Here is a 72,089-nt window from a genome sequence, read left to right as displayed (position 1 = left end):
GCTTTCTTATTTTCATAACCCTTGGGAAATTCATTCAGTTCCTTGGTATACTGTAATAGACTAATGACCATCAAATCTAGGCTAGATATATCTTCTGAGCTCCAATCCCATGTGTTTTCCTCCCACTGCTTGTATACGCACTGAAAAACTTCACAAGCATGTCAACCTCAGCATATCCACAACGAGCTCATGACTGGTCTCATAAAAGTCTTTATTTTCTCTCACATTCCCCATTCTTTTGAGTGGCACTTTCACCTATCTGCTCAGTCACTGAAGCCAGAAACCTGGGTAATATTGCAAATTTGCCCTTTTTCTCAGTTCTTACATCCAATCAACAATAACCTCTACATATTCTACCCCTTTGACAAATCTCATGTCCATCCTCTCTTCTCCATTTCTACTATGATGACCTGAGTTCGCTCCCTGATCCCTCCCCTCTGGATACTACAATAGTGGCCCAGATGATCTTCCAACTCCACTTTGGTCTGGTCAGATTTTTGAAAATAATCACAGACAAGAAATATATCAAGATTTTCTTATTATTTCTCTTATTGTTGAACCATGAAATCACCAAAAGGAACTTCAAAATATCATGCGCTCATTTCCGGTCTGACATGACTTCTGGATAGCAGCCTAAGACTTAGCCTTTCTCAACTTTACACTAATATATATAGGACACTGGGGGGAAAAAAAGAAATGAAAACAAAGACTGTCCCACATCCTATTGCCAGACTATGGGAGGAAATGCCAATAACAAAATCTACAAAGCTGAAATGAACTTCAAAATCAATGGGCGACGCTGAGTCATGCTTTGAGTCTTGAAAAAGAAGCCATGCAGGCCAGCAAGACAGTGGAAAGAGGCATTGTTCCTCCTCCATCGCCCTCCTTGAGGCTGGAGGATCCAGTGTCATTACCAACCAGGACACAGGGCAGCCAGCCTCTTTTGCAGATAATACATTTTGATGCAACCTGAGTATCACTTACCCATGCCCCCTTCCCACCAACAAAGCCCATGTACCCATCTCAGCTAAATTAGAGCCAAAAACCCCTAGAGACTAACAAAAGACATAAGAAATCGGGCTGACCTGTCTGCTTATTTCTCACTACCTCATCAGAATAGAATTCCAGCTATCTTAAACCATTCTAAACTAAAACTTACTAAAACTCTGATAAAGGTAACCTTTCCGGAACAGACACTATCTATAGAGTAAAGTTGCAACTGTCTTGCATAACATTCAAAGCCTACTCTATAGATTCAATCTGCATTTATAATCTTACTACTCATTATATCGCCAAACATTGGGAACTCTAGCTCCACAGTATTATCATATATTTCTAAAGCATTCCCTATGCTCTCCTACCTTCTTGTCTAGGTTCCCCTTGTGTCCTTCTGCCTAAAAGACCCTCTTTTTTCTCTTTAAGCTCACTGAAATCTCCCCCATCATTAAAGATCCATCTTCAAGGTCCAAATTCTTCACAAAGTCTTCCAAAAATCCCTAAATTGAAATTAATCTGTCCTCCCTTATATTCCCATAGAACTTTCTTTGTACTCTTATTCTAATACTTATCACTATCTGTCTTATATTGCTACCTACAACTCTGCTTCTCCCATTGGACTGTGAATCTTTTTTTTTAATCAGCTAACACAAATCATAGTGCCTTCTGTATCATAGCTTTGCAGCAAACATGTATTGAATTAACTGAAGATGAGATGAAAAGGAAACACAAAGAGCTTCTCACTCAGATCTCAATTTTTACTCTCAACTTTATATTGATCTTTAAAACAATAGCTGAAAAAAAATAATAAAAAATTAAATAAAACAATAGCTGAGTTTTGTCACTAAGCCAAGCAGCAAGCTGAAAACGAACTAAATCTTGAATTTCCTTCACAGTTTTGAAGAGGAAACCCAAAGGTAATACCTTCCCTGACAAAGGAAAGAGGAACTAAAGGCCACAAGGGGGGTTTGGGGTCATGGAACAAAAGGAAGTCCTATTTTCTAATCTCCCTAAGAAGGTAGACTTGCTGATTTCTCCTGTTGCACTAGAGCAATAAAATATGTCACGGAAGGTCAGCAGATGTTACAGTGGTGGAAAAAAGCAGGAATGATGTGACTATAATTAGCCAAGATGCCCAGTAGGTCCATCTCAATTTTCTCTTCTTTCCTTCTTCCCACCAAATGATAAAAAAAATCATTGTTAATTTTAAAGCCAATTATTTATTTGTCACACAATAATGAATCAACCATCCAAACATCTTTCATAGTTATTTCCAAATTAGCCACTTTTATTGTGAAGTTCACAGTCATCCCTGAGCCAGCGTTCTATGGAGAACTTGCCCCTTCATACTGGTCACAAGAACTTCAAAACCCATAATGGTTTTGAAAGGCACAGAAGTTGTGTTTTGAGTTCCTTTTCTTACCTAATCCAAAAGCAAAATTGCTCTTGCTTTTCGGTCATTTATTCAAAGCATTAATCAAGTTCTTGCTATGCTCTAAGCACTGTGCTAAAAACTAGAGGCAAAATGATGAGAAATAGCAAGCATGACCCCTGACCTCATAGAGCTTACTTTCCCTTAGAGGAGACAGATATCAATAAAATAATTTCATGATAAATATAAATTTTACTGCTGTGAAAGAAGGTCTTGTGAAAAGTGTATGAGACAAAGGAATCTGAGATAGTCTGGAGAATTACAGAGTTTCCCTAGAAAAGGATTGTACACTGAAATTTGAAGGTTGAGTATGAGTTAAATAGGAAGAGAGCAGGGAGGATGAGGAAAGAGAATGTTCTAGGCAGAGTGAAGCAGTGCACACAAAGGCCTTGTTGCCTGACAAAAGACATTTATGAACACTGAGACAAAAACAGCCTTAAAGCTAACGTGGTCCATCCTCTCTCTGTTTGCAATACTACCTAGTGGTCAAGTTCATGGGATTCTACATAATGTTCTGTTTAATAAAAGTTAATTATTTAGCAGTTTGGAAAGCTTAAAATTGCAGACTGTTTTAAAAAGTTGAGTGAAAAGCATGTCCTCAAATGAGGCAGCGGCAGGGGTGAGGGGCTGCCCGGAGATGTGAATACCTGAGTGTGTCCTGAAGTTTTTGAATTGTTTTTTTGTGTGTGTGACCCATTCTCCTTCCTCTTCCTCCCTGAGCTCCGATGCATAGTCACGGGGTCTAAACCTTCCCTTCCTTTATTCTGCATTTTTCCCTTCAAATGAAAGGCAGTCATACAAAAACCAACTCAGAAAGGACTTCACTATCTGTTTTTCGTGGCAGTCTGTCACTGGACTTAGTAACTAAGCTAGTATAACATTCCAATACACTTTGTTTAAGGATCCTGGGATAGAAACCAACATTTTTTTTTTTTTAATTATCAGATAAGAGGACGCGGATCGGTTTTGTACCTCTGAGAGTTCGTTTCTTAAAATTGCCAAAGTTTGTTTCACTGATTCAGAATGACGATTGAAGCCGTATTTTAATTCAGTGCTTTCCCTACTAGCCAGTGTGTTCTGGTCTCTGCCTTAGCAGAGGTAGTAGATTAATCTCTTCCCACAATCCTGCCATGCAGAATCAGCACAGCATTTATCAATTCACATTTCACTTCAACTGGTTTTCTTTTTACCTTCACCACATCCAACATCTTGGACTAACCATATCTATGTTTTCAGCACAGTGTAAAATGGGGTCAAACTTCTACTTCCTGAGCCGGGTTTAACAAACAAAACTAATAGCTGAGATTGATTACCCATTTAGACAGCAAACTACAGAACCTGAGATGGATTATGTAATTTGCAGCACTATGACATGTATTAAATTTCCAGACATAAGATAAATAATTCATGTAAATAACCAAGAGAAGATACCCAAGAATGAAGTTGTATGGTTCTCCTTTTATAGCAGGCAAAATAAATGACAAATTTCATTAACTCTTGACTTAGGTTGTCCTGTAAATGCATTTTAACTAACCACTGCCTAATTGAAACTGGTGTATAGATTAAGGAAATTCTGTTATCTGTCCTTATCTAGAGACTTTCTTAATTAAATATCTAGACCCCCCTCAAAAAGTGATCTCTTAGCTTACAGGTTTCTTACACTACTCTAAATTCTACCTACCACCTTGTGATTTAGGGAATTAAAGTCCCTCAGATAACCACGGGAAGAAAAAAACAAGCATAAAGGATATGAGTGCTAGATTCTTCTTCTTCAGCATCAGGAGAGTAGAACCCAGTGGATAAAATGTGGCATAAGTGTTGAATTCTGTTTATACTTCCCCATGCTTAAATTAGTAAGCTTAACATAATCACTTAACCCCTAAGGTTTCATAATTTGCAAGATAAGGATAAACAGTCCATTCTATAAGGTGGTTTCATGGTTTAATTAGATTTGAGGAAGGCAAGATAATCCTCATATCCTCCCAGGGAGATATAAAAATAAGGAATGATGTGATTGTTTTTCAGAGCCTTTAATGAAGAACTGTGCCCACTGGCCCTGCCACTGGGATATTCCAGTCTGGGATGAGAGAATGGCTAGACTGCTGTCAAAAATAGGATCTGTGACTAGGCAGTGTGGATCTCCAGCCCCCAGGGATGAGAAGATGAGTACTTTCAGGTACTCAATAGCTCAGAGAGTACTTAGTGCTGGTGCTAAGTGTTCATACTGAACACTGCTTTGGTCAGTGAAGTCTTCCTTGAGTGTCTACAAGGCAGCAGAACAGGTTTTTCTGGAATATTCTAAAGATGAAGACAGTTCCTGCTTTCTAAGAGTTTACCAGGTTTTTTTTTTTTATAATGGGAGCTATAAGCAACTAACTTGACTTTTACTCTTTAGAAGAATCTTTATTATTATTATCATTCCCATTTTACAGATGAGAAAACAAAAGCACAGAGTTCAGTGATCTGTCCAGTGCAACAAAGATAATGAGGGAGACAAATGAGGTTCAACTTGAGCTCACTCTGTACCCTACTGTTCACAGAGAAGCAAAGAGGTGGGATCTGGAGTCTCCTTTTGTGTTGAACTTTGTTCTCACAGGATCCAAAGTTGGCAAAACTTTATCAAGGATGATAGTTTGAATTTTAGGAATTCCTGAGGCTTTGTTTAAAAGTACTGGCCTACTGATAGCTCTGGGTATAAATTCTCCGCAGTAATCATTTTTACTTTGGATATAATTACATAGGTTGCTAGGTCTCTACAGGTATTGTATTGAGCTACGATAACCAAGGAGTCCCTCACTGCATATGGTAACAAACCAGTCTTTGAAAATTTTCTGGGAAAATTAGAAGTGAGTGAAGAGGTAACATTTTGAATACATTCAGATTAAAGCAGAGGCTTTGTACTGTCTCAGTGAGGGAGGAGTTTAGGAGAGTTGATGTTGTCTTTGACAAACTTCCAGCAGGTTTTGTAGCCATAACAATCCCAGGCACTATTCTTTTTTATTATTATTATTATTTTTTAACATCTTTATTGGAGTATAATTGCTTTACAATGGTATGTTAGTTTCTGCTTTAGAGCAAAGTGAATCAGCTATACATATACATACATCCCCATATCTCCTCCCTCTTGCATCTCTCTCCCACCCTCCTTATCCCACCCCTCTAGGTGGTCACAAAGCACGGAGCTGATCTCCCTGTGCTATGCGGCTGCTTCCCACTAGCTATTTTACATTTGGTAGTGTATATATGTCCATGCCCCTCTCTCACTTTGTCCCAGCTTACCCTTCCCTCTCCCCATGTCCCCAAGTCCATTCTCTAGTAGGTCTGCGTCTTTATTCCCATCTTGCCCCTAGGTTCTTCATGACCTTTTTCTAAGATTCCATCTATATGTGTTAGCGTACAGTATTCTTTAGGCCCAGGCGCAGAGTCACCCTTTTGTCAGCTCCAACCCCATCCTACCCCTACGTTAAATTTGGCACTAGCATCTTCAATGACAAGTTGACTTTTCTTCGGGATTTTTTTTTTTTTTTTTTTTTTTGCCAGCAACTGTTGGTGTTCCCAAGCTGCTGAGTTCTCCCACACCCAGTCTGGGATACATGAGGCAAAAGGAAAACCCACAGAACTCACAACTGTGTCATTCCTTGGATCTCAAGACCCCTAGCAGGTTGCCTTTTTCTCTCTACCATTCAGAGGCTTATGGTTTATATAGCTTGTCCTTATAGCTTATATAACTACATACAGCTGTATTTAGAGAAATAGAGAAAAATATGCCTTCTACATCTTTCCCAAAGTGATGGTCCCCTTTACTTACCTCTGTCTGTATATGTGTTAAAATATATATAACATTTGTTGTGTTAACCATTTTTATGTGTACAGATCAGGGACACTAATTACTTGCACGATATTGTGCAACCATCATCACTAGCCATCTCCAAAAAATTTTCATACTCCAAACAGAGTCCCTGTACCCACTGAACAACAACTCCTTATTCTCTCCTTCCCCTAAACCCTGGTAACCTCTAGTCTACTTTCCATGTCTATGTATTTGCCTACTCCAGGTATTTCGTTAGTGGAACTGTACAATATTTGCCCTTTTGTGTCTGGCTTATTTCATGTAACATAATGTTTTAAGGTTCATCCGTTTTTTAGCATGTGTCACAATTTATTCTTTATCATGGCTGAGTAATATTCCATTGCATGGATTTACCGTATTCTGTTTATCCATTCATCTGTCAATGAACACTTGGGTTGTCTCCTAACTTGCCTTTTTGACAAGGTAGTGCTGAGAACTAGGGGGTAGGGGACAGTGGAAGTGTATGAAAATCTCACCTTGGTCTACCCTAGTCCCTACTCTCAGTGCTGTTAGAGGCAGCAGGACAGAGAAAGGCCTGACTATTAAGCCGGAAGTCCCAGCATCCGGAAACAATCTTCAGCCAGCTTTCCTCTAGGGAGCCTGTGAACTTACGTGGCTGGGGCAAAGCGGTGCTCACCTCCTTTAATAACCTTCCAATATGTGTTTATTCACAATGCGATCTGACGCTTTTTGAACGCCAAAAAGAAAAGAAAAGAATATTGCTACTCTGTGCGCATCTCGCTGCCCCAGGGCCCCATCAGTCCCTGTCAGAGCACAGCCCCACTCAGACTGCCCCAGCACTGTCACCCAGACTCAGAGAACCAGCCAACCGGAACCTGCAGGAAAATGGGAATGGAAAACCCTGTACGAATGTGAGTGTTTGTGTTTAAGGAAACAAAATGCTTTTACACCAATTTAGGTTTTGTTGGAAGACACAATTAAGGTACCAAGCACTATAATTAAGGTAATCAAATAAAAAGCTTGCTTAAAGTCTGTAGAACCTAAGAAGTTAAGAAGAGTGTGACTTACTGAAAGGAAACCTGACATGGCAAGGGGGAACATACATCTCCATCCTGACTGTGCTCCAGGGTCCAGGAAGGTTGCGCTGATGTCGGTATGACTTCTTGGGGTGACCACAGTCCTACTCAAAAGTCAACACTCTACAAGTTTCACCTTGAACTTTCCTCAAATACTACCTGACCTATTGTGCTTATTCCTGGTCAAACAAATAATCCCAGTTACTCCTCAAAGTTTAAAATTTGCAGTCTCACTGCCATCAGAGTTTAAGGTTTGTGCCTTTTATTCCAGATATTAGATATTTTAGGATAGGAGACTGTTTTGTTTTCTTTTGTTTTCTCAAATAACCTGCCATACTGTGATGGACTCTGAGATTTTAGATCCTGGCTCTAGTTTCCTCATGCCAATTGTGTTCATGACAAACATTAGACATGGCATTCTGGGAGATCTGAAAATCAGGAGAAGTCAAATCCTCTTTATACCAAAATCTGGAAACTAAGCAGATGGGTCCTTGGTCTTATTCCAAACACTTATAAATGTTGGATAAAATATATCAAATATAATTACACCAAAGCTAAAATTGGACGATGGAATTGGAAATCACTAGATACAGAAACAGAGAAGAAATTGAAACCCAGAGTGGAAAGTAGGAATTGAGGTTTGGGCTGTCCACAGGGCAATCAGATCCTGACAGAGGTCCAGGTCCTGGGGAATGAAGGCAGGTTGGGGTTTTAACATCCACGTGGTTCCCATAGTTTCCACCTCAGGCAGGAGGAGAGCTGGGATAAACCCAAGGACCTTAAGGAACTGCCAAATCCATAAATCGAGAACCAGAAGTTGGCCAAAAATCTACTAAATCTAGATCTTTCTCCTCAAAAAGAATTGTACAGCAAGCTTTAGACTCAGTTGAAAATGACCTGAGAAAAATGTTTCTTGGCACCAGAAAATTCAGAATCTTTACTAAGCAATGATAACTTTTGACCCTTGTCTAAGTCATGCATTTATTTAATTAGAATTAATTGAGACAATGAGGGTAAAATCAAGTTGTCAAGTCTGTTTCTGATGCACGTTAGGTAAATCATCATCATCATCCATGTTGCCCGTCCTCATTAATATCACAGATATAATTCTCTAAATGCGATCATCAACACTCCATACTTGATTTCTTATCAACAAATTATAGGAGTGGGTTCCTCCAAAATAGTGTTTACAAGAGGAGCAGGTAGGGCTCAGGCAAAATTGGTTTATTACTCATCAGACTGTTCTGCCTCATCAATAAAATGATTAAGAGCAACTTAACACTGTTTGCAGAGTTCATCAATCCAAGCCTTTGATTTCACTGGCAGAAGCCCTGTATAGGAAAACATATCTGCAACCCTACTGTAAATCTGAATTCTTAGGAGTCATAGCATTGTGGCCAGTCCATGACAGATGGCTCAACGATGACCATGAATGAGATCTGCCTAGTGGGAACAACAGTGCTGACGAAGTGTCTATGGGTTTGTTGTCTCAACTGCCATTCTTCACTTTTAAACACTTCCGTAGTCTACACGCACTATATAAAGTTCCTCTTATGGAAACATCTCTGTTCCCCACCTTAAATGGAGATCTTGACTTCTATTCTCCGATATTATCTTAACTATAATAATAGTAATGATAGTTCACATTATTTACTATAAACTAGGCCTTGTGCCATGTGATTTATATACATTACTCATTCATCATTTGCAGATAGAATATAGAGACTCTGTGAGCCTAAGTAACCTTTCCAAGGTCATATATTGAGAAGGTGAGAGAAGGTATTTTGGCCCAGGAATGTTTGACTCTAATAATGTATATAATTATGGATGTGCTTTTATCTAATGTAAATATGCTTCTAACAGTAAAAGCCAATATTGAGAATAGAAAGGTCCATTAGCAGTCCACATTAATGATACAGATATTCAATAATAACACTAACATTCTAATAGGAACAAGGACTGCCTTTACGGATTGTATACATCTATTTATCTGGTATATGGAGGATACTTTAACGTACTACACATCATTTGATCCTCATAGTATCACTAAAAAGTAGCTCTTCTTCTTCCCATTTTACAGTTGAAGGTATTCAGGATCCAGATGGCTAAGTACCTTCCACAAATTCACAGAGGAAATAAGTGGTTAGATTCTAGTCCAGGGGCTTGATGCTACACATGCTGTCAGTGCAACTTCATAAATGCATCATTAAGATTACTTTCAGGGGCTTCCCCGGTGGTCCAGTGGTAAAGAATCCGCCTTCCAATGCAGGGGACGCGGGTTTGATCCCTGGTCGGGGAACCAAGATCCCACATGCCTCAGGGCAACTAAGCCCGCGGTCCCCAACTACAGAGCCCATGCACCCTGGAGCCCACACGCTGCAACGAAAGATCCCACATGCCTCAACAAAGATCCCACAACCAGGACCCGATGCAGCCAAAAAAAAAAAAAATTACTTTCATACTAACTATATGTGCATAAAACATATTTACAATATTATCCATGGACATACATAGTTTCTATTTTGTATTAAGGTTTGACCTGAATCAAAATAATCAAAATGTCTCCAAAAAAAGTAGAATTCTTAGATGTATATATCACTGATTATAGACTGTTAAGTGTGAATTCCCTGGCAGTCCAGTGGTTAGGGCTCCGCGATTTCACTGCCAAGGGCCCAGGTTCGATCCCTGGTCGGGGAACTAAGATTCCACAAGCCGCATGGTGTGGCCCAAAATTAAAAAAAAAAAAAGTGTATTATAGACTGTTAAGAGCTGAAAGGAACTTTAGGTTTATGGACTATAATCCACTTAATCTTAAAGGTGAAGCGACTGATGCCCCAGAGATGCCTCCATTTATACAGATAGTGACCAGTGGTGGGAGTATGGGCAAGTCTCCAAAATGGCAGCTAAAATTTGATGTGTTCAAAAACCATGCCAAAAAAACAAAATAAAACAAAAACAAACATACCAGTTGTGAAAATAAAAATAAATAAAACAAACAGCACTATGTCTAATGTAATAATGTTAGCTAGATGATTTTTATCATTGCTACCGACATGACTAGGTTAAAATTAAGTCACTCAGAAACTTGAATACAAAGGCCAAGTGTAGGGTGACTATATCATACAGCTTGCCTGTGGCAGCCCAATTTATGCTTGGTGTCCTAGCTTTATTATTAACAGTACCCCATTTTACTCTCAAAAGTATTCAAATTTAGATGATGAATGGTATAGTCTGAGAGTTTCACCTCCAAACTGATTTAAAAAGTTAAATATGAAGCTGTTTTAGAGATGATGGTAAGTTTACAAATATGACTTAGGCTATAACCCTACATGCCCTACGTGCCCTTCACCTCAGGTTGGACAATAAGGAATTCCCTGTATTCACAAGAGAAACTACAACTGTTTTCTGGGTAAGCCAGATGCTGTCTTACAGCGGAACTAGATAATTTCACATTACTTTCTAGTTTCTCCAGAAGACAAGTACATTACCTACATGAACAAATGGTAAGTTGAAGCAAAACACCTCCTCTATATGAATAGCTGCAGGAACTACTCAAATCTGCCTGGCCTATCCACGTTTGGAGAGCTGGTACCCCGCCTCTATGCCTGGGCCTGTGAGATAAGCCGCATCCCAGGCCTCAAGTTGCATGACCTGGCTATTGCCTGGAGCTTTTGTGTTGCACTTTGTTATTAATGCAAAAAATAGCACGCATGAGAGACAATATTTCCATTACAGAAAGGACATGCGATATTCTCCAGGGAATATAGCTGCAACTTCTAACTAACCAACAGGCAGCAGCTCCAAGAGTTGCTGTCACAAGCTATATGCAGTTAGGCTCTGAACAGCGCTTGGGCCATAACATATAATTAATGCTGACAAATTGACAGCAGAATGCTGTTCATTTCCAATGTAAACCTAATTGAGGCTTAAGGGAACACATCCAAATGGAATAATCTTGTCTTTGTCAGGAGTCTTCGGGTTATAAGCAATAGAAACCCACTGATATTAACTTAAGGGAAAGGAAAATTTAGTATAACGTTGGAGTGGGAGAGGCATTTCACATGGCAATGGCAGGAAATGCGACTGGATTTCCTCATAAGCAGGAAACCTCTCAAAAACTGAGTGAGCTGTCACCTCTGGAACTAAGCAGGTCATCACTGCTTTTTCTCTACCTCTTCTTATGAATCTGCTTCATTCTTTGGCTTTTCTCTGTAGATTGGCATTCTCCGCTGATTTATTTGTATATAGAGCCCAAAAAAAGGCCTCCTCAGTGTAGCTTTCCATCACTTCTTAGTTCAAGTGCCCAGCTGCAGATTCCAATTCTAAAGTCCCAGGAGGAAACTAATCTGACCGCCTCTGAGCTAGACATGGTGTACCAACGAGCTACGAGCAGGGAACTCACATGCTGTAAACATGGGCCCTCAGGAGCCTGACTTGAGTGAATATTCCCAAAGAAATATATAAGTGGATACAAAATGGTCATTTGCATTTTTACTATATCTCTCTAGTACCAAGGAAGCCTGTTTTTGATTTTTCCCAAATACATTTGGAAATAAGCTGGGCTTGTGGGCGCACAGAAACATCCTGGGATGCCACTTTAGCACACTCAACTGTGCCTCTGAAAACTTCTGTGCAGAAGATCAGATTGTGTAATTCATGAGAGTTATGGGGCCAAGGGCCCCAACCAAGGCACCCACTGTGCACTCACAACGAGGAAACTGGCATTCATTTTTCTCTACCCTGTCTGCTGTCATCTGGCTACTCTATTTTTGGGGGATCTTAGTTCCCCGACCAGGGACTGAACCCTCGCCCTCGGCGGTGAAAGCACAGAGTCCTAACCACTGGACTGCCAGGGAACTCCCCACCTGGCTATTCTAGTCTGAGCCCCTGTGGCGTTTCTGTGCCCACCACCACCTCTAAGCTTTCGTATCCTGTCTACGCCAGACCTCAGGCTGGAAAGAAAGAGGGGGTCTTTAATAAAGGGATTAAAATCATAATAAATATTTCCTTAGGCAGCTTGTCCGAGTCCTACTATTCAGATGTCCTTGATCTCTAAGCAACAATAAAAGATCCCGAAATTTTAAGGGACACAGACAAAACTATATCAAAGGCTGTTCAAGTTTTTATAAATTGTCCTAATATTATTTTAACTTTGATGACTCACATCTTTAAAACTCATTTGCCTTGCTGATTTGTTTTATAATTGCTTGTTTATTTGTTTACCTAATTAGAATTTTCTTATTGGTTATTTTTTATTAAAAAAGAATTTGATGTGATTCCTTTTAAGAATGACTTTACATGCAATGAGATAGAAAATGGGAGCTTTTCTGTATTTTCCACTACTCTGTCAGATCCAGAGTTTGTTTGTGTTTCAGTACTAGGATTTGGTTAGAAAATTAGCAAGTGATTACCTAAAGGATGTGACTCAGTTATGAGTCTTGTGAATTAAGCCTATGTTACTGCTTTTTGAAGAATTATATTGTTTAAGAATCCTTCCTGTTATGATTTTAGCTGGTTCAGAGTTTAAGTTCAAAATTTTAAAACACCATTGATTTTAAGTGCTATGACATCTTTTAATAGAGAGGATAATATAATAATTCAATAATTTTGAACTTGATCATAATTTTAATACCACTTAATATTTCATATTTAATCCAATCCAATCAACATTTATTGAATATATACTATTGACCAGCCAAAGTAATATAAAGATTAGAAAGATAAGGAAAATAGTTATAGCTTCTCCACCTTTATCTCCCCTGCCGCAAACATGCATGAGTCCACATACTAGCTGAGAGGACAGATGGAGATAAAATAAATATAATACAAGAAAAATTACAGTACGTATCAAAAGAAAAGTATGGAGTGTTTGGGGAATATAGAAAGAGAGATTAATTCTAGTTTGAGGGACACATGGGGACGTGGAATTTAAACTAGGCTCTGGATTTGGGGTAGGTAACCTACTTATTCAATATCCTCAGTAGCGATTTGCAGGATCACCTCTTAAAGTGTGATTTTTACTTTAGAAAATGCAGAACTAATATTGTTACACTGATTTTCACCGTGAGGGCATGACAGAATCATCTAGAGAATTTTGTTCAACGTATATAGTATTCCCAGTAAGCACATGCCCGCCCCTCTGTCCCCCAGATTCTTAGTTGGGGAGACCTGGGTGGGACCTGGGCACACCTCCCCAACAGACACTCACACAGGAAGCAAGACAAAGTATGACTGCCATGATGAAAGTTATTACATAGGTGTATTCCAATGTGAAATACAGTTTCTATAAATACTTTTTTGGACAAATAAGGTTAAGGTTTCTCGGAAAGATCTCATTTGACTCTTGGAATTAGAAGATGTATCACTATAGTTAATTTTTGTTTAAGGTTATCTTATATGAATTTATGAAATGTACTTCAGTGCTTTCCGAAACCAAGTGAAGTGGAAAAACGAAATAGGTAGATGACCTGAATGACTTAGTGTTCTCTATTTCTACTTTTGGAGAGCCAGGGTTTGAGGAATATTACTATATAAAGACCAGCTCCCATACACACATGACTCACCAAGCCACAGTTAAATGTCTTACTGAGCTTCAGCCCCACCCCTAGCCCATCAGTCACAGATCCAGATAGAAAATCCCCAGGCTTAAAACAGTCTACAGTCCTGATATCCAGACAGCATTGAGCCCTTTGAAACTTTGCGCCTTTAGCATAAAAATCTTAGTAACACACGCTATTGATTGGTCTCCTTTCACAATTATTTTACGTGGATTTCTTTCTTTTGAGCACCATAATCATAACCTGACAACACCATAAATTGCCCACTGTAGCTCCTTTCAGTTTGTCAGTGTGTAGTGCAAAACTGACAATTTCATTCCTAGAGCTAATTGTTGTTCATATAATCTAAGTATGTCAACAGATTAATATTTCTTAGATAATTTACATATATAAATATTTTCACTGGAAACATTAGTTTGTATGAGAAATAGTCAAAATCTTTATTTAAAAAAAGAAAACAAAAAACCCTATAAATGCCAGAGACTGGTCCCCAACAGAATGGAATCAAAGCAACCTGCATTATAGGATGGCTTAACTTTGTTCAACTACCCAGTATGCCAAGGAAAATGAAAAGGTTTAATACCCCTGAAATGTCTTCCTGAGATTCTCTCACTCAAATGTAGACTGGAATCAATTTTGCCATCAGTGCCATTGCACAGAGGTAGCAAGATTTCTTTTTCAACTAGTGCAGCCAATTGATGTGGTTAATTTTCACTGAGTGCTAATATTTTGTGAAGCTGTGTGAGAAGCATTAATTAGGGTAATAATAAAAAGAGGATATACTGTTCTGCAAAAAGCAGGAAGCTGAGTTTTGAGGCGATAACCCTGGAAAGCAGGATGAATAACTCTCCTTGACAAGATAACTGGCTGGCTGCTGAGAGGAACAATTGGATGGACCTTCCACTGTGACTCTGATCTGTCTTCCCCAAGGTGCCCCAAACCATTGTTGAACACAATAGAGTGAGAAGCAGAAGAGAAATCGATGGAATCAGATGAAAGATGCAGCTCCAAAGTTTGGAAAATTCTCACATCCACTTGAAGAGAGCATTTGAATGAAATTTAAGAATCTAGTAATTGTTAAGGCTGGCATTGTTCATGTCATACCATGTGAAGAGATTAATCTTCTCATTAAAAAAAAAATAGCATATGATGCAAAATATCAATACAATGGATTCCCATGGCCTGCTTATGCTCACTCTGGGCACACATTCATGCCATGACTTATGCAATGACTTAACTTATTTTCTTCTATTTTATTTTCCCTGTTTTCTCTTCCTGCCAGGCAAGCATAGCTGAATGTCCTAAAGTTTATAGGATAATGGTGCGATTTAACTGCGTATCTGCCACTTACATTATAATTGGAAAAAAAAAAAAAAAAGCTTTTACATCAAAAGACCAAAACTCTAAGTGCAGAATTTCAGGCAGCAGTCAGCTGATACAAGAGGTGATTTTTCAAATTCTTCCTGGCACTTGTACTTTCAAACCCACAGATCGATGTCTACCTTGCCTGTTGTGGACTTTCTCTTTTTGAGCTGGAAGTTTCTTTGGGGGATAAGGTGAGCTTTAGAGAAATATTTATATCTCCCTCTCCTTGATATTGAGAAAATCTCCATTTTTTTCCCCTGTTTTCATCTTCTCTGTATGTTAAATACAGGATTTTCAGAAGCAAAGTTAGAGTTCAATTGTGCAGTTACAGGTATTTGCAAATGTTGTATGAGTTCCCAAGATGTTTTATGCAATGTGCTGAACGCTACTAACATTCAAATGAACAAAACACTGTCCCTGTCTCAGTCAGCAGAGGAGACACTGCAATAATGTGCTATTGATGTTAAGACAGAAGTCTGCTCAGGGTTACACTCGGGGTCACAAGCGGTGAGTGGGAAATTCTATCTCCAGTATCCATGTCTATATGAACTGACTAATCTCTGACAAAAGAATATTTCACCTACTGTGTAAAAAGATAGAATATTGTAACCCCCAGCAAGAAACTAGCAGTTGCCCTTACTTCAAATGGAAAAAGTCATTTTGGAAAATTATGTCCTAACTCAGAGCCATCAGGTTAACTACACATCTGTCACAAGTGTGACAAGAATTGTGAAACTCACAAACTAAACATAAATCAGAAAAAAAAAAAAGATGTCAGAGAATAGACCATACATGGAAATGTATCCTAAATAATCCTGTACCTACACTTTTATAAGTCCCTTTTCAAAGCAAAGCCTAATCTTTAACATTATGGCTAGTTTATATATACATAAGACGAGGAAGAAGTCACCTTTAATTCCCAGCACAGCACCTTGCACACAGTAGGTGGTCTTGAATGCTAATCTTAGAAACCAAACAGCATAATGCAAGTCAAGTCGTAAGAATTTGCTTTTTCTATAACACAGATATCTTCTTAACTCTCCTTTGACTTTTGGAATTTTTTAAATTCTATTTTGATCTTTATAAGTTTGTGGTAAAAAAGTAAAATTTGTTTATCTAAATTCCTTTCAGTTACTCAAGAGATATATATTAAGCTTTGTACTAGGCACTGATCTAGGTACCAAGGATTACAATGAACAAGAGAGAAGAGCTTAGAGTCTGGTGGAGTAAACAGACAATAAACAAATAATCAAAATGGCAGTTTCAGGTAGTAATGATGAGCGTACAAAAATGAAATCAGGAATCTAAAAGCATGTTCTAGGGTTGGAGGTAACTCTAGGTTGTGTGGTTAGGAAAGGTCTTTCTAAAGAAGTGACATATGAGAAGAAACCTGGGAAATGAGAAGGAATTAGCCAAGTAAAAATCTGAAGGATCCCAAGCAAAGTCATTCTGAAAATGTGACCCAACCACACAGACCAGTATGTTCAGGCCAAGAATCTGAAAGTTCTCCTGGATTTCTTCTTCTCTCTGTCACCCCATCATCCAAACCATCATCTAGGCTTGTCAGCATCACCCACGAAACAATGTCTCAAATCTCTCCATTGCTCCCCTGAACAGTCCACCATCGTCTATCACCTGGAACTGTTCTGTCCAATATGGTAGCCGCTAGCCACATATGGCTATTGATCATTTGAAATGTGTCTAGTCTGAATGCTCTAAGTGTAAAATACACACTGGATTTCAAAGGCTTTGTATGAAAAAAAAGTAAAACACCTTATTAATAATTTTTATCTTAATTATATATTTAAGTTATAATATTTTAAATAGATTGGGTTAAGTAAAATACATTGTAAACATTAATTTTACCTGGTTATTTTGACTTATCTACTTCTTCATTGTCTTCCCCCATTGGACTGTTGCACTCCATGGGAGAAAGACATTGAATCAACTTGATTCACTGCTGTATCTCCAGCATTTAGAACAGTGCCTATTTTATAGTTTGCACTTGATAGAGATCTGTTGAATGAATACTGCCTTATGGAACTTCTTCATCCTGGCACTTGAGTGTGGTGCTGAAGATGTCAGTTCTAAAGCTCATTTTTAGGACCCTGTTTAATGTTCCTCTTTACATGTGATATTACGGAAAGTCTCCTGACACTATTGCCTAGAAATCACTAATTATGACACTTTGGAATGGAAATCATATGGTTCCTCATTTAGGCATGTATAGATTTGACAAAAACTTCACTTTTTTTATGCCTAGGGATTACTGCATCACATGCCACACAAACTAATAAATACAATTCTTATAGTTTACAGATAAGTTGAGTCTCACAGAGGTTGAGTAACTCACCCTGTAAAGTGGAGGAGCTCAGCATGTGAAAGCGGGTCTGTATTAAGTCAAAGGCCAGGGTTTTTTTTGCATTCCTCTAAGTTGCATTCCAAAGTATAAGGGTATGAAATGAAATGAATGTGTATGTGCTAGAAGGTAAGATGGCATGAGATAGGTCAAGAGTCAGGGTCAGAAGCTCCGAGAAGATAAGAAAGGAATTCACTGGGGAGAGCAGTACATATAATACTTTGTTTTTAGAAAACTTACTAGAGGGCTTCCCTCGTGGCGCAGTGGTTGAGAGTCTGCCTGCCAGCGCAGGGTACACGGGTTCGAGCCCTGGTCTGGGAAGATCCCACATGCCGCGGAGCAACTAGGCCCGTGAGCCACAACTACTGAGCCTGCGCGTCTGGAGCCTGTGCTCCGCAACAAGAGAGGCCTGCGCACCGCAATGAAGAGTGGCCCCCGCTTGCCACAACTAGAGAAAGCCCTCGCACAGAAAAGAAGACCCAACATAGCCAAAAATAAAAATAAATTAATTAATAAAAAGGCAGTAACAATAATACTGGTTAAGAATTCATATTTAAAAAAAAAAACTTACTAGAGATATTTGGATAAATTATATATCATCTCCTCCTCCGGGCCCCTCTTTCTTTGCCCACTCCCTCCAGTTTCATTCACACTGGAACAGACGCGTTGAGAATGCCAAGTTTGGGGAGCGGCAGGTTTAATAATCACAGTGAGAGAGAAAAAAGTGTACCTCACAAACCTCTCTTGCTCCTTAACCACTGTGCAGGGCGTGACCCTCCTTTATATTATATGCTATAAGTCTTCTTTGGGACTACATGTTTGATTTCCACAACTTGCATCTAAGTTCTTTAAAGGCAAGGATATTGTTCTACGTCTTTTATTGTTCTGCTCCCAATGCTCCAACATTAAAGTATTAGAATCTCTAGAATTTGAGTCATTATATACAGTTTGTTTTTAACTCTGGCATATAATATGGATTAATAATCTTTGATCCATGACACATTCTTATTATTGACTCATGCATGATCTACTTTTATTATTTCTTTAGTCATTTTAAATAATGAATTAAGTACCTGTGAACTTACCCCCAAAATAAAAGCCCTAAGTGTTCTAAAAACTACCAGATTTTCCCCATTATCTCAACCCCTTGCCTCTCTCTACTCAATACATTCACCATTTTGCATGTGTTCATCATTTCCCTTTTTCTTGTTTTTACATAGTCTAACTGCATTTCTAAAAAGTACATTTTTAAAAATCTTAGTTGTTTAACATTGTTAAAAGGGTATCATGCTATGGGCAACCTTTGGGGCTTACTTTATTTTTAGTAAATAGTACAATGTCATCTATATTGTTGCATATTACTATCATTCATGTTTTGACCATCATATAAAATTCTCTACTGTGAACATACCGTGATACATCAATTTACTCTCCAATTGATTGGCATCTAAGTTGTTTCCAGGATTTTATTTTGTTTTTTGTTTTTGTTATTATGAACAAAGCTGCTGAAAATTCTTGTACATGGCTATGGTTAAACACATGCAAGAGTTAATTTGGATATATAACTCGAGTTAGAATTGCTAGGTTATAGGGGATATGACAGTGGATTTTTCCATTTTTCCCTATGGTTATACTAGTTTTTGCTTTATATAATTTGATGTTATTTTATTAGTAAAATAATGGTAAAAATTCTTGGTGTATTGAATCTATTATCATCATGTAGTAATTCTTCCCATGCCTAAGAATACTTTTGACTTAAAATGAGTTTAAATCTGATACTAATATCACTATACTGGCTTTCCTTTGCCTGTTTTAATAATTTGCCTGATAGGACTTCTAACATACTTTTCCTTCAATTTTTGTATGTCCTTATCCTTTAGGTGTACCTTCTGTAAACCACATGTAAATGGACCTTTTTTTTTTCTTTTAACTGGTGAGTTTGGCTCTTTAATAATTATTGATATCTCAGGATCTATTTTGAATGTCTTATTTTTTCAATATTTGAAAATTCTATTATTTTTAATACTTTTTAATATTATTCTTCCTTTTTTCTTCTGTGAATACACACACACATATACATATTACACATTATATATGTATAATTACATTTATATATATATATGTATATATAAAACATCCCCCTTAATAAGACAGGAACAGCTTTGGCATGTTCTCAAACTTCTTGGTGTACCCCCATCAGGCTGATATTATCTAGACTTTTAATTCTGAAAATTTATGGATGTATTTTCTCTTAGATATTTCTTTCATCTTAGATATTTTTAAAGACAACTGATTTTACTAAAATATTTGATCATCTTTTCTCATGCAATATCATCTAGATTTTTACCACCTTTTCCTCAAGAACTCATGCACTGTGTTCAGTGTGGATCTCTGTGCTGCAACAGTTGTGAGGTTTTCTACACCTGAGATTATCTGTCTCCTATTCTCATACCTGAATGGCCCTTTGGCTGAATATAAAACTTCAGTTTCTAAGTCCTTTCCCTTCAATATTTTGAAAATCTTATGTTATTGTTCTTCTAGCTTCTTATGCTATTATTGAAACGTTCAATGTTAATTTGATATTAATTTTTCATACTGTAAACTTTTAGAATTTTCTGTCTTGGATATCCCAAATTTCCCTATAACCTGTTGCTGCGGGTTTTCCATATCATTCTCCTTTGATACTGCATGGGCCCTTCCATCTGAAGTCTTTTATTTGTTCATTCATCCAGTCATTCATTTATTGGAAATTTAACACTTTCCTTTCTCTAAAAAGTCATCCATTTATTTTTCCTTCTCTTTCTTTTCGGGATTATCTGTATACTGCCACTTCTACGTCTGCGCTCCATTATCCCTTTTCTACTTCTCTGCACTTCCCTTCTTCCTTTTGGGAGATGAACTCTGGTCTTCCAATGTACTCACGTGCTCCTTACTGCAAGTGTCTCTTCCGCTATCTTATCCTATCTCTCTTGTTCTTTATTTCAACTACGATATATTTCATTTGTAATATGGCCATTTGGTTCCTTTTTGTTTGTTTCTTTGTTTTCATACAGCTCACATTATCCCTTATCTTTTTTTAGTATGTTTATCAGGCTAATTTACAAATTTTGGTCCATTCTAATGTTTATGCTTCTGATGGAAACCATAATCTACTATTTTTTTTTTATGTCTTTTGAAATAACTGTACTTCTCAAAATAATCTAATTTGCACATGCATTCATTTTCCTCTGGAAATGTGTTGAGGATAGGCCGAGGATGACCCACTGGCACTTAGGGGTTTTCTGGGATGCTAGACTAAAACCAGGGCAGTCCGAGGTAAACAAGGATGGTTCATCATTTTACTAGACCCCAGTCTAAGACAGGCCAAGTTGCTCAGGGGTGAGAGTAAATGAGCTCTGCAGTGAAGAACCCTAAACCCAAGAAAATCACAGCCAATCACTTCTTAGATCAGGAATTCACCTTCTGTTTCCCCAGAGAGAAGCAACCTCAGGAGGAGCAGTCCTCAGGTTGTAATTCATCAGCTGCCAGGGAAGTTAGAGAAGGAGGTGTTGGTGGGCAACTGCCCTAAGTTGGTTAGGAGCCAAGGAGTTTCTTGGCTCCTCACAAGCACAGGGCTTCTGTGCAGCCCTGATTTTCTTATTGAGTCTACATGGCCCAGAGCTCAGAGTCACAATGCATGCAGGGGCAGGCACTGATTTTCCCAAGGCAGTGGTGAAGGAGAAGCACGAGCAGATTTACAAGAGTTCTTTCCCTACTTTATTCTCCCACAGCATGGCTGGCTGCTTATTGCCCCAGGCCCACAACCCCACTACCCTCTTCTAGCCCCAGACAATTTAAAAACGACAAAAAACCCTCATTCCTGGGTTTTCCCATAGTCTTCTTCATTGCAGGGTGTTTCACCCTCCATATTACTCCAGCGATCTAGGAGGAAGGAGCAGTAAGGCTAGTTCAGCATCTCCGTATCACATATTCGTATAGTTGCTCCTAATTATTTTTAAATTTTTTATTAAACACAAAAAGCTTCTTGGATATGTGGGAAAGTGATTTGGAAATGGCAAAACATTTTTATTATTCATAATAATGTAACTAATGTAAAAAATTAGTTATATTATTATGAATATCAAGATATTCATATGCCTACTGTAGCTTAATTTTAAAATATTCTTATATTTGTACAGAAAATAGCATTAGAAAAATTACTACAATTATATTTAACCAAAAACTACGTAATGTCTGACAAACTTCTGATTTTTATTACAGGTTATTTATTGTTGCTATACTATTACATTTGGTACATCTATGTGTTTTTTTATTTCCAAAATGCATCACTACGCTATAATTTATTATTCCTTGCAGCTTCTTTATTGAAAAGATTTTTCTATGGCAAGGTACAAAAAGGCATTCTACAAAAAACATTTTAAGTTACATTATTTACCAAAAGACTATCTTTATATATTACTGGTCTGTTGAAATTTTTCTTTTCAATCAAATTCCATTCATTTCTACATAATGCATGTCAATAACAGCTACCATGAAAAAAATAACTATAAGCAAAAATTGTTTTCCTGTTTATCTTCATTTTTTGCTACTCCTCATTTTTCTTCCTGCTTCTATTTGTGAAAGTGTGAATCCCTCCTTCATGATGTCCTCAAGTCCATAATTACCCCTTATGACAATTTTTTCATGACACCCACATTATAAATTATTCATTATTTTGAATAATACCTTAATTTCAAATGTACCTTTGTACTCGTCTACTTTTTCTTCTGTATTGTTTTTTCCTATATTATTTTCATACTTTTTATAATCTTGCTTTGAGACTTCTGGCTTCTGATTTTTTTCCCTGATAGTTGTCCCTAGAATGGCGTTGCTAAAGGGAATTAAGGAATCAAGTGATTCTGTATTCCCCTTATTTCACTCTACCTCATTCCTGCTTTCTTCTTTTGCTCTTTCATCTTCTGCCCCACCTAGTCTATTCTTCGGCCACTTCCTTCAAAACATGTCTCCATGTTAATTTTCTCAGACAGCTTTCCCTGACCAAACCCACTCCAGGTTATTATGTTTCTCTTGACCTCTAGGAATTCATGTATAAATGATACATAATATTACCGTGTACTTGGAAAAGTGTTTGTTTCTGTAATTTTATTCAGTTATTTAGTTATATATTTTGTAATATTCTATTTTTTATATTTTATTTTATTACACACCCTTGTAATCCCTGATTTTTTTCCTCCTTATTAGCATTAGTTATAGCTGTTATTACATAGTGGAAATGTGTAATCAGTTGCTTAATGCCTGCCTCTTCTGTTTATAACGTCTGTACCTCCTCCTAGAATTCAAGCTCTTTTGGCTAATTGTCTATTGTTGTATCCTCAGGGCCTAGAATAATATACATAGTAAGGGCTCAATAAATATTATAATGTCTTGGAAATACCATGCAGCTCATTAGTAGAATGATAGTGCTCATAAATGCTTGCTGATCTTTTTAAACACCATTTTGTCTCAAATCCCTAACACTTTGTGTAACAGTTGAGATGTATTTGCCTGCAAGATGCAGAAAACCTAGCAGACTTAAACTAACAAACATAAAACAAAGGACACTAGCTGTTTACTTAACCATGGTCCAAAGGTGGGCATTTCCAGTATAGGTTTGACATTCCAATGTTGTCAACCAGGACTAGGTTCTTCCCTTCCTTCTTAACCATCCAAAGCTTGTTGGTTTTCAAACTCAGCCATAAGGTATCACAGCCCAAAGACGGTGGCCACATAGTCATATTTCAATGTGCAAAGCAGGAAGCAAATGATGTCAAAAATGGGGATATTGGGCTTCCCTGGTGGCGCAGTGGTTGAGAATCTGCCTGCTAATGCAGGGGACACGGGTTCGAGCCCTGGTCTGGGAAGATCCCACATGCCACGGAGCAGCTGGGCCCGTGAGCCACAATTGCTGAGCCTGCGCGTCTGGAGCCTGTGCCCCGTGACGGGAGGGGCCGCGATAGAGAGAGGCCCGCGCACCGCGATGAAGAGCGGTCCCCGCACCGCGATGAAGAGCGGTCCCCGCACCGCGATGAGGAGTGGCCCCCGCTTGCCGCAACTGGAGAATGCCCTCGCACGAACCGAAGACCCAACACAGCCAAAAATAAACAAATAAATAAATAAATAAATAAGAAAATCCTAAAAAAAAAAAATGGGGATATTAACTCATTCTTGTCAGAATCCCAGAAATTCCCCTGCCTAGCAGCCTTCTTCCCAGACCAATGGCAAGAACTGAGTCATGTGCCTACTTCTGAACTATGTACAGAACGGAAAGCGCTACCATCAATGATCAATCCTGATTCATCCCTTTTTTTTTTCCAAAAGTAAAGGGAAACTGCAGGGTATGCAAGCAACATTGTACCTGGTCTTCTATAGTCAATAAATTACACTAGAGCTATTTTCCTCAGGACCTTCAAGCTCTTAAGATTCTTCAGGGTTTTTCTTTCCCTCTGCCTCCATATTTTAATCATTAAGCCTTCTTTCATGGATATTTTTTTTTTTTTCTGCTGAAAATTGCCTATTGAAAAATTTCTGTTCTTGGGACTTCCCTAGTGGCACAGTGGTTAAGAATCCACCTGCCAATGCAGGGGACATGGGTTCAAGCCCTGGTCCGGGGAGATCCCACATGCCGCAGAGCAATTAAGCCCGTGCGCCACAACTACTGAGCCTGCACTCTAGAGCCCGTGAGCCACAACTACTGAGCCCACGTGCTGCAACTACTTAAGTCCATGCTCCTAGAGCCCATGCTCAGCAACAAGAGAAGCCACCACCATGAGAAGCTCGCGCACCAGAATGAAGTGTAGCCCCGCTCGCCACAACTAGAGAAAGCCCGCATGCAGCAACGAAGACCCAATGCAGCCAAAAATAAATAAATAAATTTTTTAAAAAAGAAAAATTTCTTTTCTCTATCAAAAGGTTTTTTTCATTGATTTGTTTACATACTCAATTTCTGCATTCTAATTCTTTTTCTTTTCTAAAGTGCTGAGACATATCACATTTTCAAAAGAGACACATTTATTTTGCCCCTTCCTTTCCACTCTTCATATATACTTCTGTTTCTCAACTGTATTAGGAGCCTGAGAGGCCCGGAAAATGTTTTCTGCTCTCTTTATAATTACCAGTAGCATTTCATAGGTGCTTAATGTATTTGACTTGTCCTTCCCCTTTATGGTTAATCAGAGATATGTAGGCTTTTATAGGAAGCAAAAGGAATCAGGGTCTTATAGCCAAGAAAAGCACTGGTCATATTATGAATGCCCTCTACTAACTTGTTTACATTAAATTCCTTGCACACTTGCTTCTTGCTATTGTCAGAAAGTCCCAGAATACAGTGTATTTCCCACTTCATCCCACCTTTTCCAACATCTTTCACTGAAGCAAAGAAAGGAGCTGGGTTTCCATGGTAACACAAGTGTGACAGTTGAGGATATATGGGCATAGGTGAGATAATTCTCAGATTCAGAGGGGAAAGGAAAAATGAAGTTTTTCTCTTTTCTTTTTTCTTTTTTCCTCCCAGCAATGTACTTCTGAAGCTAAAGAGACCCTGAAGTGTCAGTGTACACTGTTAAGCTTTCACTATCATACAGATTTACAGCTCTTGGGGAAAATTCAATTTTATTTTATCTCATTTTTATTTTGTCTTTCCCACAAACAAATGAATGGAGACATTTTATTTCTAAAATCACTCTCAGAATAGATAGTTCATGCTAGCATAGCAATGAACACAATTAAGAGATCAGGAGATACACACCCAATTCCCACCCAAATCTTCAAAATTCTCTGCACATCCCAACATCCTTTCTTTTAGCAGCTAATTCTTCTCTTTCACATAGAGCCTCAAATCAGGTCAGTACCAAGACAGAATAGGTAGGAAAATATGCTCCTACTTAACATGTTTTTTTTTGAGTCTTATCGATTAAAAATCTACCTTTATGGCAGCACTGAGAATGAAAATTGAGGCCTGTCATTATGAGAAATATAAATGAGCTACACTACTCCAAGAGCTGCAGTCTCTACACTTCTCCTTATCAAGAAAGTTGGCACTGATGAAAGGTCAGGGAAAATAAACTGAGAAATGTCTTAAAAAACCTCTCCTCTCTCTATTATGCTAAGTAGAGTAACTGGGCACCGACTCACTATTTGTTTGTGACAACTTCTATCAGACGCACTCCAATCCAGAGCTTCTCAACTTTTGGGGACCTAAGAAATGAAAGCAGTTGCTTAGAGATACATTCTGGACCCACAATCCCAATGCAAATTTCTTAAAAAAAAAGTCACTGGACCTTTACTCCTTGCAAAGTGAATGGTTTTTCAGTTCCACTGTAATACAAGGTACTACACAGGTTGTAATGATCCATACAAAGAGAGAAAGTTTGATGCTTCTTGGCTCTATTCAACCCCTAACAAACCTAGGGATTTCTTATGACTACAATACAAAAGTTGGATCTTAAAAGAGACAGTATGTCTTTTCCGTGAAAGTGTAGCTGTTACTAAAGAAACCACAAAAAGCATGTAAGTTTTACACAGTATATGAGACTTCTAAAAAGCTAGTTCGACACTGTATTCACCAACAAAATCCTCTTGAAACATGCCTGCCAAAAAAGCTCAGATATGAAGCTTCACTTCAAATCCATGTGAGCTCTTAATTTTAATTCACTTATTCACATTACTAGTTTAAAATGAGGTATCAGATGCTCTTTGGTTTCAATTCTCTTAAAACCTTCCTCTTGATTCTTAGTTCTTTTGCAATCTGCCTTCACTGTTGATTCTGGTGGCTCAAATATAACCCTCATATTTTGATAAGTAATCAAGAAATAATGATTGAGTTATATTTTACCACATATTTTGACAGGACACTTGCCCGCAAAAATTATTTTAGGCAAAAACTTGGTGTGTTATACTATAGCAAGATAATGCAAGGGTAAGTTATTCATTTTAAGATAATGGAGCGATAGGGCTGTAGGACACTGCTAAATCTGAGTACATCTTTGTAGTAGTTTGATAATTGACCCAAAAAAAGATGATAAAAGAACATCTGTTTTATCGATGAACTCAGACCAAAATCCTCTCTACATGATGACCTTGTGTGGAAGAGGAAGGCTGAAGAGGTATGCCATGATCAAACCTTAGAACTATAGAAACCTGTTATTCCCAAGAAATGTGAGATAGTAATAGATGGGTGTAGACTAGTTGGAGAAGGACATAGTTTAAGGAAGGTAAATCCAATTACCAGTTATTGCAAAATATAATCCAGGAATATTTAGGGACATAACTTCTCCTAAATTTGATGTTATGGATGGGAGAGAGTGTGTAATTAAGATCTAATGCCACAGAGAGAACAGTAAGTTTCAAAACTGAGTTGTTAAAAACGTTTTAGGAGGCACGCATGGAGGACCCATGCAACTGCTGCTGTATGTCTAAGGACCCGAAATTTTCTCATCCTAAAGAGTCCCTGTTTTGTCAGTTCACCCCACTTTTCAGCCCACATCCCTCAGCACTATTTCCGTGTCTATCATTTAGGCAAAATGCCACGGACACGACGTTAAAAGTGAAATCCATCACTCTCGCCCGCAACACATCTTGTTCCTTTGCCCGAATAGGGTGCCGCGACCCACCCCTCAATCACTGACCCCTCCCAGACCTCACCAGCTCTGCCCCTGCCTCCATACTACCGGCCCTTGGTGGCAAGGAAACCGCGAATTCTGGTTGGCTCAGCGCAAGTCTGCGTCTTTCTTCAGCTCACCTATGATTGGTTGGCAGAGCATGCCCAGGGCAAACGCCCAGCCTGGCCCACAGTGGCAGATGGGATGGCTGAGCCTGCGACTAGAGTTTTTCCCCCATTGGCTGATGGGTCAGTGTCACGTGGCATGAAGCGGCTCTCTATTGGTCGAGAATGATACCACGGGGTCCAAAAACGCGGGCTGGTTGGCTGGAATGAATCCCAGCTTCCTACTAGGTGCCTCGGCTGGCTGTTGCTATGAAGTGTCCCCGGGCCTTCTGGCTGCTGCTGGGGAATCCGCTCTCCCGGTTTTCCAAGCGCCCGTACCTGACAGGGCGTGGGAAGAGCTCGACTTTTATCAGGCACTGAAGAAGGGCGGGGCTGGGGAAGGTGGGCGGGACCCCCGGCTACATCACAGAACGTGGGCCCGGCTTCCGCGGTCTCTGGCCTTCGCCGCCTCAGGCAGTGGGCTGGATGGGGGTCTGTCACTTCTCTCTCAGTGTCCTGACGCTTAAAACAAAGCTGCATTTCGTTGTATTTATGCTCCTCCCTTAAACAAAGCTTCTTCTCATGTTTATGCAAGATAAAACCAAAGCTCTCAGGAATGCTGACAGACTGGGTGGTGCCCAGCAAGGCCCTCATGCCAAGGCCTCCTTTTGGACCTTGCCAGTGTCTTCTCCCCGCCTCAGGTTAAAGCCCGGAGATTGCTCTGGCCCCTCCAACAGCTTGTCTCCGCCAAATTCTGAACGTGGCGTTCTCAGGTAGAAGCGGCTCCCGTCGCAGGAGGAAGAACTGCGCATGCTCAGTACGCAGGCCCCGGGGTTCAACGGGGCAGACGGGGTGGGGCGTTGTTGGGTAACCCAGGTGGCTGTTTATCTAAAGGAGGGCCGAGGCTTCCGCGCCGCGCCGAGCTTCCTGGCAGCGCGCGCGCGGCCGGTCGCCTAGGCGACGGGGGGAGCAGGGGCGGGGCTGCGCCGCCGGGCTCCGCCCCGGGCCGCCGGGCCCCGCCCCCAGCAGCGCTGCGGCTCGGGCTCGGGCGCGCGCTTCGGCGCCGGGAAGAGCGGCGGCGGCGGCGGGCGGGGAGCTGGGCGTGGAGGCGCGAGGGGCGGGGCCGCCGGCACTGCGGGCCCGCGGTTCGGGTGGCTCCGTCGGCTCCTTGGCTCACACTCCTTGCTCGCCCTCAGTGCCTGCCGGCGCCCGCGGTGCCGCATTGCCGCCAGGCTCGGCCCATGCCCAGGGCTGCTGCTCCCTCCGCCGGCGCCCTGGGGGCCGCGGCGGCCGTGAGGTGGGGGCGGCCGCGGGAGGCGGCGGGATCGGCCGCCGGCGCAGGGTCCGGGCGCGCAGCGCGGCGGGCGTAGGTCTATGTCGCGGGCAGCGGCGGCGGCGGCGGCCGCGGAGGGACGATGCGCGAGTACAAAGTGGTGGTGCTGGGCTCGGGCGGGGTCGGCAAATCCGCCCTGACCGTGCAGTTCGTGACCGGCACCTTTATCGAGAAATACGACCCCACCATCGAGGACTTCTACCGCAAGGAGATCGAGGTGGACTCGTCGCCGTCGGTGCTGGAGATCCTGGACACGGCGGGCACCGAGCAGTTCGCGTCCATGCGGGACCTGTACATCAAGAACGGCCAGGGCTTCATCCTCGTCTACAGCCTCGTCAACCAGCAGAGCTTCCAGGACATCAAGCCCATGCGGGACCAGATCATCCGAGTGAAGCGGTGAGAGGGCCGGGGGCGCGGGCAGGGGGCTTCGCGGTGCGGCCGGCAGCCCCTGTCCCGGGGCCAGAACTCCCTCCCGCGCGCTCTGGGGTGGCCGTGGGCAGGAGGAGCTGTCTAGGGAGATGGCTCTGCGATCTTACGCTTTATGATTTTTTTTTTTTTCTTACCAGCATCCTCCTCCTTCTCATCTTGAATCTCAAATTTGCGTGCTTTGTTTCACAACTCAAATTTGGCATCCCGTGAACCCACAGCACAGCTCTTTGTCTCTTGGATATTACTAGTAGCGCTTGTGCAGAACCCCAAAGGAAACAAAGTTTAAAACTTGCAGGGGGGTGGGGGAGAGGGGCGGGTAGGTTTCTGCTGGGAAGAGGGCAGCTGTGCAAGTATAGTGGAGACATTTTCAGATTGAACAACAACAAAAAACCTACCTTTGCAGTATTTGACAGCAGAAATTGCCCACACGTACATGGTTAAAAATGTCAAGTCCAAAGGAAAAAGACCTTTCTCGTTTCATAAAAGATTGAATGGCGCCAGGGCGTTTTACAAAAATGAACTCTCCAATTAAGATGAAACTTTAAAGACAGATTATCAAATTATTTGAAGACATGGCTCAGTGGGATTGAGATAGTGTATAGGAGCGCAAGTATACCATTCACATTAAAGAATGCGACTTCACTTTTTGTTTTCTTTTTAGTCTAGCTGCCTTACTCCCCTCAAAAACAAAAAAAAGAAAGAAAGAAAAGGGAGGGGAAAAGGCATTCCTGGAAATAATACAAGTTTCTTCAAAGGTGTGGCTCAGATATTAGCTAATTTAAAGTTAATGCAAATAAGCTCTTTCCTGATATGAACTCTTTTTTCTAAAGTGTGCATTTAGGAAATATGGCTGGTAGCATAAATGGCTTATGATGTTTGTTTTCTCTTAAGTTGACGGAGTATATTTTTTCCTATAATTTCAAGCATCAGAAGTGTAATATCTCAGTTCAGAGTTTTAGCAAATTTTTCTAATTACTGTTTACGTGTTACTGCTTTGTCTGATTCTTATTATTAGTTAATAATTGCTAATAATTTTGATTCAGTGTAATTTTGTTTTTCTTACCCAATTCTACCTATAACCCTAAATTTGTAGATATTTGCTGAAAACTAGTTGTAAGTGTACTGTAGACGTAGTCTCATTTTTAGTCAGTTTGAGTCTACTCACTTTGAAAGAGCAAATACCAAGTCACATATACTCAGGGGTTGCTCAAAAATTCATTAGAAGAAGCATATTTTTAATGCCACGTATGAGATCAAAGAGGAGGCCCTCTCCTGAAGCTCTCCCCACTTAATTCACTGAATATGCACTTTAATAGCTAAACTAAAATTTGGTATGTTACTTCTTCCATTAAATTTCAAACTAGAATAAAGTGGATATTTTTATAGCCTCTCATGGTGTTCTGAGATCTGTGAATCTGATAGCTTCTTACTTCTTCAGTCTCATTTTCTTGAAAGTTAATTGTTATAGTTAACATAGGAACACTTTTGGTGTTAAATTTACTAAGTATCTGATATTTAAGAGGCTACATTCAGGTGACTCAAATCTTTAATTCCCCCTTCATACTACTTAAAAAAAAACATACAAAACAGGGCAATCTAACACATTGTCACATGTCAATCTTAGGCCATATACATATATCAAATAATAAAGTAAATTCCCCAACTCCTCCACCCTTTATATTTAAACATATGCAGATAATACGTGCATTGACATGCCCAGGGTGAACTTCTTGACACAAGCCTAGGGGACAGAATATGGTAAAATGTCATTGGATAGTGTAGTCCATATGATTTTGTAGTTTCTTATGATTTAGTAGAGATTACTAATAATGAGTTAGTCTAAACGTAGTGTATTGGAACAATTTATTTGTTTGCACTGTGACCCAGGAAGAAAATAAAAGAGTAAAATTCTATTTGCCCAGATGTCATTTACTCACTAGTCTCAGTTCCTGATGTAAAAGTTGAAAAGACCAGCTGAAGTGTAGTTCATAAACTCTTTCACTGGAATTCATCCATTGTGTCCTTAAGAACCACTTGGGCCTTTCTGTGTCCTGATATTTTTTACTTCACCTTAATCTCATCATCTGGCCTCCCAGCCTATAGCATATTATAAACAACGTTGAAAGAAAGAAGGAATCTGTGTATACTAAGTATTTTACAATACAGTATATATTATGCACATATTATGCTAAAGCAGGCATTCAGTGTGTTGGTTCTTTAACTTTCCCACTTAAAGAGAATAAAATGTGATTTTCAAATAAGTGAATTTTCTACTCTTTTTGGGAATCAGTTTTTAAATTAATCAGTTGCTGTAGGAGGTATTCGTAGTTGTTCCCTCCCCTCTGCCAGTTACTGCTTTACATATTATATACAACAGTTGTTTGGGGATATTTAATATCACCATAATGCAGATGACATAAGTGAAGTGCAGAGAGGGTTGATATTTTGCCCAAAACTAGTCATTGGTGGAGAGGAGATTTAAACCAAGATCTGCATGAATCCACGTACTCTTCTTTTCTTCTATACCACGCTGCCTTTGACCTTGATGTTTATTGGCAAATTCAGCAATCCAGCCTTTGGTCTAGGGTAGTGCTCTTCAATTCAAATATAGTTGTGGGCCATGTGTGTAATTTTGAAATGTCTACTAGCTGATTTCTTTTAAAAACGGTGAAACAGGTAAAATTAATTTTAATAATGTATTTTATTTAACCTACTCTATCTAAAATAGTCATTTCAATGTGTAATCAGTATTCAAAAATTGAGATATTTTAATAGTTTTTCATACTGAATTTTCAAAATCTGGTGTTCAGTTTACACTTACTGCACATCTCAGTTCAGACTGGCTGTATTTCAGTTGCTCAACAGCCGCATGTGGCTCAGGCTACCATATTGGGCAGTGTAGGTCTAAGGTATATATATTTTTGGGAAATGCTTGCTTCTCTGAGCTCCATCTTCCTTGTCTGTGAATTAGAGTATAGCATGCACCTCTCAAGAGTCTTTGTTAGGATAAAATGAGATAATATATTTTAAGGTGTCCAACACAATACCTTGAACACAAAAATTGCTTCAAAATCCCAGCTGTTCTTTAACTTTGTCACCCTGTCTGCTTAAAATTTTATCCTTGATATAAATGTAATTTGAGAGGAAATAAATTTGATTGCATTTTGAAAGTCATTACCTAGTATAGACAAGATGATACTAAAAAAGCAGTGGTGACTAAAACAATCCTTGGAAAAATTTTGTTGGTATTCTCTTAAAATATTTTCTCTTATTAAAGATCTTATGGGAAAGGGCAAGAGAATGAACATTTAACTTTAACTGTAGCACCAGTGCACGGCTGACAGTGAAATGGAGCTTTTCCCTGGATTGTTCCTGTATGGAATGTTTTACTTATAAAAGGTATAAAACAGGTCCCTACTCCCTTAAGGTTCACGGACATCCATATACAGGTTCCCCCCTGCTATCTGAGAGTAAAGAGTTCCTATGAAACCTTTCCTAAGCCAAAATGGCATAAAGTGAGGAAGCAATTACCTTAGGACGTGTCTTGCTTACAGATGCGCAAAAAAAAAAAAATCTAGGTAAAGCGCAGACGCTCACAGACACAGTTCAAAGCTACGGCAGCTTAATGCTGAGGTGCTGAGTGTGGGTCCTGGGGAAGGAACTTGGAGGTGCGTCTCTCCCTGATGGGGTACGTGCCGCCTCTCAACTGCTCACAGCAAACCAAGCGCTGGACGCTATTTTCACTTTTTGCCTTTTTTTATAAAAGCGAAAAGCATCTTCTGATTTCTTTTGGTTATCAAAAACAGGTACTAACGTAGGTCTTTCCTAAAAGTGAAGTGTCACGAAGCAGCTTTTGAAAAGCACAGGATACCCGTACATACACAAGCTCCCGTCCAAGCCAAGCAGGCTAGCTAAAACGGTGGTGTTTATCAATTCATATGCTTTCTTTTTTTAAATTGAGTTCGGATGAGATCAGACACATAGGGAAGAGAGACAAGGATACAGAACATGTTTCAATTGAAATAAAACTCAAGTTCTTTCTAATTTCATAGTTGCTTCTCCCATTCCTCCCAGGGTAAGCCGTGGTCCTGACTTGAAGTACCTTGGAACATGCAACCCAATGCCTATTCTTAGGATAAAGCCCAGAAATCTTCAACATGACCTTCCCAGGCCCAGCAATGCTCTTATCCCTCCCTGCCTTTCCACCTTCACCTCTGGCAACCTTCCTCGCCCCTTGGATTCCAGCACCCAGACCTTCTTTTAGTTCCATGAAAGTGCCTGTCTCTGGGCTTTCCTGCTACATGCAGAAATGACCCACCTTTTGCAGAGTTAATTCCTACTTTTTGGCCCCTGCTTAGAAGATTTCCTCCTCAGGGAAGCCTTCCCCATCTTCCCACACTGACTTTACTCCATCCTATCTTCCCACGCTGTGTTAACCTCATGCCTCACCCCTTCCCTCAGCCACTCATGTTTCAGACCTCAGTGGCACCCTGTGCTTCCCCTCCTCTGGTACTGCTCATCAGAGTGTAATTATTTGGGTGATAATTTAAGTACAATCTGTCTTTCTTATTAAACTGTAATCCCACGTGGCTAGAATGGCTCCTGGCACATAGGAATCAATCAAGAAAAATGTGTTGAAAAAAATTAGTGTTCAAAGAGAAAATTATTTTAGTGGCCTCAGTTTCCCCAAGCACTTGAATTTTACAGATGGAGGAGGTGACTCTTTAAAGCCCATTCTGCAGCTGGAGTAGACGATCTCCCTTCCACTCTAACATTCTGTGAGAGTACTTCTATCTACTAGGGGCGACCAGGGAAGAGGTAAAGTTTAATAGCAAACTTTAAGAATCAGAAGCATGGTGTCTTCCAGATAGAGGACATGGCATGGGAAATGCATAGGGTAGGTTCATTGGCTGTTAAATAGACCAGGTTGGCCAAACCAGGAATTTATATAGAAGTATGAGAAGAGGTAAAATACATAAAGCTAAATTACGGAAGGTTAAAGACTTTGGACTTGCTCTTGCAGTCAAGGACCATGATCAGAATTGTTATAAAAATAGTAATATGGTGGTGATATGATAGATGGCTTAGTGGTAATAGACCAGAGTCAGAAGAAAGAGTTGTATTGTCATAATCTCATTTCTACATGAAGTATAAAGATTCTGAATTAGCCTGGAAAGAATGGATGCAAATAATGTTGTAAAGAATGAATTAATCAAACTTAGTGGAAGAAGGAGAGGGAAAGGTCAAAAGTAACCTCGACATTTTGAACATGCGTGAATAGGATTAGAGAGGAATAGCTGGGGGAGATTATTTTGGCTTTGGAGATGGTAATCATCCAGGTAGATGCACCTAATAAGCAATTAGAATACTGGACTAAAGCCTGAAAGTTCAGTTTATGTATGAGTGTAAAGACTCGAAATCATCTATGTAATTCACATTTGGAGAGTAGATGAACCCTGCTGGGTAGTGTATAGAGTGGTAGAAGTGAATGGCCAGGAATAGAAATCAGAAATGAATATGGCCAAGGATAGAACTTGAGATGTGTAAGGTACCTAGAGGAGACTTTATACATTGCATTAGGCTAGAAGGCATGGTGCATTTTTTTTTAAATTTTTTTATTTTTTCATTATTTCAAAGCCACCTTTTATTATTAATCACAGAGCAACAAAAGGCAAACAAGCAACAACAGCAGAAAAAACTATTTACAAAACTACTTCTAAAATACTCTTAAACACTTGTGACTTACTAATTATCTATGAAGAAGTTCTACATCAGATAAAGCATTGAAAACTTTAATACCTTAATCATTTAAAAACACCTTCGTTATCCAGGCTTTAGGAGCCAATGTCCTTTAATGGACAGCAGACTCTTGAATAGTCCTTTATTGGACATTTTAAGAGTTATACAACAATAAATATTTTGGCTTCACAGAACCTGCACCATATCCACCTCATTAGCCTACCTTTGGGTCCTTTCTGATCGGGCATTTCTTTTCCCTCAACGTTCAGAAATACTGCACTAGATGCCCTTTTCATTTCGGGATAGCCATTTCATTACTTATTTTTATGTGGCATGGTGCATTTTAAGACTGAGAAGAAAAATGGGGAAAGGGTGGTTATTTGTACTACCCGAAGTGAATAAGTTATTATTATTATTTTTTTACTATTATTATTTCATATTTCTGTATCATTTAAGTGATCACTTTCAAGAGACCCAGCTGATCATTTGCACATCTTCTCCTCACAGTAAGTTGCCCTAAAAGCCCAATCTAAGGTAGAGGTAGATTGCCAATTGCTAACACATAGATCATGACCCACAACAGATTGGCACTGTGGAGCTGAAACCAGGATATACATCCAATGATGTTTGTCCCAATAAGTGATTTCTGGAGTCTGCCACCAATTCCTTCTTCCCCAAACACCTCCTTCCCCAGTTTGATACCTTCAGAGACCATAATTGTAATTGAAAGCTCCTCCAAGGTACAGAGCCTAATAGCTGTGAGTCACTTTGTATAGCCCAGAGTTTTTTCCTGAAAAGGAGACTTGGTTTTGCTGCATTGTAAAATTAGAATATTACAGTAGAGTCATTTCCTTTTTACCATCCCAGGATTAGAATTTTTTAAGTTCACTTTGTAGATGGAGTAGATGATCTCCCACCAGCCCTACATTCTGAGAATACTTCTATCTCATTGGCACAATAAGGGAAAAAGTAGTTTAGTATGAACCTTAAAGAATCAGCAGCCTGTGACCTGCAAATCTTATCTATTTAGGGGTTTGTGATAATTGTATCAATAAAATCTCTAATCAGAGGAATCATTACAATGTTGTTTTTTTTAAAAAGGTAGAGGGGCAGAGAGGATTTAAATAGCCAGCCAACAATTCCACTGCACACAGACAAAAGATACCAGCTATCCCTGAATATTGATAAATCCTCTGACAAATGGAACAGATGGATGATTTGAAAGGTGATTTGACTGGCCACTGAATGAGAAGTATTCAGGCCCCAGGCAGGTGGGTGACATTGACTTTCTAACTCTCCTTCAGGAAGAAGTCAGATAATTAACAGATAAACACTAAGAAGGAGGAACTAATAAAATATGTCTGGGGCTTCCCTGGTGGCGCAGTGGTTGAGAGTCTGCCTGCCAATGCAGGGGACGCGGGTTCGAGCCCTGGTCTGGGAGGATCCCGCATGCCGCGGAGCGGCTGCGCCCGTGGGCCACAGTTGCTGAGCCTGCGCGTCTGGAGCCGGTGCTCCGCAACGGGTGAGGCCGCGGTGGTGAGAGGCCCGCGCACCGCGATGAAGAGCGGCCCCCGCTCGCCACAACTGGAGAAAGCCCTCGCACAGAGATGAGGACCCAACACAGCCATAACTAAATAAGTAAAATTAAAAAAAAAAAAAAAAAAATGTCTGGATGACACAACCAACAGGAAGAGCCAACAAAGTTGGAATCTTTTTATTTGTTAAAACTTTCCAGTAACAGTACACTTGCGTGATTTAATTCCGTATGCCTGCTTTTCAGAAATTATATGTGGCACATTGAAACGCATAGATTATATATATGTTTACACGTTTCTAAGCAGTGCTCTTTACATAAAACTCTGCACCATGCACAATCTGTGATTTTAGACATCTGCATTTCAGCAAAGTATATAAGTAAAATATAAGTATATTGATAAAGTTTAAGTTTATCCAAATATATTAAAAGAGCATATTTCTAGTTGCTAAGATTTTGACATGGTATATACTAAATACTGTTTATGTACTTCTAAAAGATTGGAACCTCTTTGGAAATGTCGGACCTAATATTTCAACTATTCACCTTTTATTCTTGTAGGAAAATTCTACTAAAAAACACATCATATTAGCCTGATTTTTAATAAATTTCAGTTTAAATTAAAGGTCACTGCTATGAAATAAGATTTTTTTTCCAGCATGTGAGTCAGAATAAGGTTATTGGGTATCCGAATCAAATGTCAGCAGCATATTATATCGAAGGCATGGTTTGGGAAATCCAATAATAAAGCAGCATTGGAATTCTTTGGAGTTTGATGCATTTTATTACTTAATGTTGGAAATGTACTTATCACACGCTAAAAGCTCTATCTGAATAAGCTATTTAAAATAGAGTACAGCATGTGAATAAAGTATACTTGTAAATTATACATTCTTTTTAATCAAACTACTGAAATATATTCACTGGTGGAATTGGATAGATTGTTGGTTTTCTTTTGTGCTTTTGTTTTGAAAACAAACCAAATTGATATTTTATGGAGAAATGTGGTGATTAATTATTTTGTGGGTTTTTAAAGTTCATTTTTATTGAGATGTAAGTGACGTATAACATTGTAATAGTTTTACGGTTTTTTCACTCAGTAAAATTACGCAAGACAAACATTGTAAACCTTTACTTAAAACATTTAGGAGTTATTTCCCATAAAACATAATGATTTGATATATGCATATATTGCAAAATGGTCACCACAGTAAGTTTAGTTAACGTCTGTCACCACACACATTTACAGTTGTGTGTGTGTGTGTGTGTGTGTGTGTGTGATGTCAGCGTTTATGACTTACTCCCTTGGCAGGTTTCAGACATCCAATACTGTGTTGTTACCTGTAGGCGCCGTGCTGTACACCAGCCCCAGGACTTACTTATCATTTATCTTATAACTGGCAGTTTGTACCTTTTTACTGCCTTCACCCATTTCACCCCCCGCCCCATCTGTTCTCTGTATCTGTGAGTTCAGTTTTGTGGTTTGTTTGTTTTAAGATTCCGTATATAAGTGAAATTATACAGTATTTGTCTTTTTTCTGTCTGACTTATTTCACTTAGCATAATGCTCTTAAGGTCCATCCAAATTGTCTCAAATGACAGGATTTCCTTTTTTTTTTTAATGGTTTAATAATATTCTGATCTATATATATATAATATTTTCTTTGTCAGTTCATCCATCAGCAGACACTTAGGTTGTTTCCATGTCCTGACTATTGCAAATAATGCCGCAGTGAACTTGAGGGTGCAGATATCTCTTCGAGATAGTGATTTTGTTTTCTTTGGGTAAATACAGAAGTGGCATTGCTAGATGTTCTATTTTTAATATTTTGAGGAACCTCCATACTGTTTTCCATGGTGGCTGCACCAATTTACATCCCTACCCACTGTGCACAGGGGTTTTCTTTTCTCCACATTCTCACCAACACTTGTTTATTTTTTGTCTTTTTGGTGATAGTCATTCTAACCGGTGATATCTCATTATGATTTTGATATGCATTTCCGTGATTATCAGTGTTGAGCACCTTTTCATGTACTTTTTGGGCACCTGTATGTCTCCTTTGGAAAAATGTCTGTTCAGATCCTCTGCCCATTTTTTAATTGGATTTTTTTTCTATTGAGTTGTATGAGTCCTTTTTATATTTCAGGTATTAATCCCTTATAAGATATATGATTTGCAAATATTTTCTTCCATTCTGTAGATTGCCTTTTCATTTGGTTGATGGTTTCCTTTGTTGTACAGGAGCTTTTTAGTTTGATGTAGTCCCATTTGTTTTTATTGGCTTTTGTTGCCTTTGCTCTTTGCGTCAAATCCAAAAAATTATTACCAAGACCAGTGTCAAGGAGCTTACTCCCTATGTTTTCTTCTAGGAGTTTTATGGTTTCAGGTCTTATGTTCAAAGCTTTAGATCCATTTTGAGTTGATTTTTGTGTGTGGTATAAGGTAATATTCCAGTTCCATTCTTCTGCATATGGCTGTTCAGTTTTCCCAGCACCAGTTACTGAAGAAACTATCCTTTCCACATTGCATATGCTTGGCTCCTTTGTTGTAAATTAGTCGACCATATATGTATGGGCTTATTTCTGAGTTCTCTAGTCTGTTCCATTGATCTATGTGTCTGTTTTTATGTTAATACCATACTGTTTTGATTAGTATAGATTTGTAATATAGTTTGAAATCAGGAAGTGTGATGCCTCCAGCTTGGTTCTTCTTTCTAAGATTCCTTTGGCTATTTGAGGTCTTTTGTGATTCCATACAATATTAGGATTGTTTGTTATATTTATGTGAAAAATGCCATTGGAATTTTGATGGGGATTGCATTGAATCTGTAGATTGCTATGGGTAGTATGGACATTCTAACAATATTCTTCTAGCCCATGAGTACGGAAGAGCTAATTTGTGTCTTCTTCAGTTTCTTTCATCAATGTCTTATCATTTTTTAAAATTGTTATTATCTGTCAAAAAACAAAATATTAAAAACAATAACTCTACTTCTTTGTATTCACTCAGCAGTGGCTTTTACATTTTCTTAATCATGGCTCTCAGGAATACATTTTGCAGTGTACATACAGGCATAAATACGTATAACTGAAACCAAAATTTTGTGAAACAACAGTTACACTTGGTATGTTGCTGGTATTATCTTTTCTGTTTTATTCTTTTCTGTTTTATTTCATTGTTTTTAAGTGTTCCCCTTGATCCACTAAATTGATCTCATCACACACAATCTGAAAACTGCTATCCTGGAACATTTTACTCTAAGAAAAATAAATGGAACTATCTCTTTCATAGTTTGAAACAACTTTTATCTTCTCTTCCTGCTTTTCCATTTTCCAACAATGCTATATAAATGCTCAGAAAGTGAAATGAATTTCCCAACATGAGTTAGTAAATGTTACCTCTGTCACAGAGAAAGATAACATTTAGTCAAGGAACAAAGAGATACATAAAGTGTATCTTTTGAGGAAGCATTTATTACTGTTTGTTGGGCATATTACAAATTTGCCCATAAGAAATATTTTACAACATATTTCTTTTGTAATTTTGTTTGTTCTGGTAAGGCAGGATAGCTCCTGCCTTGTGAAATTTAGAACAGAGAAAGGGATGTTGCAGTAGGATCCCAACCAGAATGTGTTCATTGCTACAGCAGGTTGCTGTGGGGACTTGGGAGACGGATCTTTATGAGAGGTTTGCTGCGTCTGTCTAGGATGATGTTGATTCAGCTCTGCCTTTAAGACAGTAAAAATAGATGAAGACGACCATAATTACAGCTATCTTAAAATTACTTAGTAAAATTACCCCAGAGAAACATTATAAACCTTTACTTAAAACATTTAGGAGTGTTGTTTTTCATGCTTTTCTAGGAGCAGCCCTTAAAAATTAGTAATTCGAATGTGGAAGTCCTACACCATATTAATAATTCAGTACATCTTAATGTTTTCATCTTACCAGATGTCTTTACATCTTTCTGCAAATGAAATCTTAGAGGGTTTTTCTCTGGTTTTGGATGGAAAATTTTGATTTGTTCTTAATTCTAAGTACATGCATCCTTAGGTTTACGATGAACATAACAAATACTGTATATATTATAATTGCTCTCAGTCAGTATTTAATTTTATTGGGCGTACTGATCTTATCTATGAAGACCATTAATTGTTAATCTGGTTAAAGCTGAGCTTCAGTACTTACTAGTCATATGATTTAGGAGCAAGTTAGCATTCTCTGCATCTCACCTTTCTCATCTGGAATATGGGTATAATATAATAACTAATGAGGTAATGAATGTAAAGTTTCTTTACATAGTAACTGAAATATCAACAATAAAGTTTCACCAAAAATCACAGAAATAGAAAGGAGACCCAAGCATTTCCTGACTGTATAAATCAGTATACTGCCACATGATTTCTTAGGCATTAGACTCACTTGCCTTCCCATATCTAGAAGAATTATATATTAGCTAATCTAGTATTGCATTTCCATTTTTCCATTGCTTTCTTGCCCGTGTCTGAAGTGCTCGTACAGTGTGCATATTACAGAACTTACAGAATAGACCCTGAGCACTTTGTGTCTTTGCCTTCCACAGGAGACTCTCTTGCCTATAAATGGTGACGATATGATTTTGTGACTCAGAAAGAATTGTGATTTTTTTTTTTAGTACATGTATTTAAAATATAAAAAATATAGAAAGTGATCAGGCATATAATAAGTATTTGTTAAGTAACACATTTCTTTTTTAAAAAGTTTATAATGGGGCTTCCCTGGTGGCGCAGTGGTTGAGAGTCTGCCTGCTAATGCAGGCGACACGGGTTCGAGCCCTGGTCTGGGAAGATCCCACATGCTGCGGAGCAACTAGGCCCGTGAGCCACAACTACTGAGCCTGCGCGTCTGGAGCCTGTGCTCCGCAACAAGAGAGGCTGCGATAGTGAGAGGCCCGCGCACCGTGATGAAGAGTGGCCCCCACTTGCCGCAACTAGAGAAAGCCCTAGCACAGAAACGAAGACCCAACATAGCAATCAATCAATCAATCAATCTTTAAAAAAAAAAAAGGTTTATAATGATAATAGACCTTTTATGAATACCAAAACTATACATGGGGTGAAGAAAATTTTAATAGTGTTTATGGCTAATTACATATATATGTGTATATATGTATATGGGGGGGCAATGGAGGGAAATGTGTTGACAGAGCTTTTTAATAAATTGATTCTAGAAGTTTTGTCTTTGTATAAAAGTCATCACTGTCAACATCAAATACTATGGTTTAAACCACTTTATTTGCATAACACTGTCCTGAGCATTATGCAGAATAAGTACAAGATATACTATCTTTGTCCATCTGGCATGCCAAAATGTACTACAAATGAATATATATTTGACAGTGTTTGAGTTTATTATATATGGAGAGAGAGACAGAATACATTTTTTGAAACAATTTGATTTCTAAGTTTTAAAGTAGTATTCCACCAAAAACATTGCTTTTGCTAGGCCACTTGTTCTAAGGAATTTTTTTTTTTTTTTGGCACAACTTTTTTTTTTCTCTTCCTATTTTATTGAGATATAATTCACGTACAGCACTACATAGGTTTAAGGTATACAGCATAATGATTTGACTTACATACATCATGAAATGATGACCACAGGAAGTTTAGTGACCATCCATCATCTCATACAGATAGAACATTAAAGAATAGGAAAAAAATTTTTTTTCCTTGGAATAGGACTCTTAGGATTTACTCTCTTAACTTTCATGTATAACATACAGCAGTGTTCATTGTATTTATCATGTACTTATAACTGGCAGTTTGTACATTTTGACTACCTTCATCCAATTCCTCCCCCAACCCCCAGACACCCCTGCCTTTGGTAGCCACAAATCGTTCTGTTTTGCTGTGAGTTACTTTGGTTTTGAAGCATAATTGGCCTACGACACTATGTGAGTTCCTGGTGCACAACATAGTGATTCGGTATTTCTGTATTGGGTTGGCCAAAGAGTGCCTTCAGTTTTTAAGTAAAAATAAAAGACACATTTTTCATTTTCACCAAGAACTTTATTGAACAACATATTCACCCTTTTGTTCCACTACCTTCTGCCATTTCTCAGGCAACTCCATAATTCCATCTTCCCAAAACTTTTTATCTTTTTGAGCAAAGAACTGTTCCAGGTGCCTTTTACAGTCTTCCAGGGGACTGAAATTTTTTCCATTAAGAGAATTTTGTAAAGACCGAAATAAATGGAAATCTGAAGGTGCAATGTCTGTTGAGTACGGTGGATGAATCAGAACTTCCCAGCCAAGCTGTAACAGGTTTTGCCTGGTCATCAAGGAAACATGCGGTTTTGCGTTATCCTGACGGAAGATTATGTGTTTTCTGTTGACTAATTCTGGATGCTTTTCATCGAGTGCTGCCTTCAGTTGGTCTAATTGGGAGCAGTACTTGTTGGAATTAGTCATTTGGTTTTCCAGAAGGAGCTCATAATAGAGGACTCCCTTCCAATCCCACCGTATATACAACATCACCTTCTTTGGATGAAGACCGGCCTTTGGTGTGGTTGGTGGTGGTTCATTTCACTTGCCCCACGATCTCTTCCGTTCCACGTTGTTGTACAGTATCCACTTTTCATCGCCTGTCACAATTTGTTTTAAAAACAACGTTTTCATTACATTTAAGTAGAGAATTGCATGTGAAAATGTGGTCAAGAAGGTTTTTTTCACTTAACTTCTGTGGAACCCAAACATAAAAGCGATGAGCATAACCAAGCTGGTGCAAATGATTTTCAATGCTTGATTTGGATATTTTGAGTATGTCAGCTATCTCCTGCTGACATACTCAAAATATCCTGATTGTTCTCAATTAATGTCTCAATTTGATCGCTATCAACTTCAGCTGGTCTACCCAACCGTGGAGCATCGTCCATCGAGAAATCTCCAGCACAAAACTTCGCAAACCACTTTTGACACGTTTGATCAGTCACAGCACCTTCTCCATATACTGCACAAATCTTTTTTTGCGTTTCGGTTGCGTTTTTACCTTTCTTGAAATAATAAAGCATAATATGCCAAAAATGTTGCTTTTTTTCCTCCATCTTCAACGTTGAAATGGCTACACAAAAATTCACCAATTTTGATGTCTTTTTTAAAATGCACGCTGATATGATAGCTGTCACATACAGTCTAACAAAGTTGTTTCGAATGAAGTTAAAGACAACTAAGTGCTACTGGGCCCATCTTACGGAAAAATCTGAACGAATCTTTTGGCCAACCCAATACGTTACAGAATGATCACCATGATAAGTCTAGTTACCATCTGTCATCATACAAAGATATTGCATTATTATTGCCTATATTCCCCTGTACAAATGTATACTGTATATTTCATACCTCTGAATCATTTATTTTGGAACTGGAAGTTTGTACTTCTTAATCCCCCTCACCTGTTTCTCTCACCTTTTCTAAAGGTTTTTTGATGCATTCTAACTCATTATAGAAGGTCAAAACTTGTCTGTAAGACTAATGCCAACAATTGTGTATTTGCTTTGTTATATTTAGTACATTTAGATCCTCCCTGGAAATGAAATCTTACTTTGTATTTGGTTGTTGAATGGTTTGAGCAGAATTGTTATCTTAGAAAGCATTAAAAAAGTAAAATGATTTATGGATAATTGAGAGAAAACAGCGTAGATTAGCTAGTACCCAGGGAAGATAGCTGGGAGATTATCTAAAGATAAAAGTTCGTTATCAGGGATAGTTGAATATAGATTAAGAAACAAAGAATAAGCTTTATCTTAATATCAGTTTTTTTGTCTTTGCATTTAGTGAAGCTGAAATATCCAAATATGGTACATATAAAACTATACTATCCAGGACTTCCCTGGTGGCACTGTGGTTAAGAATCCGCCTGCCAGGGGCTTCCCTGGTGGCGCAGTGGTTAAGAATCTGCCTGCCAATGCAGGGGACACGGGTTCGAGCCCTGGTCTGGGAAGATCCCACATGCCGCGGAGCAACTAAGCCCGTGAACCACAACTACTGAGCCTGCGCGTCTGGAGCCTGTGCTCCGCAACGGGAGAGGCCGTGACAGTGAGAGGCCCGCGCACCACGATGAAGAGTGGCCCCCACTTGCCGCAACTAGAGAAAGCCCTCGCACAGAAACGAAGACCCAACACAGCCAAAAATAAATAAATAAATTTTTAAAAAAAGAAAAAAAGAAAAGGAAAAAACTCAACTATATGCTATAAAAAAAAAAAAAAAAGAATCCGCCTGCCAATGCAGGGGACACGGGTTCGAGCCCTGGTCCGGGAAGATCCCACATGCCGCGGAGCAACTAAGCCCGTGCACCACAACTACTGAGCCCGCGTGCCACAACTACTGAAGCCCACGCACCTAGATCCCGTGCTCCGCAACAAGAGAAGCCACTGCAATGAGAAGCCTGCGCACCACAACAAAGAGTAGCCCCCGCTCGCCACAACTAGAGAAAGCCTACGCACAGCAACGAAGACCCAACGCAGACAAAAATAAATTAATTAATTAATTATTTTTAAAAAACTATGCTTTCCAAAATATAATCCCCCCCAACCCCACCCAGATGACCCACATACACTCGGACTGTTTTCTGCTTCGTGAACCAACACTCCAAACAAACTTTGTCCATCAGTCATAGTCATGTTGGCATAGTGAGGAGGTGGGTGCTCATTGTAAGACAAGTGCGTATATATATGAACGCTAACTAGAAAGTTAAGACAATTTTTAAGTTTATTTTAGAAGAGCTGGAGATGAGAAAATAACTTTTCAATGATTAATCAGTTTACACATAATACTGATGGCATGAAACTTTTTTCAGTGGTCTTGCATTAAAGAGCTTAATGTTTGCATAAACTGTACTTGTTCTTGCTCTCAAATAGCCATCAACCAGTGTCGGCGGACTGCCCCCTTCAGGGAGGAAGGATATAAACAGAGTGTTGGGTGGTTGGAGGCCTCCCAGAGGTACAGCCATTTGAAAAGGCCACTCTTGATGACATTGTTCATTCCTCAGGCTACCCTGAGCACATCATCTGGTTTTACTGAAAGAAATACTTGGACATTTATGGAGGAAGGGACTATTTGGGGGAAGAAGATTTGTTCTGTTGCTCTCATCAGCACATCCTGTTAAAATCATAAGTACTGAAGCTTTTCTAGATCGTACTGACTAGCTTCTAACAATCCCATAAATATTTCCTTTGAATAAGTACCACTGCTTTGATCTGTTCCCTTTTCTCCAAAGATGGCTGTACGTCTCTTTACCTGGGACAGTTCAGGTTTACACCTTTTGCCTTGGTACATTTATTTACATTGCCCCTTTCCATCTCAAAAGTGTCTCTTGGCAAAAATTATATGGTCCCTCTAGGCGCTTACCTTAAGTTCCCTGTTTTTAGAATTATGTCAATTTCAATCCCATTTTTACTTGTATTTTTGTGATATCCAGTCTGTATAAACAGTCTCTTCGACTTGGCCAACATCCTTCTGTATTACATTTCTGAATTTGGGGCAGCAGATCCTCATGAACTGGAAATTTTATTCAGTTTAAAAGATGACATCTTTTGGACTTCCCTGGTGGCGCAGTGGTTAAGAATCTGCCTGCCATTGCAGGGGACACGGGTTCGATCCCTGGCCCAGGAAGATGCCACATGCCATGGAGCAACTAAGCCCGTGTGCCACAGCTACTGAGCATACGCCACAGCTACTGAACCCTGCGTGCCTAGAGCCCGTGCTCCGCAACAAGAGAAGCCACCACAATGAGGAGCCCATGCACCGCAACTAGAGAAAGCCTGCGCACCGCAAGGAAGACCCAACGCAGCCAAAAATTAATTAATTAATTATTTTTTTAAAAAAAAAGGTGGCATCTTTTTTACTAAACATACTAGACTAAAGATGGCTGTGGATTGTTTGACATGACTCCCAGAGAGAGGTGGGATCTATTTCCCCTCCCCTTGAATGTGGGCCGACCTGTAACTACTTTGACCAGGAGAGTATGGTGGAAGTGATGCTAAGCAAGTTTTGGGCCTAGTCTCTAAGAGGACAAAGCACCTTCCACCGTGGTCTTTCGGAGCCCTGAGCTGCCATGTGAGAAGTCCAGCTACCCTCCTGGAGAACACATGAAAAGGCCCTGAGACTGTGTGGAGAGAGAGACGGAGGTACCCTTCCAGCTGTGGCCACCAGCGGGCCAGGCCTGAGGTGAAGCCGGCGAGACTCCTCCCAGGCCAGCCCTAGCTGAACACCACTGAGTGAGCCCAGCCGGTGCCACGTGCAGCAGAAGGGTCGGCCGCCTGAGCTCTGCCCAGGTTCCCGGCGCACACCACCACGAAACAGAATCAAATGGTTATGTTAAGCCATTAGTTAGGGGGTCGTTTTTCGTGCAGTAATAGTTATCTGGAACAATAAAACATTTTTAGGTGAACGTGTTGATATTTTAGAAATTATTTTGATAAGAGTACTATTGATCCTTCGGATTTCTCTGTTAAGAGCTTTAAAGAATGTGTAATGAGGATGAGTGACAAGCGAGTGAAAGGATGTATTTTATCTCTTAAAAGGTGGCAGATTGACGCAGGCATCTACCAACTGCCTTCACACTGTATCTGTCCCGTGTCATTTTACGGTTCACACCCACGTGTGATTAACTGCACTTTGAAGATCATATTTAATTTTATTAGAATATAACATATTAAAGTTTAGTTTCAGCAGAAAAATCTGCGTATGTGTATACACTTTGCAACTGCTTGTAATAGTAGTCTGTACTGCCCATCCCCATTCACTCTACCCACAGTGTATATTCTTTCTAAAAGTAGTTGACATGTACCATCTAATTTATGTTAACAAAGAAAGCTTCTTCCGTGTATGTATTTGGTGGTAGTCTGCTTCAGTTTTGATATCCAGCACCTGGCACAGAGAAAGCATCCAGTAAATGTTTGTTGAATTAGGAATAAAGGTCCCTTCAGTTCATTACCTTATGGATTTTGACCATTTTCTTTCCGAATATCTGGAGACGCCTTATATTGCAAATCAATTTAAGCATTTCGGCATCTAATGGAAAGCATGATAAAGAATAAAAAATAAAGCATTCTAGATGGTGTACATCCAAAATGCTTTTTTAGCCTGGTGACCATGGATATGTTTGCATTGTTCCTGTGACATTTTCACTATGGGCTACATACAAAATCTGTCATATTTGAAGATAATCACTTCATTGACTCATTCTATTTTGTATGGCTGTAAGCATCAAGAATTGATTCCAGCACCAGAGATACAGCTACATAAAAAAACATTCATGGCCCTTGCCTTCCTGAGGTCCCAGATCTAACTTTAAAGGTGGCACAGCTGTTTTAAAGCAGAAGCAAGACTTTATCTCAGAACACCTAATTCTCTTCAGTTTTGTTTCCATTTTCTTTTTTATTATCCCACATTGTTTTATAGGACGTCAGAGCCATGGTTCATATCTAGTAACTTGACTTAGCAGTGCTTGGAGCAAGAAGATGAATAGAGTAAGGAAAGATACTTCTGTTCAGAGAAGATGGTAAATTGTCAGCTTCTGATACCAGAGGCAGTAGTATCTATCCTGTTTTCCTTACATTGTTCCCATAAGAACTAATGGTCTTTAGAGTAGAAAGTTAGGTTTGGCCATCCAGCCAGGGAATGGAAGCTGGAGATAGGAAATAAGATAACTATATAACAGTTTTTGTTACCATGTAACAATAGTATTTTACAGTATCCATAATACTTCAATGGATAATTCATGTAAACTGCTTAGTGCAGTGCCTGGCACCTCCTAAGCCCTCTATAGATGCTAGCTATTATTAGTAAAGTCATCACCGTCATCTTCCATAACATAATACCTAAGGATCAGTAATGTTTGTTTCACAGATAAGGAACATGAAGCTCAGAGAGGTCACATGACATATCTGAGGGAGCACAGCCAGACTTTTTCCAGGTCCACTAAATCGACATCCAGTTCTCTCCCCCTTGCGGTGCAGTCCGTCATGATTTTAGCCAGTGACCACATTGTGGTTGACCTTGGCTGTTAACGTAGAGATAGCCTTTATCAAGTGGTTGTAGAGCCATCACATATTTTTCTTAGGTAGTGGTTTGGGGGGATGGGGAGAGAACTGTGTGCAGGGCTTTCAGGTAACTATTGTGAAAGTGGCATATAGGACAGAATAGAGGGGTGAGAACTTGGAGGTGGGGCCAGTTAGGAGGCTGTTGCATAGCTCAGGTATGACTTGTTTTGGAAATGAAAGGGGTTTTGTAGTGGGAATGAAAATGAAGCGACAGATTTTCTCACATCCGATAGTTCTCACCCTGCCTGTCCCCTGTAATCACTACTGTTCCAGACCTATTGTTACAGTCTCTCATCCCAAACCTGATTACTTTAGAGCCTAGTGAAGACTTTTGCTTACCACCCTTTCTCCCTCACTCTCACAGTGACTTCTTATAACTGTTTCTAACTTCTTTTAATTCGCTGTTGACTTGAATCCTGTCAAAATATCGGTGACGGGCTTCCCTGGTGGCGCAGTGGTTGAGAATCTGCCTGCTAATGCAGGGGACACGGGTTCGAGCCCTGGTCTGGGAAGATCCCACATGCCACGGAGCAGCTGGGCCCGTGAGCCACAATTGCTGAGCCTGCGCGTCTGGAGCCTGTGCCCCGCGACGGGAGGGGCCGCGATAGAGAAAGGCCCGCGCACCGCGATGAAGAGCGGTCCCCGCACCGCGATGAAGAGTGGCCCCCGCTTGCCGCAACTGGAGAAAGCCCTCGCACGAACCGAAGACCCAACACAGCCAAAAATAAAAATAAATAAATAAATAAATAAGAAAATCCTAAAAAAAAAAAAAAAAAAAAAAAAAAAAAATATCGGTGGCTCATCATTCTCCATTGGCTGCTGTTGGGCACCATAATCTCTGCCAATAATGATAGTTTCCAGCTCCTTTCTTCATTGTGCATTTGTTTTGTTTTGCCTTTGCCATCTGTCACCTGTTACTTCTCCCACTTCAAATGAAAAAAACCTTTTTATTAGACATCCCCAGTCAAACTTATGCCAGTTGAACCAACCAGTTACAACCTGTCATGCATAATTGATACGCTCGTCCCCTGAGCTGCTTGTTGCTGGAGAGAAGAAAAGCTAATTCTGCTGGTCTGATAACCTGCATTTTCTAGAGATTCAGTGTGTTTTTGTGTTTTTAGTTTTGTTTGGTGCTGTTTGTATTTAGTGATTTGGAAATAAATATTTTAAGATCTTACTACAACAGTAGGAAAATACCCCAGGAAAAATACTCTTCTGTTCATAATTTAAAAGTTTCTAAAAAGTCTTAGCTCTTTCTAGCTTTGATGCATCTTTAAATCTTCTTCAGTCAGAGGTAACTTTTAAGAAGTACTTGTAACTGAACTTTAACTGTGTATCAGATATATATGAATTTTCATTCATCAACATTTTTGCCAAGAATTTGAAATGAGGGGATGCTGAGAAGATATATCCTATAATTTGATATAAATTTAGATATAACAGTTCAAATAATTTGCGTTTTCCTGAGCAATTGACTCAATTTAGTCTTTTCAAGTACAATAGTTGGACCTGTTTTTTAATGCAGAGGTTTTTAGATTTTGACTCTCACTAAAGATAAAAAGCATGTTTTATGTCTGAAGACCTTTGTTCCTTAGATAGATGAAAGCTATGTGTTTTTCGAATAGGTGTCCAAACTTGAATTTTCCCTGCTATTTAAATTATGTAAGAAGATGCATACTTTGTTGACAGATTATTTGATGACTGAATATACATTAAAGTGCAGATTGAAATTTAACTACACGTTAAAAGTATCAAATGTGGACCAACAACTGCTTTCCTCTGCCTTATTTTGGATATCTTGGATATTGTGCTTTAAAAAAAAAAAAAAAGGAATCAACTGGTTTATTCAGATATTTTTGCAGTTACTTTCTAAATAACAAGGTTTAAGGCTTCCAGTTGCAAACACTTCCTCACATACGACACATTACTGGGGCAGATTATCTTCATTTCTAATAAATAAAAAGCCAGATTGAATGTGGTCATGATTATACTTTCTGTTTCTAACATGGATATTTGAAGTTCTCTGGCATACTGTGGCATCTTGATACGCCTGAAAAGAATTGTGGTCAGATGGATGCAATTTATAGATCTGATGGTGAAGAAAATGTTCAGAGTTATTATCGTTTTTGTTTCCAAAAACATATACTTTAGTATAGTACTCCTTATGCTTTCAGTCTTTAGCCAGTTTTGAATATAAAATAAACAGCGTAGGACGTGGACAGAAATTTAAAATGGATTAGCAGTATTCAGCTGAATAATATACTAACTGATCGACTTTACAGTGCACTTTGTGTGACTTGCACCCCATAACCAACATGCATGCTCACTCAGTTTGTCTTGAAGGTTATTTTACCATTCCTGTTTCAATGAGGAAATCATTTAGATAATTATCTCATTTATTGATTTTTTTTCTGTTTCAATTTATTTTTTTATTGATGTATAACTTTTATGTAGTGAAATACACAAATTAAGATTAGACAGCTAGATGCGTACTCCAGGTAGCCAAGTCCCGGATGAAGATGTGGGACAAACATTTCAAGCAACGCAGCAGGTTCCCTCATGTTTCATCCCTGTCACTTCCATGCTCAAAGACCAGCACAGATTAGTTTTGTCTGTTATTAAGCTTCTGGCCTTTATCGTTCAACATCCTCTTTGTCAGATTCATCCATGTTGCTTGTAGCAGTAGCTGATTCTTCACTGAGGCACAGTAGTCCCCTTGTATGTAGTCCTCTTGTATGATTTCATTATTTATTCTGTTGATAAGTATTTGGGTAGTTTCTAGATCAGGGCTATCATGAGTAACACTACTGTGAACATTCTAGTACATATCTTTTGGTGCATATATGTACACTGTCCCTTGGTGTATACCTCGGAGTAGAATTATTGGGTCATAAATGCATAGGCTCAGCATTAGTAAATACAGTTGACCCTTGAACAACATGGATTTGAACTGTGCAGGTTCACTTATATGCAGATATTTTTCAAAAGTAAATACTGCAGTGCTACACAGTCCATGGTTTGTTGAAGCCCTAGTTAGTTGTGGAGGAACCATGGATACGGAGGGCCAACTATAAGATATATGCAGATTAACCCCCAAGTTGTTAAAGGGTCAACTGTACTGCCAAATGATTTTCCAAAGTAGTTGTACTGATTTACTCTTCCCCCAATAAGAGTTTCAGTTGTTCCACATCCTGGTCAACATTTGATATAGTCAGTCTTTTAAAATTTTAGCTTATCTGATAAGATTTTAGTGGTACCTCATTTTGATTTTAGTTTTTATTTCCCTGGTGTATAATGATGAACACCTCTTTGTATGCTTAATGACTATTTGCATATCTTCTTTTAAAAAATACCTGCTCAAGTGTTTTGTCCACTTAAAAATTGTATTGTCTTCTTACATTTTGTAGAAATTCTTTATACATTTTGGATAGAAGTCCTTTGTCAGATATATGTATTGCAGATACCTTTTCCCAATCTTGCCTTACCTTTTGACTTGCTTAATAGTTTCTTTTAATGAGCATAAATTCTTAATTTTAATGAAGTCTACTTTATTAATCTTTTATGGTTCTTTTTTGTGTCCTAATTAATATATCTTTGTCCACTCTAAGGTTATGAAGATTCATCCTCCGTATTTCTTTCTAGAAGGTATATTGACTTTCATTCTATGATTCATCTGTAATTTGTGTTAGTGGTGTGAGATGGGGGGGGGTTCAAGGTTTTTTCGGTTTTTGGTTTTTGGTTTTTATCCACATATGGCTATCCAGTTGACCTAGTGCTATTTATTTAAAAGACCGTTTCCCCAATGAATTGTAGATGCACCTTTGTCATAAATCAGGCAAATCTATATGTGTAGGTCTGTTTCTAGACCCTCTATTCTGTTCCATTTTTCTATTTCTTCTTATGTGTAAACCACACTGTCTTAATTATTATAGCTTTATAAGTCTTGATATCTGGTATCTAATACTCAAGCTTTGTTTTAATTCTACAGATTTGCTTTGGTTATTCTAGTTATTTTGCTTTTCCATAGAATTCTTTGCATTTCCAAAATCATCTGTCAGTTACCCCACATGCACAAAATTATCAAAAACCTGCTGTCATTTTGATTGGGTTTACATGGAATCCATAAATCAATTTGTGGAGAATTGATGTGTTAATGTTGAGTCTTCCAATCAGTGAATAGTACATTCCTCCATTTATTTAGGTCTTCTTTAATTTCTCTAAGCACTGTTTTGTAATTTTCATTGTAAAAGTCTTTTAAATCTTTGATTAGATTTATTTCTGGTATTTGATAATTTTTCAACAAAAAGCTGGAGCAGTTAGGCATCTATAACCTAAACCTCACATCTTAACAAAAACTAACTTAAAATTGATCTGGCTTAAACGTAAAATGCAAAACTATAAAGCTTTTAGAGAAAATCTTCATGATCTAGGGCGAGACAAAGAGTTCTTCACTTGACACTAAAACCATATTGCATAGGATAATAATTGATAAATTGGTATTTAAATGATCTATTTCATATGAGATGAGTTGTGATAGTTTGTACTTTTCAAGGAATTGGTTGAGTCATCTTCAATTGCCTTTGGACAAATTGGGTACCATTCACCTTTTCCCTAGTTGAGGCCAGAACAATGACTGCTTTTACCAGTTCGCCCTCCTCTTCCCTTTTGCCCCACCCCGTGAAACAGTAGAATTTTCCAGACTTAATTTTTTTAATGGTCTGAGGAGAGCATAATGCTGAAAAGGCCATGTGGAGAAGTTTAACTTTTTCTTTCTTAGGAGGGCCTAAGAAGAGGGGACAGTGTTGGAGTTTTTATTTATTTATACTGTCCCTCCAATCAAAAAAGTATGTGAAGCTTCTTGTTGATTGACGTAATATTTTTCTAAGATTTTTAAAGACTTGATTAAAGTAATAATTCAGAAAGAGCTAAAAATATATCTGTAGTGTTGGGTAATTATCATTCACAAACTTTTAGAAATAATCAGAATATCCAAGTGTATGGTAGAAGTAGAAGGCAGAAATCTTACTCTTTTTCTATTGGTAGTAATTTGAGAGTATGTAGAAAGACCTTCAACAAGGTGAAATTTGAGTGGCAAATGATTTTTATCTTACATAGTAAAAGAAAAGTTCGTATCTGGAAACAACATACATCTTTAAAAAGACTCCCAGGTAATCAGTAAAGGATAGGTAGAAATCCTGGAATAATATTAAGGTAAACATGAAGTGAGTAGGATATTTAGAAAATTAAACTTATATAGGGAAAGGAAGTAGCCACTTCTACTGGAAAATCATCATCGAATTTAAAGCTAAGAGGGGATTGTTTTTAATGTTTATTAAGAACTCCATGGTATACTAAAAGTTTCTTTGTAAGAAGTAGTGATTTGATAACCAAGATAATTTTAAACATGATCACAGTACAAGTGTATTAGAAACAGGGTGATAGGAGGCATATGGTAGTTCCCCTTGGGGTCTTAGGTTCTTAGTCATGAGATAAAACTATACTTGTAAAAGCAATAGTTTACCTATGAATCTTACTGATTTCTTTTTTTTTGTCAGACCACTACCTGCTGTTTTCTTCAACCAGTTCATTATCATGTCTTTGTTGGTGCTGCCTCCGAAATATATTTTAAGTTTTATTTCTTAATACTGTCATTGCCATCATCCCAATTCAAGTCATTGTTGACTTTTGCCTGGAACAGTACAGTCATCTCCTGTCTTCCTGCTACTATTGTGCCCCCAAAGAACATTTTCTGTACATTAACCACACTCATCTCTTAACACATAGACCACCTAATTTTTTTTGTTAAAAGACCTTCAGTGACTTTCTCTTATTCTTACAATAGTGGCCATAGGTCCTTCTTCAATCATCCCTCATGCTTTTCTTCCCCCTTGCTCTTTACGCTGTAATCGTTCCAGTATCCTTTTTGTTCCCTGAATAAGCCTAGCACTCTTCTACAACCTATCCTTTACATTTTCTTCTGGCTAAAATGTTTGATTCCTGGTTTTCTCCCATTGCTGACTCAACTCTCAGTCTTCAAGTTTCTGCTTAGAATTCATCTCCCAGAGATGCCTTCTTTGATCACCTCATGTAATATTGGCCTGCCCAAGTTACTATACATTAATCAATATTGATTTTCTTTGAAACAGTTATCACAGTCTTTAGTTACATTGGTTGTTTGTTTATAGTGTTACCTTCAACTTGAGCGTAAACTCCAAGGATTTTATTTGTCTTATATCTCCAGTCCTTCACACAATGCCTAGTAGATACTCAAGAAATAAATTAATGAAAACCTATGAACCCCAAATTCTTAATGATATAAAATATAAATAAAAGTTCAGACAAATGAGCTATTTATAAAAGGAAGATTTTAAAAGAGATGAAATTTGACCTAAATTTCGAATGGTAGTTAGAATTGTGATTGGTAGGGACTTCTATCGTTAGAGGACCATCATGAACAAGGAAACAGAATTTAGAACAGAAGATTCTCTTTGGAAAGTTGTAGGAGATGAAGTTGAATTAGATATGAAGGGCTAGAGTTTGGAAACCTGAAGAAGCTAAACAGAGGGGTTTAGGTATAATATGATCAGTAGTGGAGAGCTGTTGTCACCCCCTGAGAAGAGGAGCATGAATGACATCATATAAGTAAATTTTTTCAAGGAATTGGTGCATTCCATCTAAGTTTTTATTTCAGGAGCATATTCTCTTTCATGTCTGTAGGGTGTGTAGTAAGTTTCCCCTTTCTGGTATTGTTAATTTGTGTCATCTTTTTTTCTTGATCAATCTGGCTAGAAGTTTATCAGTTTTATTGGTCTTTTCAGAGAACTAGATTTTTAATTTTTGTTGATTTTCTATATTGTTTTTCTGTTTTAAATTTCTTTTATTTTTGTTCTTTATTATTTCATCCTTCTGCTTAATTTGGATTTATTTTGTGCTTTTTCTAGTTTCTTAAGGTGGTAGCACAGATCATTGATTTAAGACCTTTCTTCTTTTCAAATATAAACATTTAATGCTATAATTTCTCTCTGTGCAGTGCTTTAACTACATCCCACATATTTTGATATGTTCTATTTTCATTTTCATTCAAATAAGTGTTTTCTTATTTTTTAATGATGTCTTCTTTGAGCCATGGATTATTTTGAAGTATATGGTTCAGTTTCTAAATATCTGGAGATTTTTCTTGATATCTTTTTGTTACTGATTTCTAGTTTAATTCCACTATGGTCCGAGAATATATTTTGTATCATTTCAGCTCTTTTACATTTGTTACAGTTTTTATAGCCAAAAATATGGTCTGTCTTAGTGAATATTGCAGGGGCACTTGACAAGAATATATATTCTGCTTTTATGGTGTAGAGTGTTCTATAAATATTAATTAGATAAAGTTGGTTGATATCCTTCTGCATTGCTACACAGTTCTCACAGTTGAGGTCATCTTCCTAGCATAGTGGGCAGAGAAAAAAGAAGGAAAAAAACTAAATATTTTTCTCATTCTCTTTGGACCTTAAGGAGCCCTTTTTTCAGTTGCTCTAACCAGAAATTTTTAATGAAGTCTTAGCTGTTGGCATTGCCCACTACCCCAGCTCTGCTAGGGGCCCACTGTAGGTGAGTTGTGAAAGGAAAAACAAGAAAAAAGGGAGGTTTTGGCTTCCCTGGTGGCTCAGTGGTTAAGAATCTGCCTGCCAATGCAGGGGACACAGGTTTGAGCCCTGGTCCAGGAAGATCCCACATGCCGCGGAGCAACTAAGCCCGAGCACCACTACTGAGCCTGCGCTCTAGAGCCCATGAGCCACAACTACTGAGCCTGTGAGCCACAACTACTGAGCCCATGTGCCACAACGACCGAAGCCCGCACGCCTAGAGCCCATGCTCTGCAACAAAGAGAAGCCACCACAATGAGAAGCATGCACACTGCAATGAAGAGTAGCCCCTACTCGCCACAGCTAGAGAAAGCCCACGTGCAACAAAGAAGACCCAACGCAACCAAAAATAAAATAAATAAATTTATTTTTTAAAAAAAACCTTAAAAAAAAAAAAGAAAAGAAAAGAAAAAAGGGAGGTTTCCCCACCCACACGCATACTTCAGCTCACAGAGATCCCTTTACCCTGATCTTCTGGGTAGAAAGACAGAATTTCTCCCAGAGTTCTGGCTGTGTGCATACCACTGAGTGCCCACCCTCAGCTCAAGGCCACAAAAGAAAAGAGGAAAAACTAGGAAATTCAACCTCCGTAAGGGTCTTCTCTCTAAGAATTGGCCCTCCTCCCCAATCTGCCTGCTTTTCTTTACTTTTCAGAGTTGTTTGGTAGTTGCTGTTTGTATTTTGTCCTGAGTTTTTACCTGTGATTAGTGGGATATAAAGACTTCAGTGGACTTAAGCCAACTTGGCTACCATAGTCCTCAAGTAGCTCTTTTTAAAAGACTTTATTTCTTGGACTTCCCTGGTAACGCAGTGGTTAAGAATCCGCCTGCCAATGCAGGCGACACGGGTTCGATCCCTGCTCCGGGAAGATCCCACATGCCGTGGAGCAACTAAGCCCGTGCGCCGCAACTACTGAGCCTACACTCTAGAGCCCGCGTGCCACAACTGCTGAGCCTGCGTGCTGCAACTACTGAAGCCTGCAAGCCTAGAGCCCACACTCCGCAACAAGAGAAGCCACCGCAGTGAGAAGCCCACGCACTGCAACAAAGAGTAGCCCCCACTCGCCGCAACTAGAGAAAAGCCCACGTGCCGCAACAAAGACCCAACGCAGCCAAAAAAATAAATAAATAAAAAATAAAATAACAGAATAAAAAAAGAAGACTATTTCTTCAGAGAAGTTTAAGGTTCACAGCAAAATCGAGGTGATGCGGAGATTTCCTGTATAGCCCCTGAGCCTACCCGTGCATAGCCTTTCCCATAAGCAATATCCCCCACCAGACTGGTACATTGGTTAAACTGATGAACCTACATCGACACATCATAATCATCCAAAGTCAGTAGTTCACCTTAGTACACTCTTGGTGTTGTACGTTGTGTGGATTTGGGCAAATGTTTAATAGCATGTATTCATCATGGTGGTATCATAAAGAGTATTTTCACTGCCCTGAAGATCCTCTGTGCTCCACCTCTTCACCCCTTCCTCCCCACCCCCAGCAACTCCTGGCAACCACTGATCTTTTAACTGTCTCCATAGTTTTGCCTTTTCCAAAATGTCATATAATTGAAACCATACAATATGTAGCCATTTCAGATTGCTTTCCTTCACTTAATGTGCCTTTAAGTTTCCTACCTGTCTTTTCATGGCTTGATAGGTCATTTCTTGTTAACACTGAATGATATTTCATTGTCTGGATGTACCACAGTTTATCCATTCACCTACTGAAGGATATCTTGGTTGCTTCCAAGTTTTGGCAATTATGAATAAAGCTGCTAGGTACATCCATATGCAGGTTTTATATATTCATAATTATTCACTTTTGGGGGTAAATACCAAGGATTGCTGGATTGTATGATAAGAGTATGTGTAGTTTTCTAAGAAACCACTAAACTGTCCTCCAAGTGGCTGTACCATTTTGCATTCCCACCAGGAATGAGTGAGAGTTCCTGTTGCTCCTATCTATCATTTGGTGTTGTCAGTGTTCTAGATTTTGTCCATTCTAGTAGGTGTATAGTGGTATCTCTGTTTTAATTTGAATTTCTCTGACAAAATATGATGTGCAGCATCTTTTCACATGCTTATTTGCCATCTGTATATCTTCTTCATTGAGATGTCTATTAAGGTCTTTTGCCCATTTTTTTAATTGGGTTGTTTGTTTCCTGTTGAGTTTTAAGACTTCTTTGTATATTTTGGATAACAATCCTTTATCAGATGTCTTTTGCAAATATTTTCTCCCTCAAATGGTTTTTTAATACAACATTCAAAATGCCTGAGTTGCATTGTCATGATCAATTGGTCCCTCACCATCAAACTGTTCTTCTGATACAGTGTCAGCTCTTAATTTCTATTAAAACAGATTATTTTTATCTACATCGGTTTGGAGTATCCGTGATAGCTTTGAGTATCTTTTTAGTGTTATTACGCTCCTAACTTAATTTTTACATTACATTTACAAATTTCTCTCTGTTCTTCAGTATGCAGTCTGAAACCAAGAGAAAGTTGCAGCATAGAATTGTGGTTTCCTTTCATTACTCGAGCTAAATTACCAGAAGTGCTCTTTTAAGATGAAATATTTAGTCACCTCAAAACAAATCAGTTTAGAGGAAGACGGAAGCCTTATTTAGCTTATATTTTCCATCCTTACGAGAAGTATTGATGTTTTATGCTGGCAGGCTGTGGTAGGAGCCTTCAACTCCTAGCCAAAAACCATTCTCTTTCTCCAGAACTGCCATAATACTTTACTGAAAGATTAAAAATATCAATCCCAAGGGTGGGGAAACAGGCACTCTTAAGCACTGTTGGCTGTAGTATAAATTTCTGGATGTCAGTTGAGATTGCATGTATGTGTGCACGGCAATCTGGTTATCTAATCTAGAAATGTGATTTTTCTGGTTTAAATGGTATGCCATACACACACACACACACACACACACACACACACACACACATTATGCATACCTTTGAGAAAGAAGTTATACCTCTAGGTGTAGTTCATCAGATTGCTGTTTGTTAGTGAAAAAAATGAGTAGCGGGGAACTCTCCATGCACAAATGGAGAAGGAGTCATTAAATTACGGGATGTTTATTGTAGAGACTCTATAAAATGGAATACTGTTTAGCCATTAATATGATGTATATCACTTATTGATACACAAAGTCCATGATAAGTGAAAATCGAAGCTGGTATAATCTCCTTTCATAAAAATTTACATTTATATAGATATGTATAGGAAAATAGTGAAACGATATACACCAAAATAGTTATAGCAATTATTCTTATGGAGGTGAGATTAAGAATGTTTTTCAATTTCATCTTTACCTATTTAAATATTGCCATGGGTTTTTTTAAATCATTATCATATTTGACCAGGGAGATGGAGAAGAAAAGCTATTTTCATTTTGGAGAAAAGATTTCTATGTTCTCAGGCGTAAAAGGAGGGACAACGTGTTGCAGATCACAGCTCATTAGATAGGGATAAACTTTTTTTTTTTTTTGGCTGTGTTGGGTCTTCGTTTCTGTGCGAGGGCCTTCTCCAGCTGCGGCAAGCGGGGGCCACTCTTCATCGCAGTGCGCAGGCCTCTCACTATCGCGGCCTCTCTTGTTGCGGAGCACAGGCTCCAGACGCACAGGCTCAGTAGTTGTGGCTCACGGGCCTAGTTGCTCCGCGGCATGTGGGATCCTCCCAGACCAGGGCTCGAACCCGCGTCCCCTGCATTAGCAGGCGGATTCTCAACCACTGCGCCACCAGGGAAGCCCAGGGATAAACTTTTTAGCACTGACTTTTTAACACTAACATTTAACAGAACTGACAGGAAGGACAAAATGGGTTGCCTGAGATATGATTTCCACATCACTAAAGATGTTGAAATATAACCATTTGGTAAGGTTGTCATGGAAATGATTAAAGCATCAGGTGTTCTGACATTTTGCCTTGAGACCCTCTTGGTAAGTGAGATTTTTAACAACGGGTGGAAGGTTGAACAAGGGGACCTTGTAAGTAAAAATCTTTCCGATTCTCATTTCTGAAAAAGTGACTGAGAAGACAGCAGCCTGGTAAAATTCATGTGAAGCATAGCCTTCTTTTAATATGCTACAATGCAACACCCTCAAAAGGAAGTTAAAGGAACTGAGTGTAGTGGTATCTGTCTACAACTTATCATTGGTGAATAAATGCAGGGAAGAAGGAATTGATCCTGGACTTGCCACAGTATAAAACCATGAACTATACACATACAGTATTGTTTGGGGTCACAACGTAGTAGATCAGGTCCGTGATTCCTAAACCCTGCTGAACCTCACAATTAGTCTTCAGAACTTATAGATATAGATAGGTATTTTTTAACAGGGTCTTGAGTCCTGATCCCACAAATTCAGATTCAGTAGCTCTGGAGTTGGGCCTGGGAATCAGTATTTTTAATTCTCAAGCTATTTCGGTGATCAGCCGAGTTTAGACACAACCAGAATAAAATATACATATACATATACCCATATCAAGACAGTTACATAAAGACTGTTGACAAACATCAAATGCTTTGAACTATTCATATCTACAAAGCTGCCTTCACTGAGAAGCCATCAACATTCTACAGCTAAGTGATACTCAAGCTAGTATTTCTGATGTTTCATTCAATGCATTAAGCAGAGCTGCTCAAAAGAACTAATTTTATTTATGAATATATTATGTAATCATGCTCATGATACAGTAAACAACACGAACATTCATGTTAATAAAACAAGAGTTCTAGGCTTCCCTGGTGGCGTAGTGGTTGAGAATCTGCCTGCCAATGCAGGGGACACGGGTTCGAGCCCTGGTCTGGGAAGATCCCACATGCTGCGGAGCAACTGGACCCGTGAACCACAACTACTGAGCCTGCGCGTCTGGAGCCTGTGCTCCGCAACAAGAGAGGCTGCGACAGTGAGAGGCCCGCGCACCGCGATGAAGAGTAGCCCCCACTTGCCGCAACTGGAGAAAGCCCTCGCACAGAGACGAAGACCCAACACAGCCAAAAATAATAATAATAATAATAATAAATAAATAAATAAATAAAATTTATTTTTAAAAAAAACAACAAGAGTTCTCAGAATATAAACAAAAATAACAGTGAGATGCAGAAGCCACTGTATGATCCTGCTGTCAAAGGAAACATCAAGGAAGTTATGCTGAAGTTGATGAGAAACAAGCTGATGTTGAAGATGTGAACAGGGTGGTACTCTGCTCTTAATAATGTTAACAACAATACATAAATATTTTCGGAATTTTGCATCTTCACCTTTGTTCCCAAGTGATGTGTTTAGAAAAGGGAAAAAATGAAGACAACTCACGAAACTGTTAATAAATATAGAGCATGAAATGAAAGTACTGCCGTCACCTGCCAACTAAGTACCTAGTCTTCCTAGATAATCTAGTTGGCCCTGTCATAGATGTCACGTGTTTGTCTTCTGAGGCCACTTTTGCCACCCAGGTTCCAAAGTTCTGTTTAGCCTGAAATGAACAGGTTTCCTATGCTGCAGGGTTTGTGGCTGCAGGAGTGGCAGGAGGCTATACAGATGGGCCCCCAGCCATCACACACACTCCCACCAGCTTTCACACTGGCTGGCCTGTGTCCTACCTGGCATGCTCTTCCCCAGATACCTGCTTGGCAAACTCCCTTACACCTTTGCTCACATGCCACCATCCCAGCAAGGCCTACCCTGCTCATCTGGTTTAAAGTAACACCTGTGCTCCCAGCCCCCACCCTGTTCTGCAGTTTTTTTCCATTGCACTTAACACCATTTAGTAAACCAATAATTTAACATATTTACTTAGGTGTATTATCGATGACCGTCTCCTCTGCTCGACTCTAGGGCAGAGCTCTTTGTTTTATTCACTGATGTAGCATAAGTGCCTAGAATAGTATGTAGCGCGTAGTAGGCCCTTATCAAATAAACGTGTTAAATGGATGAATAAATATACAACACATTGATTGTTTATCACTAGTTATTTATGCAGCGGCAGGCAGTTTTCCGTAGAGCCTTCAGCACTTGCATAGCTAAAAGCATCCCACGTTTCTGTGTTTGAACAGTGTTGTCAGTGAGATGGCGCTGCCGGGGCCCCGAGTGCATCTCCAGCTTCCTGGCAGGCGGAGTGCACTGAGCACCCGCTCCACTCGCCAAGTCGGAGAGCTCTGCTGCCTGGGGACCTCGCCCCACTGAACCTGACGAGGTTACCCCTGCACGCTGGGCTTACTCCTGAGGCGTCCATGCACATCTCTTGTGAAGCTCAGCCTGCTGGGTGCTGTTCTTAGAGCAGTGCTGGGCTCTCAGCAGTCACTCAGTAAGTGATACGTGTTGTCTTGGGAGTGACCTGCTGTGTCTGTGCTGACTTTCAACTTCAGGGCTTAAGAACCCCTTAGAAATTAGCTAGTCCAGCTCATTTTATAGTCCAAGAAACCACGGAACATAGAGATGAAGTTAATTTTCTAAATTCACAGCACTGGCGAGAGGCAGTTCTGGAACTGGAGTCCTGGTCTGGGTGTTTTGGGTTTGTTTGTTTCTTAACATACCGTATAGCCACAGTGGAGAGCAGGACCAGTTTCCTCACACCCTCACTGTATTCTGTCAGCCTCATCCTTTGCTGCTTTCCCTTTTCTTTCTCACTCATCTTCCTGAAAGAGGATCCAGGTTTCTCCAGATCTTCCCTCCACAAAGAGAACCAATTCTGTCATCCCAAGCCAGCGCCGTTTCAGATTCCCTTCCCCGCAGGTACCCACATTTGGAGAAGGCTCTTCCGCTTGTCCTGTTCCCTGTTGTTATGATGCTCAGCCTAGGGAGGGGGTGGGGTAGAGTAGAAAAGGCCGCTGTCAGGGGGCTGCTTTATCCCTGTGACTCCAGGCCTGCCTCTGCCCCTCGTCCTCACCACCCAGATTGGTGCGCCGCCCCGCCCACTCCTCGCCCCCCCCACTCCTCGCCCCCCTCCATCAGTTCCCCCTCCTTCTTCACACTTCCTGAGGCCGTGGTCTCATATCAGCGGGCAGGAGGGGAAAGAACACCACCCTTCATTTATCCGGCGCTTGGTTTTGTTTTTTGTTTTTTTTTTTTAATATTTATTTATGGCTGTGTTGGGTCTTCGTTTCTGTGCGAGGGCTTTCTCTAGTTGCGGCGAGCAGGCCTCTCACTATCGCAGCCTCTCTTGTTGCGGAGCACAGGCTCCACACGCGCAGGAGCTCAGCGGCATGTGGGATCTTCCCAGACCGGGGCTCGAACCCGTGTCCCCTGCATTGGCAGGCAGATTCTCAACCACTGCGCCACCAAGGAAGCCCCGGCACTTGGTTTTTTCTAGATTCTCTCATGTGACCGTTACAGCAACCTTGTGTGTTAAGTGGGAACAGATATTCTTACTCCTGCTTTACTGATGAGGAAATGAAATATAGGCGAGTAGAGTAACTGATTTGCTCAGTCTTGCAGCCTTTCAGTGGCCCGACTGGAAGCTGAGCCTCCAAATCCTGTCTCATATATTCATGTTAACCGAAAGAGCCACAAAATTGATCACTGTCTGGTGTTCTGAAATGTACATAATACCTTTTTTTCTTAAACATCGTATTCAGTCTTTTAAACTCTTCTGAGAATATTAATCTGGATTTCTCTAGCATCTTTAGCATCTTGGTTTTAGGAAAGACCACTGAATTCAGTGTGTGATATAATGGACAAGGTCTCCGATACTGACTAAGTGCACATTTTGGTTTAACAATCATTAAATACTGTTGCATGTGGACCTGTGTTTGCAGTGTTCTAGTTATTACCCTTTTGAGAACCTGTTAGATTTATTCAGATTCTTGATTCAGTGTCATACAATGGTTAATGATTTGGTTTTTTTACACGTTTTGAAAATCCACATATTTGTAGTTTTTAATTAAAAGTGTAAGAAATATTTCTTTATGTATAAAGCATGATATTATGCTGTGTATTTAAACTAAAAAGTATTCCTTAAAATAGTTATCACTTGATTAATAATAGAAAGGGATGCCTTATCACTTTCCTTTTTATTAAGTATTGTAAACAGAGATTGAAATTAATTTTAACTTTAATCAATAAATTTTACTTTAATTTTATTAATGTTTATGTTACTTCACTTCTAGACAGAGTGTTTTAAACACACAGTGATGTATAGCCTCTTATAAGAAAAACAAAATGCAGTTATACCTTTGCAAGTAAAACAGATTAGGAACTGACCTTGTCCTTACAGGACTGGCCGTGTCAGCTCCTTGCCAAGCTTCTCTGTACAGCAGGCCAAGAGGGCTTGTACGCAAAGCAGCTGATTTATAGTGTTTGTAATGCAGCTTCATTCTCACTGCCATTGTCCTCCCAGAGGCTAAGGGGTACACGTAATTGTTTGTATGTGAGGGTCCTAGAAGATGTGAAAAACTCCTGTGTCATGTTCAAAGCTCTCAGTATGATCTGAGATCAGAAAGCCTAGGCACCGCTGAAATACAGTAAATGCATGGAAAGTCCTTTGATAAAAACTGGAATTGTCCAGATCCATTTCCTGCAAAATGATAATATCCAAATCTTAGATTTACCTTTGATACTGTTATCCCCACTATCCCCACTCATTTTTAAGTTGCTTGTGTGTTTCAGATTTCTGAGGGGCACACTGCCTGGAGTGTGACCTCTTGTTGAGACCATTCTCAGTTTGATCTTGTGCCAAAGAAAAAAAGAGAGACTCTGTTGGGAATATAGTTTGCTTTATAAATTAGGGTGAGTAGAGATGAACCATCTTGCCAGGATGATGAAGTTGTGGAAGTACTGTCACTAACATTAGCTGCCAGCCTGTTACTCAGTTTCCTGAATGATACAAGTGCTGTACAAATCCTGCCTTAGTAAATCCTGACTGTGTGTAGCTTTCTCTTCTAACTGATTAGCTGTATCTAGTCACACTTGTTATCACTTGTGTGCAGGTTTGCAGTTTGCTTCCTTTATAAATTAGAGATGCATTCTGCTTGGGGGTAAGTACAAACACACAGACACAGGTATTGATTTATCCTAAAATCACAAAAAGCTTTTAAAATGATGTATAAAGTACAAATGTATTAGCAACATTGCTTAGAACAAACATAAACACAAATAGTAAATAAATATACACAGTAGCACCATGTATTTTTACACCATGAATAACCATTGTAGAGAGAATCATCTTTAGTACCAAAATGATTTAGGACCTCTTTGTTCTTTTCATATTATCTGTTGTCTATTAGTTTAGCTTTTTCCAAACATCTTTACTTATAGACGCCTTACCTGAGTCCATCTGACTCCTGTAACAAAAATACAATAGACTGCATGGCTTAAACAACAGAAGTTTATTCCTCCCAGTTCTGGAGGCTGGGGAGTCCAAGATCAAGGCTCTGGAAGATTCAGTGTCTGGTGTGGGCCCACTTCCCTAGTTCATACACTGTCATCTTTTCACTATGTCTTTACTTGGCTGTAGGGGCAAAGGAGCTCCCTGGGGTCTCTTTTATAAGGGCACAAATTCCATTCATGATCTAATCACTTCCCAAAGACCCAACCTAAATACCATCACCATCACTTTGGGGATTAGGTTTCAACATATGAATTTTGGTGGGACACACATTTTGTCTGTAGCACACTGATTCTAGTTAGGAAGGAAAAGAAGTGGTAACATCAGATAAAGCTAATGATTGGATGTTTAAGTCCTTGTCAGGCCGAAAAGAACCATGATTGTCTTTCAACAGGCTAATCTATAACAGTTTGTGTAAAGGGATAGAGTGTAGTTGTGTTTGGTGGGTTTCATCCTAATGAGTACTACTAGCTTTTTTCTTATTTAGGAACTATTAGAACATGATCAGTTTTGTATACTTCTAGAACATAGTAAAATGCTGAAATTATATAAAATTATAAATTATTCGTTTAGTCACAAGAGCTATTACCTCATCATCTGAATTTTTGTAAGCATCTCTTACAATGGAAAAAGTTTAATCCATATAAAGGGATTTATTCTGAGATTCTGAGAATAATTTTCCAAGTATATCTGGAAAGGTACATTGATTTTAAAAGATGTATAATTGATTAATTTAAAACATCATTTTGAAAAACCCATTTATGACCTACTATGAGAGCTGCTTCTAAATGCCTTCTGGCAAATGTCAGACCAACTGGAGCAAATAATTTTTCATGTAACTGAAAAGAATATTTGTAGTAGAATATAGTGAAAAAAGAGAAAATACACTTTACCTGTTTAACTTCGTGCTAACTTCTCCGACATCGGTGTGTTTTGTTTATTCTCTCGTAGGTATGAGAAAGTGCCAGTCATCTTGGTCGGGAACAAAGTAGACCTGGAAAGTGAGAGAGAAGTGTCCTCCAATGAAGGCAGAGCCCTTGCAGAAGAGTGGGCCTGCCCCTTCATGGAGACGTCTGCCAAGAGTAAAACAATGGTGGACGAACTCTTTGCAGAAATTGTGAGGCAAATGAACTATGCCGCTCAGCCCGACAAGGATGACCCGTGCTGTTCCGCGTGTAACATCCAGTAGCGCTCACACGTGGCTGCCCTGAATCGTAGGCGATACCAGCCTCGTCTGCTCGACAGTGGAGCTTGCAGGATGTGTGGTGTGACTCTCCAGTGAAATGGCAGTCCTTGTTCAGAGTGGAGCAGTGATGGTCAGTTGATGTCTCTGAGTAACATGTGGGTTCAGTAACTCCAGTCTTCACCGTTGTCCTCAGTCTTCTCTAGGCACCTGCAGCTTCAGGCATAGCCAAGTCGATCTACAGGGTGTTCTCCTTTGAAAGCTGTCATGGCATTGTCACTGAGTTGACAGAAGCAACTATGGTGTATGTTAAAAATAATCATGGGCAAGAAACCAGAAGAATTCCTGTGACCACTTACAATTAAAATATTTTGTCTTCTGTTAAAAAAAAAAAATTAAGTAAAGGAGAAATATTTTCCTACAAGAGTACTGAATTTCAGGAACTGAGATAGTGCTTCTAACCAATGTATCACGTCAAGTAAGATAACAACAGCTGACCTGCCAACAGCATTACAGGGAGAGATTCTTTGCTCAGCTGGCATATTTGTTTTTCAATATCGATGCTTAATTGTAGATGTTATCCTAATTTGTGACACGGAACTAACTCACACGTCAGTCCTTGATAGAGCAAAAGTCACAACAGGTTGTGTAAAAATACAGCCTAGTGTTAGAATGTGTCATCACCTGCTTTGCCCAGAAAGTGGAGACTCTTACAAGGGTTTAAGCCGAATTAAAACCCCAAACCCACCCTCTGTTAACTAAGCAGGGATGGTCTTTATTACTTTACTGAACAAGAAGGAAGCAACTGTGACGGAAAGAGATTGTGTAGCCTTACTAACGAGAAGTGTTCTAGTAGATTAACTAGTACCATCATGTAAGGAAAACGAAGCCATGTTGCATCCACATGTTCCCGTTTGCAGAAACCTCACAGGACAGTACGGATATCTTGCATTTTTACGTTCATTAAAGCAGCAGATTCCTTCTTGCCTTTAAGGGCTATGGTTGTGGTGTGATTCTTGGCTAACCTGCTTTCGAAATCAAGTTTTCTATAGCAGAGCTTTATCGCAGGCATTTAAAAAATTGAATAAACATGTGAAATAATTTGGGCTTAAAAGTAGAACATAAATTATAGAGTGGAAGGTAAGAGACAAAAAAAAAAAAAAAAAAACAAAACCCTTTAATTTTCCTGGAGAATTATATAAAGATTTTCTTATAACAATTTTGCCCTGATAACTGAAGTGGCAAATAAAGCTAGAGTGAATATTTTGTTTTGAAAAGGTGCTCAAGTTCTGACATTTTTGGTTTTCATAGCCGTAAAGTATTTATCATTTGCATGACTAAAGGCACATGAAAAACCTATTCATAAGTTTTACAATCAAGTGCAGAAGGGTTTTCAACTAACTTCAGAGTTATAAATGCTGAAGACAGTATCTTGAGCTGATCCTCTGGAGATAAATTTGGCCTTCAGAACTGCAGTATCACTGAGCCTGTGATCTACATACCGCCCGACATTTTGTTGGTTTCACACTCTTGTGCAAGTAAGCTCGGGTCTTATGCGTGTAACTGAGGGAAGAGTGTATGTTTGCGTGTGCATGTGTGTTTATTGTTCCTACGAATTTGGCACAAGTCAGAGATAATTGCCTATAATGAGAATCTGTACTGCAGAATATAGTGTATCAAAACCATTTTTTTCTTTTAAATTATTTGTTTTTATACATTATTGAAATCATAGGTAGCCCCCCAAGTGTTTAGTAACCTGACATTAAGGTTAGAGGAGAGAAAAAAGGTGGATAGTCCTTTTCATAGATGAGAAAACAGAGATCTGTGGGTAAAACCAGGCCGTGGTTGTCAGAAGTCTTTGAATTGTGAATATTTGCATTCTTCAATATAGTTTTTTTTATGATCCCCAATTATGAAGCACCTTGTTGATAGGACAGAAAGTTCTAACCAGTTTTATTGAAATAAATTTCATCATGTAAAAGGTGATTTGACTCAATCACGTAGAGAAATCAAAGATTCAAGAAGTATGATTTTATCAACTGAATTAGAAATATTTGTTAGTGCACTGTTTGAGTTTTGAAGCCTGTAACTTCTAAGAATGATTCTGTTTTTTAGAATTCCATATTTGGTAGCAATTTATGGCAACAGATTACATATTAAAAACATCTATAAAGATTCTACAGTTTTACATTGTGGATTGCTATGCAGACAAGAAAAATAAGTTAAATAATATGAAAGGTATGGCAAGATATAAGGTGGAAAAGGTTATCTAAAAATTGGGGTTTTAGTTAGATGTGTTTTTCAGACAATAAGGTGGTTTTTTACTGCAAAGTTGTTAATAACTGATTTGGCTGCCTGATCAGTGTTTCCACACAGCCCTGAATATTTAGTGACAAAGCATCAAAGATATGCAGAAATGTGGAAACGCTTGTGTGCTCTTACTGTTGGTATTTCATCTGGTATGGATATAACTCAGCTTGAATGAATGTGTTTGTTGAGATGTTAATACAAAGCTTAAGAACAGGAAGATGAAATTTGTTGGCACATGAAATAATAGTGGCTAAAAGTTGGTGACCTTGGGTCGCTATTTATTTTATGCCCTGATCAGACTAGCAACTAGATAAGTGAAAGTTTTTCTAACATGCCTTAAAAATGTTATGGTTTGATCCAAAGACCCACTTTTTCTTTAGCTACTATGATAAGGTTTTCTTTTTTTTTCTGTTTCATCTCGTTTTACTTTTATACAAAGGCAGCATTTTTTAAGTTTTTTCGTTCTATATTGCAACTTTTTTTTTTTTTGGTTCTTTTAAGCTGTGATAGTGATGGTAACTGATGCCTTTCATTTTGTTCAACTTATACAAAACAAGCCAGCATCTGATCAAAAGTATTACATAAAATCTTCCTTAAACTATTGAAAGGTGCTTTGATGATTTTCTCCTTTGGTTTGTAGAATTAGGACTGAAATTTTGACTCTGATTGCTACAGTTGCCCAGTTGCCATCACTTTTCTGTGGTAAAACTACTGATATTTACTCTTCTGTATAAAGAAATGTTGCCTAAGGGTGTCTGCTGTTTGTTTTCAGGAGTTGCCCACTGGGGGTATTGTCTATATGTATGAATATGAAAGTGCTTATTTTGCTTGTTGCCATTGGTTTTTTGTTTGTTTTGTAGTTTTTTGTTCTCAGTAGCCTTGTGTTAGCACTTGGGTAAGCTTTAATTGTCTCCTTAGCCAATCAAATGTTAAAGACTATGGGGGTCTTTTTTTTTTTTTTTTTTAACATGTCATTGTGCATCTCTTAAATCTTGATCAGGGTTTCAAGAATGACTGCAGTGGGTTTTGGAAACAGACTTATCCTTATTGATTTGGGATTTCCCAGAGATAAATATAGTTCACAGTTAACTGTTGAGCTCTAATACAACTGACCATTTAAAATTGAACCACAGTTTATTGTTTTGTAACAATGTCAGTTGTTAAACCTTGACATTTCAATTAAAACATGAATTGTAGTTATAACTCAATGCAAATTCAACAGTTGTATTTGGAGTTAAATTATTTTAACAAATAAATTTATTTAATGAAATTTCCTCTGGGTTTGGGTTTTTTTTTTTTGGTTCTTGTTGTTTTGTACATGTTCATGAGTGAAACGTATTTAATGTATTTTTTTCAAAAAAAACCCTAAAAATTGCCATAGAATGAATTTAATACTCTTCTTACAGAAATAGTCAAGCTGAATTAAATTGAATTAAATTCATCATGTAAAAAGGGACTTAGTAGATCATTTTCACACCATTTAAAAATTAAAATAACATGAGAAAGATTTTTAAATCAGTAATTTCAAATATAAAGTTATCTTCATAAATGGTATTTTATATTTTTTGATGATAGCTGGCTAATCTGAAATCTCAATGCTCTTGGTTCACAGAATTGTTCTAGATAATTAACATTAATTAGCTGTTGCTTTGTAGCCCTGTTAGTATCACTAAAATGTATCAGTGTCCTTCTAGTCATGGCTTGGGGCTGTCTTTTTGTTTAGGTCTTGTGGATATTAAGGTACCAGAAGCTGGAGGTTGCTGTTTAGTAGGGCTGTAGGGCCTGCTTATTCTATATAGGGCCCTGTTAATGTTGACAGATGCTGTTAATTATATACAGCCTTCAGCTGCTCTGATAAGGAGCCCATTCATTCCCTAAGCCAATTTAAACTGTGCCTTTTGGTCATGTTGCCTTCAAACTCTGTTGAAATTTCCTGGCAACATTCCACCAGTTTAGAAGCCTCATTGTTTTGGAATATAAGAATAATTTGAATGAATATAACAGAGGCACTGTAGACAGAATCTCAAATATTTAAAGGAAAACATGCCTATATTTTCGTAAAATAAATAAATATCTACTGGTTGGCTTCATAATCTCAGTTGAAGCATTTGTAAAGTATTTAAGCCTATCAAATTCTAATTTCAATTGGGAGAATTTCTTTGCAGCTGGAAAATAGTATTTCGAAATTCTCACAAGTTGTACCATTTATTGATTGTTAGAGGTTCATGAATAAAAACATAAATAGCTGAAGGAATAAACTGCCACCAGTTGGGAACCTATCTGACCTCTGGGACCTGTGAAGCAGAGAAAATTGTCACAAACTCCCTTAAAAAGCTGCTAACCTCTTATTTGTTTTTTAATTCAAAATATCTACGTTTCCATGTAACTAGGAATAAAACATAGTGGCACTTCGTTTGTTAAATGGATAATTTAAACTGGTTTTACATTTTTCCATATTAACTTTTTTCCCCTGCTTTTTGTTTTTGTTTTTCCCTTTGAAGTATTAGGCTTTAAAAGATCTGCTGCTCTTCCAGGTAAGGTGGTTTGTTATTTCTTTCAATATTTTCTTAAAACAGTAGTCTTCATATTACCTTCTAAAGATTCCTCCAAGATTAATGGAGAAAAAGGTAGAAGACTGTCTGCTGGAAAGATTAAATATGAAGACCTATTTATACACACAAGTTAGGAAAAAAGAAACTGAAGGAATGATACTTGGTTGGATTTATGGGAATTTTTATAAGACTCTCCCATTTCAAAAACTCAAAAATATGAAAGATTTCATTTTATCATATGATTACAATTTTATATTGACAGTATTTGGGGTATGCTTTACACTTTTACCTTAAAAAAGATAAAATATTAGTGAAAAGCACAAAATATAAAGGGAAAAGCCACCCAATTTCCAAATTCCCTAAACAACCATGTTAACATTTGATGTAAACCATTCTAGACATATTTCTCTGCATATACAGATACACATACACAGGTAGTGAGAAGGATAAATAATTCTATGTTGCTTATAAGAAAACTGGCTCTAAGTACTAAAAATGAATCACCCATGGTCACTCAACTAATAAAAGTGGCAGAGTTGAGATGCAGACTCTTCTAACTTTAAATCACCTTTTCCCCACCGTTATGTCTTTTTATAAATGGTATCCACTCGTTCCAGGCTCATTCACC

At 38.9% G+C, this 72,089-nt stretch overlaps 1 protein-coding gene across 1 annotated transcript; it reads left to right on the top strand.

The window, feature by feature from the left end:
• The first annotated feature begins 28,501 nt into the window (after positions 1-28,501).
• On the top strand, positions 28,502-70,179 carry RAP2A (RAP2A, member of RAS oncogene family). The gene is made up of 2 exons (XM_057532676.1): positions 28,502-29,064; positions 66,368-70,179. Exons 1-2 carry the CDS (start codon positions 28,751-28,753, stop codon positions 66,603-66,605), a joined length of 552 nt encoding a protein of 183 aa, XP_057388659.1. The 5' UTR covers positions 28,502-28,750; the 3' UTR covers positions 66,606-70,179.
• Positions 70,180-72,089: the final 1,910 nt, after the last annotated feature.

This window comes from Balaenoptera acutorostrata, chromosome 18, assembly GCF_949987535.1.
Source record: "Balaenoptera acutorostrata chromosome 18, mBalAcu1.1, whole genome shotgun sequence".
NCBI lineage: Eukaryota > Metazoa > Chordata > Mammalia > Artiodactyla > Balaenopteridae > Balaenoptera > Balaenoptera acutorostrata.
This window is presented reverse-complemented; position numbering and strand designations above follow the sequence as displayed.

Excerpts from the sequence above, each read along its gene's own strand:
- RAP2A (XM_057532676.1), top strand. The coding sequence starts at position 28,751 with ATGCGCGAGTACAAAGTGGTGGTGCTGGGCTCGGGCGGGGTCGGCAAA. Across the intron at positions 29,065-66,367 it reads CAGATCATCCGAGTGAAGCG|GTATGAGAAAGTGCCAGTCA; the intron begins GTGAGAGGGCCG and ends ATTCTCTCGTAG.